The sequence below is a fragment of the Pagrus pagrus genome (genome assembly GCF_965226575.1).
Source record: "Pagrus pagrus genome assembly, chromosome: 17".
NCBI classification, from domain to species: domain Eukaryota; kingdom Metazoa; phylum Chordata; class Actinopteri; order Spariformes; family Sparidae; genus Pagrus; species Pagrus pagrus.
Genome location: NC_140201.1, coordinates 27,749,626 through 27,810,573, shown reverse-complemented (window position 1 = coordinate 27,810,573; position 60,948 = coordinate 27,749,626). Strand labels below are relative to the sequence as shown.

Sequence of the window (60,948 nt, the reverse complement as noted above, 5' to 3'; positions counted from 1 at the left end):
TACACACTGATAGAAACATAGTCAGTCTGAGGTTTCAGGGGAAAACGTTACTTTTGTGTTGTTTAATTAGTTTTAGGAGGAAGTGTCACATCTTAGTCATTTAGAACATTTCTGTTTGTGAATACAAATGTTGCATATAGAATAATGAAATGAGTCAGATATTCAAGAGCATCATGTTCTGGAATAATTTTTACTTTAATGGGGTTCCCCTGGTAACCTTGTGTTTGATAGTGCTATGAACTGTGGGTAAGAAATGCGGACTTTTGGAAAGTGTCCTTAAAGGGGGGAAATAAAAAATAAAAAAGTGTCCTCAAAGGGCTCAAAATGTCTGCCAGTGGGACGGCCCAGAGCCGTACAGAGGGAGGCAGGAGGAGGAGAGGGAGGCTGACCTGGGCCCATCACCACCAGGGGGCCTCTAGAGGGGAAGGGTACAAATATGACTGGGGGTGCAGAATCTGTGGGTCCGACAGTGCCAGTCCCCCCACAGTCAGCTGACTGTCAGCTGGTTTAGATAAAGCATCAATCAGACAAAAGTCACAGTTAGCTGTGTTACACTTTATAAAGGTACAGTGTTATGTAACAGGCGCTCGGACTGCTGAGGGTTCCCCTGTCTGCAGTCGTGCGTGCATGTGAACTGCATCAGACAGCACATCTCCGAAACAAGTCCCAGCATCAGAGTGCTGCAGTGAAATCAAGCCCCTGAACACACCCTGCTGCAGCCTGCACAACAGCCTCAGCACCGACAGCACACTCCGCTCACACCTTCGCTGAGCAGAGAGGAAGAGGCGGCGAGCTGCTGGAACACAGCTGAGGTAAGATCATCTTTACCGCATTGTGTCCCGCAGGACAAACTAAGACAGGTAGCCTAACCCGGGACAGGGCCAGTGTCATTGAACATGGCGCTGAGGACGCGAATCCTGGGTGTTAATCTAGCATCAAAACTGTTTGTGGGGACTCATGTCAGGGGAAAGCAACGACGGTACTAAATGTGTCCAAAAATAGTCAGGAGTCCTGCACGGAACGGCCTGAGTTGCGTTGGTGCGGCTCCTGGAGCGTTGCCAAAATCCACTGCAGTCTCGTCAGCGCGTCGGTCTGTGCTGCGGACCAGCGGGACGTCTCAGAGCTGTTCTGAGAGCTGCAATTTTCCTGCATGGATCTGATATAAATGCATGCTCACAAACATTGTGTCTCTGGCTGCTGTAGTCTGGAATTCAAAAGGTAGGCTGCAGATTTAGAACCTTCTCCAAGTCAGCACATGAATATTTAACAGTTTATACAATACACCCCATATTCATTTTGTTTTCTCCTACACTGCGTGTTTGTAGTCTTCAAGAAGTAGCGGAAGGGTTAGATTTTGCTGACTCAAGGCTGTCGGCAGGTTTGGCCTGGATAAAGATCCATGAGAGACATCCTGTTTGTATCCTCTGAGATCAGTGCTGCTGCGGTCTGGTGAACATTTATCTGTGATTATGCTGAAATGTTGAATCATCCACGTGACAGGCAGACTAACCTCACTTCTTATAGGAACAGGAGAGAGTGGGCATCTCATCACCTGTATACAGCACATAGGTTACGTTAGGATACGTTAATAATGAATGAGCTGTGATCAGAGTTGAACTCCTCCATTGAGGAGACAAAGACAGAAAGGAAGACGTCACACTGAGGTCTTGTTGTTAACAAGATCCAAGAAAATGGAAAGTCCCTGTAGTGCCATGCTACAGAATTTACTGAAGGAACCTGACATCTGTCATAACACACTAACAGTGTCCCCTAAAGGTATACTTGAGTAAAAGTAAAGATATAGTGCTAACAAATTATTTTGCTTAAAATGAAAATCACACACGTATTTAAGTAAAAGTCCCAAAGTATCTGATATTAAATGTACTTAAGAATCAAAAGTAAAGGTTAAAAACAGCTAATGATACATATATGCCCATGTACGTATACACTGTGTACTATGGGTCGACTTGGGTCAGCCAATAATCCAATATCAAAATCGAAAAAAAAAGATTGCATTTTCTTATTGTCAGAATCACAATTTTGATTGGTGATATAGTAAATGTGTTTAAGAATGTGGTAATGTGGCCATGATGCAGTATGTAATCTGTAAAGTAACTAGTAACTAAAGTTATCAAATAAATGTAGTGGAGTATAAAGTAGCAGAAAATGGAAATACTCCAAATAATCGTATCTTGTACCTCAAAATAAGTAGGTACTTGAGTAAGAGTAAGACATTACATTCAATCGCACGCTAACATCTACATGCAGCTGTAATGGAGTTAAAGAAGTACTATAGTGGGGGACAGCGGGGTACGCTGTCACCATCTTTTCTGTTGCTATTTGTTAATCCCAGAACTAGGGCTGTCAATCCATTAAAATATTTAATTATGATTAATCGCATGATTGTCCATAGTTAACTCGCGATTTATTGCAAATAAATAAGATTTTTTTTTTAATCTGTTCTAAATGCACCTTAAAGGGATATTTTTCAAGTTTTTAATTCTCTTATCATGATGGGAGTCGACAAATGTGCTTGCTTTATACAAATGTATCGTTATTATCATTGCAACAATCCGAAACTATGACAAATACTGTCCAGAATATTCTCCAGAATAACCTCAAAGGTACTGCATGCTCAAAAAATATGCTGAAAGCGTAACATGGCAACCTCAAGCCCAACAAGCAACAACAGATGGGCATTCTGACCTGAATGAAACATTCCTAAGTAATACTAACACAATGTAGGGTCTAACTTTACACTTGTAAAGGTTAACTAAACAATGTTAATCAACCTGCAAGCTGTAACCACCCATTTAGCTATCACCGTTGAAAGTTTGTCTCATGTAGAGTTGTCCAGGTGTCTCCATTGCAAACTATAAAGCATGGTCTGCCTTTGGCGAGGGGGAGGAGGGCCCTCTGCATCAGCTGTTTGTCTGGCCAGTGCAGGATATACAGGTTGTTACAGTGTATTATTGTCTCTAAGTGTCCCATCAGGTGGGTTGCCAGACTCTTCAAATCTTAAAATCAACACAGAGCAGCACCACTGGCTGCCAGTTCTTCAAGTCACTTAGATCCCCCTTCTTAGGAAGCTGGGTAAGGACTGTCCTGCGACAGCTGAGTTGTATCTCCCCTACACAAAGGAACTCCATCACCACCTCATACCAGTCCCAGAACTGAGCAGAAACTTTTATGAAATCAGCTAGCAGGCCATCCACACCTGGGGAACTCTTAGATGCCATCTGTGCCACTGCGTCGCTCAGCTCCTGGAATGTGACAGGGGAGTCCAGTTCACTCCTTTGGGTTGAGGAGAGTTGCTGTAAACCCTCCAGTAATTCCTCAGCACACGCTGGATCACAGTCCTCTGCTGCATACAGTCTCTTTTAAAAGTCCACAGCCCCCTCCCTCATTTCAGACAGTTCACATGCAGTGCATTTGCGTGCATATATATCCTGTCCAACCAAGCTGCTCTAACCCTATCGGGCCCTGCTTTAACCCATGGGAAGCCCCTCTTGTCTGGGTGTTTAACCCGCCATGTATCTACCAAATCATTATCTGTCTCAATACACTTGTTGAACCCATATGTGGCTCTTTACCCCTCATATTTTGATGCAGATCAATAGTACAGTTAAACCCCCCGAGCATAGAACCTTGTTGAACTACGTGACTAATTTTGGTATGCAGTAAGGATTCATAGTTAACTGGTACAAATTGAGATCAGTCTGATAAATAAGACTTGAACCAGCTGAATGCAGTTCCTTTAATACCCATTAAATGTCCTGTTCTTTGGAATAGGATGTGATAGTCAATAGCATCAAAAGCTGCACTAAGATCTAATAAGACTAGCACAGAGACAAGACCCTCATCAGATGCAATTAAGAGATCATTTGCAACTTTAACCAATGCTGTTTCGGTGCTATGATGCACTCACACAGTCACACAGCCAATTGGCAACTATTTTTTCAAGAATCTTAGAGAATAAGGGGAAGGTTAGATATGGGTCTATAGTTGACTAAAACCTCTGGATCAAGTGTCTGCTTTTTAAGAAGTGGTTTAATTACAGCTACATGAAAGGACTGTGGTACATATCCTGTTAATAGGGACAGATTGATCATGTCAAGTATAGAAGTGCTCAGTAAAGGTAGAACTTCTTCAAGCAATTTAGTTGGGATTGGGTCTAACAGACACGTTGATCGTTTAGATGAAGAAACCATTAATTAGCTGATGAAGGTCAATGGTAGAAAAAATTCAAAACGTGTAACTGGTTTTATAACTGTTTCTGAGGGTTCTGTATTAGAGGCTAAATTGGTCCCATCTGAGGTCAGAAGGTGATGAATTTAACCATTAAGGAAGCCCATACAGTCATTACTGCTGAGTGTTGTAGGAGTACAAGCATCAATAGAGGTATGACTCTCTGTCAGCCTGGCTACAGTGCTGAAAAGAAACCTGGGGTTGTTCTTATTTTCCTCTATCAATGCTGAATAAGATGCTCTGGCATTAGCTTTCTTATAAGTTTTAAAGCTTTCTAGCCAGACTAGTCAAGCTTCTTCCAGTTTGGTAGAATGCCATTTCCTCTCAAATTATAGAATATGCGAGTTTGGGGGTTGTACTATGAAGCTAATCTCTTATGCTCTACAGGGGTCGGCAATATAAATGGTGAGAACGTGAGAACTCGTCTGACACGGAGAGTCTCCTGTTTTGTGCTACATGTGTGAAATAACAACTATAGTCTGGACTTTGTCTGCAGTGTATCTGTGTAAACGGCTTCATTCATTTTTCTGTTAAACGATGAGGCTCACTTTAAACAATATTATTAATAATAATTAATGATAATGAGAAGAAGAAGTAGAAAAATAGCGTACTGAAAAGTTCTGTTGATGGTTGATTATTTGAAAGAGTAAAACTTAAGAGAAGTTTGGCAAAAAAAAGGCACAGATTGATTTCATAGATTGAAAATTACATTGAAAAGACAAAAAACATTTTAAGTGTGAATAGAACAGCTGTTCAGATCATCCTCCTGTAAAACACTGTTGGTCAAATATTTAAACTTGATGTCTGCATTAGAGAACATGGTGTGGGGTGAGGCTGTAAATCTTATTTTTTTAGCATGTGTCAAGTAAAATGCCCTGTAACATGGAGGGGGGCGCAAAAATCTACCAACTGAGGAGGAGACTGAGGAAGAACTGATTGTGCTTGAGTAATGCAGCACTGTTTGCACTTTTGATTTATGTATTTGCACTTTTTGACCTCAGTACTGCAGTATTAAAATAAATGTTATTAAATCAAATTGTTCTTTTTCGTTATTATGGGGATCGATTCCTGGGTCAGTGGTTACAATGGTGGGCCAGTGATCTTCAAAAGCCACTGGCCCAAATTTCCCTTATTGTCTACTCCTGCTCTATTGTTTTCTTTTTTAGAGGGGCAATAGAGTCAGGTGTCCTTCATAGAGAGCCTGCAACACTATCTACAAAGTGATCAATCTGGGAGGAATTAGGATTAGCACCGGAGTTGACTATTGTGTTGGGACATGACATTGAAGAAAAAGCCAATGGAATAATTTCCTTGAATTTAAATGTTAATTTTCAAAGCCATATGCCAGAACAAGGTTGAGGGTAAAATTTTTTCTGTGCAGTATTATTTCTTTATTACATATATTTCTATATGTAAATATCATATATTTCATATCTTTCTCTATGGAGTGATATTTCTGTCGTAGAAGAAGCAACTGTAATGTACCTAATTTTCTGTATTCTAATCTTTAGTATGTCTGATTCTGATTCTGATCACTGTACTGTCTTAAAGCCTTTAAACCAGGGAAAGACAAATGGATCTCAAATGGATTTACTGCAAAAGTTAAGCCATGTTTGTTTATTGTAGTGTTCAGGGAAACTTTAAACTGTGTCCGCACACAATATTTATATCAACAGGCAGCTGCACAAAAAGGTTGTGCAGTTATGGTGAAACAGTTCCAACTCTTGTTAAGACGAAAAGATTCAAGATTAATTTGAATTTTCATTTTGCAATAAAACATTGTATAATGAAATGTTTGTTTTCATACCCTCATACCACTTAATAAATAATAATAAAGTCAGATAAAATAAATTACTCATTGTGGCGTGTTGAGGATGAGTTCAGGAGTCTCACAGCCTGGTGAATGAAGCTGCTCTGTAGTCTGGTGGTCTGGCAGCAGATACTTCTGTATCTTTTGTCCGATGGCAGCAGGGTGAACAGACTGTGGCTGGGGTGGGTGTTGTCTTTTAGTATCCTTTGGGTCTGTACATATACTGATAATACTGAGGCCAAGTATGTATTATTATTATCATTAGGGCCCGAGCACAAATTTTGTGCGAGGACCTATTATATCTGTAGGCGGAATTCATTATTATTCTTCCATCCCCGAGATCGCATTTTTGGCGGCCTGAACATACCCCAAAACTCACCAAACTTGGAACATACATCACATGTGGTGAAAAATTTGATAATTCTAAATAATTGGGGATGGGTGTTTCCAGGGGACTCCATAGCGCCACCTAACGTCGTTTTGTCCCCGCGAACTTTTTCTCGGCTCGTCTTGAAATTTACAGGAGTCATGGGTCTCAAGGATTTAGGCTGGAATTATTTTTGTCAGAAATTTTGCCGCAGCAGGAAGTTTGCCATCTTGAACGGCGTGTGGCAGATTTCATTTTTCCGACGCATTTTTCGGGACTTTAGGATGTTTGCAGACTCACCAAATTTGGCCCGTAGCTCCTTACCTATGAGTCCATTAATTCGATACCACAACTGCCCTCATGCGCAGCATGATAGCTCAGTAGCACCCCCTAACGCCCCCCTTATGGCTTTTCCCATTCATTTTTTGTCATGTTTTCGCCTCATACTTTATGTAACTTGTCCTACATATGTAACGCCACGGACTTCACACTCACTACATATCATCTTCAGACCTTGATGATGACACCTTGTGCAAAGCTTTCGCCTCTGATATACCTGGTGGGCGTGGCAGTGCAATGACCCCTTATGGCTGTTCCCATTCTGTAGGAACCCATTTCTAAGCCTCGTACTTTAACTAACTCGTCCTACAGATTTAACGGCACAGACTTCACATTCACTCAGTAGCATCCTCATACCTTCAACAGTTTGCGTTGTGCTTGGTGGGCGTGGTGGTGCGGTCAATTTTGATCCTTCGCCATCACGCAGGAAGTCCTTATAACTTCAACATACAATTTCCCATCTACACCAAATTGGTCACACATGTAGAGGGGCTGGCCCTGAATAGGTCTATGCGTTAAAATAATGTGTTAAGTGAACAAATGGCGTACAAATGGTCGCACAAAAAACCCTCTTGGACACATACCCTCAGTCCAACAGGAGGTCTGCCATTTTCCTTCAAAGTCGATCCTTCGCCATGAAGCAGAAAGTCCTGATAACTTCAACATACAATTTCCCATCGGCATCAAATTGCTCACACATGTAGAGGGGCTCGCCCTGAATACGTCTCTGCATCAATACTGTGTCATATCTATAGCGCCACCCTCTGGACACAGGAAGTCACTGAAAATGTCACTGTTGTGTCTTCAGTCACATGGATCCCATTCAGGAAGGACATTTCCACAGGCAACGGCCGAGCACACATCTGAACACGGCAGTTTAGACATGCGTACACAATATTCAGGGGGCCGGGTCAGCAGCACGCCCCGACAGCAGCACACCCCGACGCGCGTGGACTGCGAGGGCCCGTTCATCTCTGCTTGCAGCTTTAATTATTATTATTATTATTATTGTTATTATATTATTATTATTAGAAGAAGATTTAGATTTAAAGTATTAGCACTACCCCTTCTTTCAAACATAAAGAGAACTATTAATTATTAAACAATTTCGAAGGCATGTAGAGGCCAACAAATTTTCTAGCATGTGGGGCAGCCTATGTAGCATCATGGTTTCTCCACTGGAAGGGCACTATAGAGGGCCCTTCATCATATTTATCACAGACCTTCGGTGTGGTCAGCATAGTGTCCTCTTAACCTGGCATGCACTCTCCCAACATAACTACGCTTGTGTGTATCCTTGAGGCCGAACAAAGATTTGCAAAGATGTTATGGCATATACTCATTCTCTTTGTCTAAATTCTCCTCTACATACTACTCTGTTATACCTGTAATTTCTCCATCAGCAGCAGGATGGCTCAAAATGACAAAGACCCAATGCCTGCAGTGGGGAACCTCTCCCCAGGCCAGCTGCAGTCTCTCCTCAAGATGGAGCCCAAGACTCTGGGGGTAAGCAAAATTCAGTTTTTCAACCAAACCACATACAATACACCCTGTCAACCAGTGATTCAAACTCAAAAATACAAACAAACACCAGCCTCATATGAAGTAACAGCTGACTTTATATGTGAGATGGCACACTTTTAATTGTAACCTCATATGTTCAAGGAGATAAATAAAGCCGACTTTTTCTGATATAAAGGGCTATTCCAGCGTATTTTTCCTCATAACAAGTTCTGATTTTCGGACTATTTGCCATTATTTTCTTAATGGATCTGTAGGACTTGATATGCTGATCACCTCTTCTTCCTGCTCTTTACCCTTCCCTAGGCCATCCAGATTATTATTGGAGCTTTAATTCTTTGTCTGAGTGCCTCAGTGCTCCAGATCCACGAGGTCCACTTTACAGGAGATGTGGCTCTCTTCCTGATCGTTGTAATACAGGTCAGTTAGAAGCCATTGAATGGAAAGCACCTCATCAAGATGTAACTGATGGACTTAGATATTTCATTTGAAAACTTTCCTTACATTTACTCCACATGGTGTGCCTAAGTAAGCTGTACTGTAACCCACCAGGTGACCTTGTCTGGTTCCGTGTTGGTCCACAGTGGGAGGAGACCTTCTCTGTTTTGGGTGAGTCTTATTCAAACCAGCTCTGTGTTACAGTCTGGGTGATCTCAGGTGCTGGATGATGAATCATATATTAGCAATTTTAGGAGCAATCTATCCTATAACACACTATAACAGTCAGGGCCCAGACACACCAAACTGACATCAAAGAAATAGCAGCAATGAAGGCCAACTGTTGCATCGCCTCACGTTGCCTGTGTCTCAGCCATTAAGCTGCACTTGAACACACCACTAAGACCACAGCTGACGGCCAACTAGCCTGATGTTCTGTGCCTGCATGAAAGCAAATACCTCTCCATGCCACCAGGCGGTGGTAGTCTGTACTCATCAGATAAACAAACCGTTGATATGATAAAGCAACATTTTGTCACAACTCTCTCGCTAATATAACCACTTCTCATCAAGATTATGTCTGATAAAAGTTGCAAATGGCACTGGTGAAGATGTGGGGGTATAAAACAAGGAGAAACTGCACTCAATTACTGAAATCATGGATACTACAGTCATACTACACTCATGCACTGATTTGCTTAGCTGAACAACCAATCAAGATGGTCTCCACAACCAATACTACACGCTTAGTCAGCCAAAAAGCCTCCGACAAGGGCCAAGTAGTGCCAACAGGGCAGGACACATGGTAACAACTAGAGGCTCACTGATATTGGCCCATGGCAGACCACAGGCCTGTTGTGTCAGGGTCCTCAGGCCTCCAATGTCAGTGGTAAACTGGCTGCAGCAGTTTGTTTTCACAGTTGTCCTAGCAGAATCCCCTGTTAATCCTTACAGTAGCTGTAAACAGTCAATGGTTGAACATATTATTTCCTCCATTTTCCCATGATAATGAGTTAATTTTGATTTGTTCTCTCCAGATCACAAGTTCTTTATGTCATCATTACGGAATAACAAGCGTTGTTTGAGATAACAAGGTCATTTTCTTGAAGATCTTGAGATAATGAGATAAATGAATCCATTGTTACAAGAAAACAACAGATTGTTTCCTGTTACTTGTCGAAGCTTAATTTCTATTAGATCAGCAGTGCCATGCCAGCATGCATACATGGCATCTTAACAAGTGAAGCAACTGATTTAAGCTGAAAATGTCAGATCATGGAGTACCCATTATTAACGCCCAAAAAACAATAAAAAGTTCATGTGGTTTGCTTTGAAACTCCCATACCCACCCCACAGAGTAGTATGTATGTAATGGTCCACTCTTATGAAGTCATTTTCTCATGATTAATTTTTATAATTATAATATTAAATATTATAATATTATAATTAAGGCTGTCAAAATAACGTGTTTGTTCCGATAAATTAATTACAGATAAAATAACACCTTGACTTTATGTCACTGAACACAGCAGCTTTGTAATCATGATGGAGCTGATAACTAAATGCTGCTGAGCATACTGACTGGAACAGTCCCACTGCAGCCAGTGTTTCCAACTGTCAGGGTTAACATTCTTTCTCAAACTGAGAATGGGCTGTGGTTAATAGTCATACCATCGCTATCGGACACTGCCGTTTCAGCATGATTAACATCATTAGCATGGATAGTAGCAGGGATTTTGATAGCTGTTGCTCAGACATGAGGTCCTCTGTGTATTAAGGAGCAGCAGAGTTTATTCATGGTCAATGTGGCCTGTACTGTACATGTACTGCCACTAGACAACCTCTCTGCTAAACATTCCGTCTGCTCCAGTGGCTAACAGCCTCTGCTCTGACCTTAGCCACGACCGTCGCTCCCCGCTCACTCATTTCAAGTCTTTTTGGGGCAGTGCATCATGTGGCGATGTTATTACACAGTTTAGCCACTTAAAAAACTGGCCTCAAAGCCTGGAATTTTGATTAGAATTAACCCATAAGCCAGCACTGGAAAATGGTGGATACATTTTTTTGAGCGTCACAACCCCTGCGAAATAACTCATTACACTGTCATAACTGGAGCCATTCGGTCCAATAACATTTGGAAAGTCTACAAGAGACGCATAATCAAATTATTTAATCCCTATTCAAGTTAGCCAGGCGCTAAACCAGAAGTTAGCCGGCTCGGTCGACAGAAGTAGTGCGCTTGCTTCAAATGCACATCCAGGCATGTCATCAGATGACAATAACCAATCGGAGAGCTTGTTACATAGTGCTAAAAGGAGAAGCTAAATGACTAAGCAAACAAATAGCTAATAGGAAAAGGAAAAGCAGCAGGTAAATGGAAATGCAGATAGAAAAGGAAACTGCCCTTCTCAATGTCTGATTAAATTTAATTTGTGAATCCAGCTACTTATTAGTCTTTTTAAACTGCATTTTCAAATAGATTTTTAAATTCAATTATTTATTTCTGAATTCATTAATGCATTTTTAAATGATGTACTTATTGACTGTCTTATGTTGTTTTTTCAAATCCCTTTTTAATTTATGCTATTTATTGATGGATTAATATTTCATTTGTAAATGATATTTAGAATTCCTCTTTTTTTATTTCCCATTAAAATAACAAATAATGAATACCTTTGTAATTTAGTCTATTTATTAATAGATTAATATTTGTAATTTGTTTAGTACCTATTTTTTATCGTACAATTAATAAATTAATTTGTAAACTAATTTATTAATGCCTTTATTGATTGTAAATTTGGCTTCCATCTTTAACATTTGAACATTTTTCATGTCATTCTGATGAAAAACATGACACATCTGCAGCTTTCACACAAAAATATAAGAAGGACAATTGATAACAAAGCTGACATTTGAGGCTAGTTGTTATGTTATAGCACAAAGATGGAATTGACGAAAAGTACTAACTGGGTGTTGTCTTTTAGTATCCTTTGGTCTGTACATATACCGATATTACTGATACCAAGTATGTATTATTGTTATTATTATTATTATCATTATTATTATTAGAAGAAGAAGACTTAGATTCAAAGTATTAACACTACCCCTTCTTTCAAACATAAAGAGAGCTATTAATTATTAAACCATTTCGAGGCATGTAGAGGCCAACTAATTTTCTAGCATGTAGGGCAGCCTATGTAGCATCAGGGTTTCTCCACTGGAAGGGCACTATAGAGGGCCCTTCATCATATAAGTACTACTAAGAAAATGGTTATTATTATGATTACTAATAATAATAATCGTCATAATAATACATTGGATTTATAAGCACCTTTCAGAGCACTCAAGGACACCTTGCAAGACAAAGCATAAACAGCAATGTATCAAACATCAATAAAATCAGACGGGTAGTATGCAATAAAATCTAATATAGTAAGTAGGTATAAAATCATGAATACAAAACTCAGTGTGAGTGTAGCCAGAATAGTCAGAATCAGAGTATGCCAGTTTGAAAAGCTATTTTGAGATGGGATTTTAAGGTTGAGAGTGAGTCAATGTTGCAAATGCCTTATGGAAGGCATGGGGCTGAGCATCTGAAATCTTTACAGCACATGGTAGTCAAGCGGGCAAGCAGATGGTGTAGTGAGTTGGATGGTAGAAGAGGATCTGAGAATGTGGGAGGGTGTGCACTATGCATTAAGCAGTTTGTTAAAAAAAAGAACAGAGTGGAGCTAGGTTATGATGGGCATTATAGGTGAGAAGCAATCTTAAAGTCAATGCAGTCTTTAACAGGACAGGGAGCCAATTGAGCAGCTGAAGAACCGAAGTGATATCATCTGTGGAGGGAGGTCTGGTAATGATATGGGCTGCAGAATTCTGGACCAGTTGAAGTTATGAAGACACTTGAGAGGGAGACCAAAGGGAATAGAGTTACAGTAGTCCAACAGGGTGCAATTAGGGAGTGAATGAGAATAGTGTGCTGTTTGGTGTAAGCGACTAGCGAAGATGATTAGTATTCCATAGATGAAAGCTAGCAAACTGAGTAACATTGTTGATGTGTGCTTCAAGAGATAATGTACTGTCCAGGATGACACCCAGACTCTTCACCTGAGTGGAAGGAAGTACTGTGGAGTTGTCAATATTCAGCGGTGGATTCAGTGCCAATCAGTTATATCACTGCTAAATGTGAGTGAGTTGCAAGAGAACCACGATTTGATTTAGAGGAAGCAGTCAGAAAGGGAGGTGGGTTGGTAGAGCTAGGTGTCAAATGCTTAGCAGTGAAAATGAGTGTCAAATTTCCTTAAGATAAAGCCAAGAGGTAGGTGGTAAATAAAAAATAAGTGGGCCCAGAACAGAGCCACTATTTACCAGAAAGGACAGTGATTTTAAATTTTTGGTGGCTAAGGATAGATTTTTCCTTTTTAGCTGTAGTGAGTGTTTCTCCTCAGATTCAGAATGGACACTCCTGAATCTCAAGTGTGAAAATCTATAGATAAACATGATAACAGCAACAGAAACCAACACTTCTTCCCTGATGTATTGAATGTATTTGTTTGTGTGTAATGACTATACAGTACATGAGCAGCTGTTGTTTTCTGCAGGTTAAATGTGTCCTGGTGCTGCATCTCATCAGTGCTGCGTTTGCCACTGCCGCCCTGGGTTTGATGTCCAAACACCTCCCCTACCGCCAGGACTCTTACCACTGTGAACACTGCCGCAGACTGGAACTACATGCCGTGGTATTGTCTTTAAAACCTACAGAGGCCAGAGCACTATATGAAATTCATTAGATTTAAGGTTTTATGTGGAGCAAAACAAACTAGCAAACAAAGTGGCTGCTACTGCTGTAAAAATGTGGTGTGTTTCAATGGATCTGTGGCAGGTCATGTTCCAGCCTGATTAGGCCTAACATCCACAGCACATCACTGAATTACAAAAAAACTGGAACTAACTGGCCTAAATAGCATCACAATATTGAAAATTCAGTCTTAGGCTAAAAGTGATCAGTCTGTTTGGATTTGCTCTCTGAGTCGTTTGCTTTTGGAAGATATCTTATCTCTCTATCTTAGAGTCTTTCCTGGTGCAAGACTGAAACAATGTTTGCAGGACAGAAATATATTCCAAACAAAAAGAAACCCTCTGAGGTTAGGCTGTTGAAGTTTGCTTAAGTAAAACGTTTTTGGTAGCACTTCACTTTACAGGTCCAGAAATGTCGTGGTAAGTAGGTGTTAATAACTGAGAAATGCATTTTGGAATTTCTTTGAAATTACCCCCAAATCACCACATAATCACCTCAAAATGTATTGAAAATGACCCCAATATTATTTAATAATAATATTCTGATATTTTCCAACAAACAGTTAATAAATAGCTGGGCATTTCTTTAATATATTAATGGACCTTTAGATAGGTTTGCTCCTGAGCATGTAGCGCACAGTGGATTCACAGTGGAGGTTTTTCTATGAAAACAGCTGCCTGCTACAGCCAAAAACAGCATTATGAGAGTGTGAGAATGAACCAAAACACTGATGCTGTGTGGGTCAGACAGCTAAACAATGAGCTGAAACACAGAATAAAGCTCTGTAAACCTTAGGGAAGCTGCAGACTAAGATAATAATACTCTGTATATATGAATATTTAACAAGTCATGCAGGACAAAATACAATAATAGAAAAATAATAAGTACTGCTAAATAAAAATAAAGACTATATACACTCTATTCACCTTCCACATACAAGTATGACCAAGAATTGCACCCATAATTGTAATAGACACATGATGTGTGATAATATACTTAAAAAAAGAATAAATGTAATTGCACAGAGACATAAGATTGTACAATAAGCAAGCATGAATTGTAAAGCATAGTTGCACAGTGCAAATATGAGGTTATGGTGACAGAGAGAGAGACGGAGACAGCAGTAGTGTTACATTTATGTATATGACATCGAGGGTCGAAGGACAGAGGGTGTCGTCTCTGTACAGATTGTAAAGCCCTCTGAGGCAAACTGTGATTTGTGAATTTGGGCTATACAAATAAAATTTGATTTGATTTGATTTGATTTGATTTGACATTTGTGCAGAAGAGTCTGCAGTACAGATGTAAGATTATAGAGCAATTCTAGAGAAAAAAAATCAACATGACTAATGAGCTGATCTCATAGTAAATGTTTGACATGCATTATAAATGTATGGAGGATATAAAAGAAACAGATTTAACGATCTGTAATCTGTCAGTCTGTATACATTTTTTTCACGCAGGCTATGTAGCATACCCAGAGACTTCACTGATGTATGACTGCACATTTCCCTTAGTAAACATCCATGAATTCATAGTTGACACATAATGTTATGTACAGGCAGACTCCATGATTCTTTGTCTTTACTGTCCACCGCAGCAACATTGTTTCAGGAAATGCACCGGGCTGATCGAGCAAAAGTGTAAAGTAAGTGACTGACTACTGTTACAACAAATACTTTGCTCAGATAGGTTATGTAGTGTTGACTTGTAGTGTGCATGTAGAAGACAGAAATGTCTTTAACTGATAGATGCCCTGAAACTTTTTCAGTTTTTTAATGAGATTACCAGAGTCACAAACAACAGAATTGTTGCTGTTTCCTCACATATCTGGTCATGGGTTTCTCTGTCTAGCTGCTGATTGACGGGATCCTCGGGACGCTGGTGATCTTCCTGGTGCTGGAGCTGTTGATCTGTATCACTGCCATGCTGTTCGGACTCAGTGTCCTAGCTGCTGGTGGAACCCAGGTGAGTTTTGATACCTTTCATCAAGTAATATTTGACCTCTATGGGACAGAAAGACCTAGCCACACAGACACAGCTATGATATACTGTCACCTTAAAAAGTACCTAAATAGCGCCAGGGTAAAGTGATGACATTAAATAGCGGTGAACTGCTGCTTCCTGTATCTGCTTGGATGCAGACGCTCTACTGCTTGCTCTTGCTTCTGCTTGCCTTTTTTCCACTGTTATTCTTTTTCTTCACTGAGAGATTACAAGCAGCGACTCCTGCATATTTAGAAACCACTGGCACTATAATTAATTGAAGATAAAGTAGGCTGCTGCCTTATTTCAAATTTCTATCCAAACTCTTCAGTACTTTCTGAACGAGGCTTAAGAAGTATCATAAGCCTAGCAGCTAAAGCTAACTAGCATCAAAATGCCTCCCTTTACCAGGGACGACTTTCAAATCAAATCAAATCAAATCAAATTTTATTTGTATAGCCCAAATTCACAAATCACAGTTTGCCTCAGAGGGCTTTACAATCTGTACAGAGACGACACCCTCTGTCCTTCGACCCTCGATTCGAGAGAAGAAGAAGATCATTCAGAAAATTGCTGTACTGGAAAACAAGGTCCACCAGATAGAAGTAAATGTGGAAGTGAATGGACTATGTGGGAACGAAATTACTCTTCCATGGAATCAGAACAGCAGACAAAAGCCTGCTAACACACAGCTAATAAGCCCCAACAATGCTACGACGAAACAGGAGTACTGTGGACTAGATAATAAAACCCAGGAATAATCTTCCTTGCTGGAACACTCTTGGCGCAAAGCCTAAAAATAAATAGTTTCCCTCGGATATGGCAGAACGAGTAACAGGCAAAACCCAGTGCCCTGAGATTTGTGATACGACTTGGTTGGTCTGCACTGTCATCTGAAAGGAGTGCATCCTCAACCTACTTACCAAGGAGGAAACAGCCATGGACAGCAGCGAAAACAAAAAGTAAGAGCAAACTTACCCAAGTAATCAAGATACATCTGGAAAACAGATTTCCTCCACTTTCACAAGACCTCGCAAGCTCTCTGTCCCACAACCTGAAAAACATCATATCCTCAATGAACTAGGAATGGTATGAGACCAAATCTAAAGGTAAAGGGCTACAGAGAGAACTAATGACTGGGCCTCAAACACTCATGGTGTCTGATGGTGCTATGAAGGAGGTAAAAAGCTTTTGCAGCAAGAACACCAAAGTTCTCTCTTTTACCAACGATTGGTCTCTGAAATCTCAGAAAGAATGCTGGACCTCACTGCTGAACATCCAATGGTGAAATCTCTCATTTAACACACAGGGGCTTGTGATGTTGTGAAGCAACAATCTGAGGTATTGAAACAAGACTTTATTGATCTGTTGAGCAAAGTCAGATCTCTCGATACTGTAGTGTTTGTCAGAGGCCCTCTACCAACTGTCCGAAGAGGTGATGAGAGATTCAGAAGGTTGTTGATGTTGAACAGATGGCTCAAAGCTACATGGGTCGCTTAATCAGTGAACTTTATTGACAATTTTATCATTTTCTGGGAACGCAGACACCTCTTTAAGGCAGATGGATTTTGCATTAACAAGTCAGGAGTAAGGTTGTTAACCTCCAACATATTTTACCCTGCAAGAGGTGATACAAACCAGAACAGCACTCGGGAGGAAAACTACTACTGCCTGAGATAAGCTTCGAACAGAGAAGACAGCTGTGCCAGGAGGAGGAGTCTTCACCACCGCCATCTTCGCCCCTGAAAGAGGAGTGCCCTCCAGTCTCAACAGGAGGGAACTTCCACTCTTCACCACCCCGAACCCCACCCAACTCTCCGCCCTCTCCAGTAAGCCTCTCCCTCTCCTCCCCCCTCCTGGATTTCACGGACAAGATGAAAAAGCTTGTCAATGCTGGAATCAAACTCACACCACATCCAAATCCCATATTCTCTCCCCTAAATCTCTATCAACCGCCCAGCCCCCATCCCACCGCCACGCTTGAAACAACCATCACCGAAATGTCATTGCACCCCTCCAACTCCTCAGAATCATCCTCTGTCTCCACAGTCTGAAAACAACAAAGCACATCCTGTCCATGTAGACAATACAACTAACTCTAACTGATATGTGCCGGGTCCAGGCTACGAAGTTGGTATCATTAATGTTTTCCCCCAGAAAAGCTGGGGTCCCTTGGAGTTCAGGTAGACTGCGTGACTCCAGATCTGCTACAGATTGTCAACATGTCACTTCTCTCAGGTGTCTTCCCCCAAGCCATGAAAACTGCAGTCATTAAACCACTCCTGAAGAAGAACAATCTAGACACATCAGTAATGAATAATTATAGGCCCATATCAAACCTGTTTTCAACAGCTCAGATAATGGAAAACAACAAAATATGTTACCATAGTAATGCAGATGTCACACAAATTTACATAACCATATCACCAGGGGACTATAATCTCATACAGTAGGTACTACTTCGTTGTGGCCGAGTTCACGTGTGCTTTTTAGTGGAGGATCAATTTTGTTTTCATGAGAAGTGGCAATGTGCCCAAACAACCACCAGGTGGCATCTGTGAGCAGGAGGACGACAACATGCAGCAGCAGGGAGCAGTGACCATGAACGGGAATGGACAGAGTTGCCTGATTTATGTTTCTGTTCGTTGTTGCTTAAATACAAGAATGTAGCTAATAATACCTCACCCACTCCACACCTCATTCCAACTCCTTCCTTCAGCCTGTCGCGACAGGGTCCCTCTAGCAAGGACAAAAAAATCATTCATCTCATCCGCCATCAACATCATCAACAACTCACTATGAAGCCTTTTAAATGTCTTTTAAGGTCTTATTCTTTGTATTTTGTATTTATCGGTGATATTCCCATTTTATGTTTATCTGTTTTCGTTTTGCTTTTATGTTTAACTGTGGTCTTTTTTTGTGCACACGTCAAAGACCCTAAAGACATCTGAGGTTGTGATTTTGCTCGCTCGCTGCAGCCACGGCTAATAAGCGGAGGCAGAAGCAATTACGCACAGCCTACAGAAGTTTCAACGTCCATACAAGCATTTAAGAAATGATTCTTATCAGTTCCATAATTCAGAGAGGATTTTTACTCAACGAAAACATTTATAAAGATCAGTTTTTAGGTTGAAGACACGACAGCAGCACGTATGTCCAGACGCTGATGTGTGTCAGCTGGGGCAGCGGGTTGGTGATCCATAAGACACATGAGAGTATTATGACTGATGTATAGCTCCCCTGGTAGAGCAGCTCCCTCAGTAAGCAGAATCTTCTGCTAGTATGGGTTCGAATCTCAGTATAGGCAGTACCTTTAGTTAATGTGTTTTCTTTTCTCATCATCATTATGATCACATATGGCTCCAAGTTTGAGCAAATAAATGAGCAAATGAGCATTAATTCTCCGCCGGGCCGCCGTCCCTGCAGAGTGGCAGCTGATTTGAGAACCTAATGTGGGTTTACTATTGCGCATTTCATTTTGCTGCTATAATAAATATTTTCTTAGGATTGACAATGGAAACAGGTAAAAACAAACGAAATCTAGCGAGTATAGGGCGTATACTGGCGTATCACGCAGACTAAACCACTGGATCTACCCCCCTCCCCCACCCCTGCGCGCTGAGGACAGCGACTCTGTTGCCTAGTTGTGGCTCTTGTGTCGCTGTCCTCAGCTCAGTGCTGAAGCGGACCAGAGGTTTTGAATTCATTGTGTAACGCGCCGTGACGTGCAGCGGCGCGTCCACCTAAATGATTCTAATCAGTTCCATAATCCAGAGAGGATTTTTACTGAACGAATTAGGGATGCTGTGTTTTTAGGACAACAATTCTGTGAACTGAAAACTGTGAACTATGTGTGTGAGAGGAGAGCTATTAAGAACTGATTTTCAGGTTATTCAAAGAATTGAAGTTGAACAGCTGTAAAGTACTGTAGGGGCAGTGCTTTTGCCTGACAATGAGAAGGCTACTGTAGCCTACTTAATGTAAGTGAAGTATCTACATACATATGCACAAGCACACATACAGTACTTGGTCAGAGATGAATGGAGGTGCTAATGTGTCTATTAAGCTCATTACTTTTAATAGACCCGAGAAGGTGGAACATAAACAACCATTACAATCATCTACTGATATTCGGTACGCTACAGTTGTGGTGTCAGAATTTAACACAAATATTTGTGCTTTCTATTCCTTATACTTTCGACAACAGGCTTGTAGGTTTTCTAACAAAGTTCCACTGGAGCTTATGGCTGACGCGTGTTGTCCAAAACAAAGAAAAACTGTGTCCTCCATGATGGTTGGTTTAACAGGTTTATTCGCCAAAGTACAAAATAAAAAGCATAAATTTTCCACGGGCACTGTAACTCACGATACCTGTCCTCTCACACTTCAAAACACAGCTTAAACACGGTCAGAAAACCGTGGGCTCCTCAGACTCTCCTGTCCCCACACAGCCTAACTTCCTAAACACCGTGCTGCAGCTACTTGAATGAATCATACAGAGTTTGTGCAAATAATAATGATAATTTCAATTAACTTATTTTTTAAAAATGCAATTAAATTATTAAACTACTATGAAATACAAAGTATATATTCCATAATGAACTGAAATTACTATGATATCTATATATGTATATATATATATATATATATACTACTATTTTATCAGTCACACGGCACCTACAAGGCTTATAGAAAGAAGAACTACGCTGCGTCATGTTATGTGCAGCTTTCGAAGCAGGTTAACATTCAAAAAAGAAATATTTGTATATAAATGTTTTTCAATCTTTAAAAAAAATGTGGAACGTGCTTCAAATGAAATGATTTTATTAAAGAAATTCAACAGGTCAGTGCAGTGCAGTATATACTGTAGGCTAGGCTATTTAAAGCATAGTGAGTCCACCAGAGGATTTGCGTGGTGTTCGCAGGAACTCATTGATTTTGTCTATGCAGTCTTTCCAGTCCTTCATCTCCATCCCTGGAAATTGTCTCTTCAGGGTTTCGATGACAAAGTTTTTGATGTTTTGTGGGAGTTCTTGCTTGCCCCTTGATCCATCCCAGTTGGTGGTTTTTGCACCAGGCTTTGTAGTTTTCGTCTGAGATGATACTCTTGAACAGCAGGCACCCATACCTTCCCACTTGGCCGTGGCTCTGTTGTCGGATCCTAGCGTGGTCATGTGGAGCAACATCGCGCAAGCTCATGTCAGGATGTTGACGGGGAATTTGGATGCTGTTGTTAAAGCTGAAGGACAGGGCCAATGGAGACATCTCCGCTTGTGAAAAAGCCGATTCAGGAGTTGAAGTGCTCCTGGGGATCGGTCTCACAGGCGTAGCAGGGACATTCCGGGTTCTCTGTTCAAGAGCAGCTTGCAGTTCTCCGAACCCAGCTCTCACCTCTTCCATAAGAGCTTGTCCCCCTCTCTGGCACTCGGAGTGGCTGGTCTCTTTGAGTCTTTGGTTCTCCTCTCTGAGGTTTTGGTTCTCCGCTTTCATGGCCCCCAAGTCAGCTTTCAGGCTTGCAATATTGGCAAGCAGGGTCTCGTTCTCAGCAAGCAGTGCTTCTTGTCGGTTCTCTGCTGCGGCAAGAGATGTGTTACAGTACCTGGGCTTCCCAAACTTCCAGCCAAGATGACAAACTGCTTTTCTCACTGAGCATAAACTTATGTTTATATTGTGCCTTCTTAAGGAAGCGCTTTCACTTTTCTTGCAGGTAACTCGTCCTCCATTTTCAGGATGGAGTCTATTATTTCCATCACCTGACTGGTAGAGAGACATTGTTTCAATACATAGTTAGTACAATTGTGGGCTACATAATAATTTATTTGTATTGCAAAACCATGTGCAGAGTTTACACGTTTAAAGAACAAAAAGAAACAATACCTTGCCAGTTTACGCGGCGTATGGTTCTTCTTCTCAACAACAGCACGCCGACAATGACGTCGGACAGTGCGCAAGGAAGGTGTAACTCTAATCATCTTCAGATGTTTGGCGATAGCTTGAGTCGTCCAACCTCTCATCCGCAGACTCCTGATGAGCTCACTGGTTTGCGAGTTGATCACAGCCATCTCTGACATCGAGGTACCACATTTAGTCCGATACCACTATTTATTCTTGCTGAGTGGGCGTGGATTAGGCTACTTGGATTACCCCCTGCCTTGGTTCACTCACGTCCTCATTCCTGCTTCTCCACCCTGTTGAATTTCTTTAATAAAATCATTTCATTTGAAGCACGTTCCACATTTTTTTTAAAGATTGAAAAACATTTATATATAAATATTTCTTTTTTGAATGTTAACCTGCTTCGAAAGCTGCACATAACATGACGCGGCGTAGTTCTTCTTTCTATAAGCCTTGTAGGTGCCGTGTGACTGATAAAATAGTAGTATATATATATATATTTATATATATATATATAGATATCATTGTAATTTCAGTTCATTATGGAATATATACTTTGTATTTCATAGTAGTTTAATAATTTAATTGCATTTTTAAAAAATAAGTTAATTGAAATTATCATTATTATTTGCACAAACTCTGTATGATTCATTCAAGTAGCTGCAGCACGGTGTTTAGGAAGTTAGGCTGTGTGGGGACAGGAGAGTCTGAGGAGCCCACGGTTTTCTGACCGTGTTGAAGCCGTGTTTTGAAGTGTGAGAGGACAGGTATCGTGAGTTACAGTGCCCGTGGAAAACTTATGCTTTTTATTTTGTACTTTGGCGAATAAACCTGTTAAACCAACCATCATGGAGGACACAGTTTTTCTTTGTTTTGGACAACACGCGTCAGCCATAAGCTCCGGTGGAACTTTGTTAGAAAACCTACAAGCCTGTTGTCGAAAGTATAAGGAATAGAAAGCACAAATATTTGTGTTAAATTCTGACACCACAACTGTAGCGTACCGAATATCAATAGATGATTGTAATGGTTGTTTATGTTCCACCTTCTCGGGTCTATTAAAAGTAATGAGCTTAATAGACACATTAGCACCTCCAGTCATCGCTGACCAAGTACTGTATGTGTGCTTGTGCATATGTATGTAGATACTTCACTTACATTAAGTAGGCTACAGTAGCCTTCTCATTGTCAGGCAAAAGCACTGCCCCTACAGTACTTTACAGCTGTTCAACTTCAATTCTTTGAATAACCTGAAAATCGGTTCTTAATAGCTCTCCTCTCACACACATAGTTCACAGTTTTCAGTTCACAGAATTGTTGTCCTAAAAACACAGCATCCCTAATTCGTTCAGTAAAAATCCTCTGAATTACACCTGCACGTCACGGCGCTTTACAAAATGAATTCAAAACCTCTGGTCCGCTTCAGCACTGAGTTGAGGACAGCGACACAAGAGCCACAACTAGGCAACAGAGTCGCTGTCCTCAGCGCGCAGGGGTGGGGGAGGGGGGTAGATCCAGTGGTTTAGTCTGCGTGATACGCCAGTATACGCCCTATACTCGCTAGATTTCGTTTGTTTTTACCTGTTTCCATTGTCAATAGGAGCCATATGTGATCATAATGATGATGAGAAAAGAAAACACATTAACTAAAGGTACTGCCTATACTGAGATTCGAACCCATACTAGCAGAAGATTCTGCTTACTGAGGGAGCTGCTCTACCAGGGGAGCTATACATCAGTCATAATACTCTCATGTGTCTTATGGATCACCAACCCGCTGCCCCAGCTGACACACATCACAACTGGACATACGTGCTGCTGTCGTGTCTTCAACCTAAAAACTGATCTTTATACATTTTTTCATTGAGTAAAAATCCTCTCTGAATTATGGAACTGATAAGAATCATTTCTTAAACGCTTGTATGGACGTAGAAACTTCTGTAGGCTGTATGTAATTGTTTCTGCCTCCGCTTATTAGCCGTGGCTGCAGCGAGCGAGCGAGCGAAATCACAACCTCAGATGTCTTTAGGGTATCAGATATTATTATAGGCTATTCTTGTATTTAAGCAACATCCAGTCAGGCCGTGATATAGGCTCACGGGGGCGGACTGGGACAATAATTCAGGTCGGCAATTTTACCAGTAAACAAATGTTCCTTAAAAAACAACTAATGTCCATATTTTAGCTCTACTGTAAAACAAAGAAAGCACAAGTGATTATCCAAGGTCACCCAGATAATTGAGGTGTCCCACCGCTGTGAAACAATCAGTCTGAATCAATCTGATACGGTTTAGTAGTCCCCCTCTCCATTCACTCTACCTGTAGCCTAAAACAGCGCCACTCTCCATTGCAGCTACATTGTGGTCAAATGTGGAATTGTCCCAAAATCGTTTGAGCTGCAATTCAGTACTATGCTTCCACCTAGTGGCTACAGTTGTCACTGACATTTCACGTGTTGCGTGAATCTCGCTCCCGCGAGTGAAATGGCCACTTTGAAGTAGTACCTACTGTACAAGCGCTGAGTAGATGCATTGCACAAATCAATGATTGGATGTGTTGGAGTTTTCTTCAGTTAAACAAAGACTGAAATAATTGTTTTTGGAGCTAAGGAAGAACAACTAACAGTCTCTGCTCAGCTTCAATCTGTAATGTAGAAAACTACAAACCAAGCCAGAAACCTTGGTGTAATGATGGACTCTGAACTGAACTTCAGCAGCCACACTAAGACAATTACAAAGTCAGCCTACCACCACCTTAAGAATATATCCAGGATAAAAGGACTTATGTCTCGGCAGGATTTGGAAAAACTTATCCATACATTTATCTTCAGCAGACTTGACTACTGTGACGGTATCTTTACAGGACTCTCTAAAAACTCCATCAGACAGCTGCAGCTGATTCAGAACGCTGCTGCTCGAGTCCTAACAAGAACCAAAAAAGTAGATCACATCACTCCAGTTCTCAGATCTTTACACTGGCTTCCTGTGAGTCAAAGAATAGATTTCAAAATCCTGTTGTTGGTTTATAAAGCACTGAATGGTTTCGGGCCAAAATACATTTCTAATCTGCTGCCACGTTATGAACCATCCAGACCTCTGAGGTCATCAGGCTCAAGTCTGCTTTCAGTCCCTAGAGTCAAAACTAGACATGGAGAAGCAGCGTTCAGTTATTATGCACCACATATCTGGAACAAACTCCCAGAAAACTGCAGGTTTGCTCTAACTCTCACCTCTTTTAAATCAAGACTGTAGACCTTTCTGTTTGCCACAGACTTTCACTGAAGCAATTTTAAGGCTTTGAACTGCACTGTGACTTATTTTCTAGTCTTGTCTCTTTTAAACCTATTCTATTTTAGCCTACTTTCCTATTTCTTAACTTGTTTTAATGTTTTGTTTCTTGATGTCTTCCTACTTGTTTTTAATGTATTTTAAATGCAATATTTAATGTATTTTAATATAATTTTTATGCCCCTGTAAAGCACTTTGAGTTGCCTTGTGTCTGAATTGTGCTATAAAAATAAACTTGCCTTGCCTTGAACAGGGTAGTTCAGCACATATTATGTGACCCAGTTGATATGAATTGATACGGTACTGTATATTCAATAACTAGCTTACTGTAGATGCATGGTAGGCTAAATCAGGTGCAGGTAGTAATAAGTCATAGGTTGTGAGGTAAAGTGTGGTGAATCGCCTCTGTTAAAGAAGTATTATATAACTGAAATAAAACTGAAAAACATTAAAGGTATAGTTGGTAATCCTGTTCAGAAACACTTTTTGTTATACTGGGTGAAATGGTCTTCCCACCCTGACAGTAGTCCATACATAATGTGTTCAGAAAAAGGAACAAAATAAATCAGACCTCTGTGGCAGCTGCAGGCCTGTAAAACTCTGACCAATCCCTCCCTCTCGGTCCGAGTGGAATGAACCAATCAGATGCCTTCATGTCTTGTCCTGCCCACGCCCCTCTCTGTCCCTCCCCCCTCCCTGTGTGCACTCATCACGTGTCACCGTTGCCATAAATATTCAGCACACTCCAGTGTTGCCATCTTAGCAACTTTGTCGCTATATTTAGCGAGTTTTCAGACCCCTCTAGCGACTCTTTTTCAAAAAAGCGACTAGCGACAAATCTAGCGACTTTTTCTGGTGTATTTGGAGACTTGTGGAGACTGTGACGTGAAAGCACGTATCATTCAAAGAGCAGCGGGTGCTGCCGTGGGCCTGTCCCAAAGCACTCACAGGCGGCCCAGTCCTCGCGCAACAGTCCCTCCCAGCTGCAGTCAGAGCAGGAGAAGTTCACCCCTCGCGTCCAGACTGCGAGTCGTGCATGTGTGAAGCCGCCGCTGGCTGATCCCACCCTGGGTTACAGTCAGGGCTGGATGTAACTGTAAAATTTTCTTTGTCCAAAAATAAATCGCTGCACTAAAATAAGTTCATTTGTAGTTCTAAACATATTAAGGGTGTTTTTTATCTCTCCCATGACGTTATTCCTCTCTCCTACAGCGTCCATTACAAATAATGCATATGGCCAGTTACGCAAATTAGGTGATGACGTCATTAAGCGACTTCTAGCAACTTTAGGACAGCCAGTAGTGACTTTCCTTACTGAGGAGTTGGCAACAGTGGCACACTCCATACTGAGTTAGCAGGAGAGAACAATGGCAGAGAAAATGCAGCCAAAAGTAGCACTTCCAGCGGTACTTGTAACGGCTCGCCCTGCTAAACGGGCTAAGAAAAAAAAGCCGGAGGCAGAAAAGGCTGCAACGAAAAAGGCTTTGGATAAAGCCAGAGGGAAAACCAGAGTCAACATCGGTTCAGCTTTTGAACGGTGGAGACAACTGAGGGAGCTGAAGGGCCTAAGAAGTGATGCAGAGGTTGCTGTCTTTCTGTTGGACAGGTAATTATTTGTTTTGCTTCGGGGGGATTTGTTATTTATATATATATATATTTATATTATACAACGTAGCTATTTTTGTAGCTCGTATAAGCCCAATGCTAACATTAGCTTCTCTGTCGGCGTAAGCCAGCCTGCCCTGCTGACTCCTACTGTCTGATGTGAGTTCAAGTTTGTGGGGGCGGGGCTTTGGACGGAGCACTGGTGGGAGGGGGAGGAGGGGGTGGAGCTTCGAGGAGGTGCCACTTTCAAATCTTGCTAGCTCTCCAACATTACCAACTATACCTTTAACTTAGCAACATCTTGATAATAGGTCATACGATAAAGGTGATGATTAAATTAGGTTCTCAGATAAAGTGGTTAAAGGGGTGAGGCAGGTGACACATGTAGGGTAGATACATCACATAGGGTGGTAACAACTGGTTCAAGTGGAACCCGTGAGGTGAGATGGGAAATAAGTAGTTGGTTCCACTTTCCTCACTTACAGCAGCATTAGTAACTTCTTACCTCAAAATAACAGCTTCAAAATCAATATTTGTCATAATGGCTTTATACACTGTTTCCCTGTGGTCTTTGCTCCACTCCCAAGATTTTCTTTCAAGGTTGATCTCCCTAGGAGTCCTTTCCATAATGTTGTCAAACACAGAGTAACAATCTCAGCCCAACACTGGCAAAAACAAGCACCTACTTTGACAGCGCAGTTGCCCTCAAGGATTATGTTGCAGCCGTTGCAGCTATGTTGTAGCTGCTGTCTGAGGTGATGAACTGGATTAAAATAGGGTTAAAAAAAACAAAAAAAACAACCCTGGTCACTTTTTGCTGCATGTATGTAGAAGAACACACACAAGTGTGTAAGTGTGTTTCTTCAAGTAGGCGAGGGGGGAGAATCACTGATCCAGCTTTTGATTTCGATAATTGATAGTGAATGCTCTTTTCAATCAATTTTCAATTTAGAATTGAAATCATGACCCATAGCTGCAGTGGATTTGTTCAGTGGCTTACAGATCTGACTGTGGTTGTACTATGTAGCTCCCAGCTCAGCTTAGGTCTTTGTGCTAACTTTATCCACTTGGTCCACCTTGTTGTGTAAATATTGTTAAACAGAAAATAAAGGAATACAAATCAAACTGAGCCATGAAAGGTTGGTCCCTTACTGTCAGTAGTTTGGTAGGAGGCTGAGATGAAACTATTACTTACTTAAGAGCTGTTACTCTCTCTGTGTGTGTGTGTGTGTGTGTGTGTGTGTGTGTGTGTGTGCCCCTGGAGCGCAGTTAACTTTGTGTTAGCACTAAACCAGTGGTTAAAGTGGCTTTGTAGCTGTGTCACTTGTAATGTTATCTCCCCTAACCCCGTCCAGGGGTATGCAGATGATGTTCAGATTGCCTCTCGTCAAGAGGCCGTGATTAACAACATGCTCTCCAGAACAGACTCCTTTTTGGAGTGGTCAGGATCAGAGGTTAAAGATTCAAAATGTGCAGTTTTCTATGAAAGGCGGAGTGGGGGGAACCGATGGTATCACTCTAAAACAGATACAATACCTGTGTTCACTATCTGCAATAAGCCACTCAGAGTTTACTCACGTCATGAAACATATACATATTTAGGTCATAAATTCAATGTGGCAGGCGAGTGGAAGGACCAGGTCGATGAAATTACATCAGAATATTACAGCAGACTTGAGTCTATAAATGTATCCCCACTGCCACTCATCATGAAGCTGGAGGCAGTTAGAGTAATTGCATTGGCCAAAGTACAACATCTTCTTTCTAATGTACATGTTCCACGAAAATCACTACGTGATTTGTCGGATAAAACTGTATATTTTGTGAGGCAATGGACTGGCATAAATACACATACAACACGTAATATCATATTTCATAGTAAGAGTGAGGGTGGTCTGGGTGTTCCCAATTTTGAATGGACATATATTGCTACGAGACTTTCCCACCTGCTGAATAAGCTGAACAATGATGATAAATGTGTCAGAGAGCTTGCCCGAGCTTCTCTGTTCTTGGACCTAAGAAGACGCAAGGCCCCCCTGGCTCGTGGGTCGGAGCCTAACTTCCTGGGCTTTAAGAGGAAACCTAGTGGAAAGCTGGACAGCCGCTCTCCTGGCTTCGGTGTGTGGTCAGACTGGCCCGATTTGAACGATCTGTGTTGCTGGGCTGATGTTACCCTGGAGTGGATGGGGTCTGACTCTGAGTCCGTGGAGGTCTCAGAGGAGGTTATATCTGACCCCAACATCTCTGTAAAAGCAACTGTGAATGTCTGTGGGACAAAACATCTACTCCCACTAAGAAATGCTCGAAGTCACCTCTTGGGGGCTCAGCAACAAAGGCAGCGGCAGCAATGGACTGAGCTGAGACTTAAAGGGAAGACTGCGTGTCTCCCAGCTGCAGACCACTCTGTCTCACACGCTGTGTTCAGAAATGCTGCCCTGGATGAGAACATTGTTACATTTGCTATAAAAGCGAGACTACAGGTTTTACCAACTAAACTGAACCTTTCCATCTGGTTTACAGGCAGTCATGCTCCTTACTGTATACACCATGGCAGTGAACAAATAGCTGAAACCATGTCTCACATCTTAAATGGTTGCCATGTTTACAGAGGGCTCTACATATGTAGGCATGACAGAATTGTGGATTTGATATCAGCAGATACCTCTTCTATCTTCAGGTCTACCATCATGCTGTATAAACAGTCTACTGTGAAGCGGAGTATGTTCAGCCTGTGTAATGATGTCTCAATGTTCTCTAATGTAACAGCTAATACTCCTGATGTTGTTGTTGTTAATGAAAATTGTAGAGAGGTGTTCATTCTGGAGGTCGGCTGTACCTTTGATTCCAGCCTAGAGGAGGCCTTTCTAACCAAGGTGCTGAAATACCAGCAGCTGAAGCAGACCATCTCTCAGCTGGGCTACAGATGTAAACTTCTAGTCTTTATATTTGGTAGTCTGGGGCATGTGCATAAGTTGGTTGTGAGGGGCCTTCAGATGGCTGGCCTCCCTAAAAGAAGAGCTAAACAGTTAGCCAGGTACTGCTCAGTCTCAGTTATTATTGGTAGCCGTTCAATCTGGAGGAGACGATGTTTTCTGTATCCTTGAATGTCTGCTTTCTATCCGACCTGTAGGTCATTTTGTATGTAACTGTATTCAGCCGCCCAGGCGCTTTGTGACTGATGTCTTCTATTGTCAACTGCACTGGCAGTGTTTATGTCCCTTGCGCAAGAACCCTTGTACTTTTTTGTTATGTGGGCATAAATAAATATTTCAAATGTGTGTGTCTCCTGCAGGCTCCCAGCGAGAGACCTGTCTATCCACAGACACGCCCCCCACCTGTTCCAGCTGTGCAGGCAGTTCAAGCTGCTCCAGCTGCAGCTGAACCATCTCAGGTACCATAAACACAGTCATTGTTAGGACCCTATTTTTAGGTAGGTGTTGCTTCTCCCCACTGAACTGAGTCATTCTGAGGTTATTTCTTTGGTTGCTTCATTTGGTATTTTGCTGACTATGTGCCAGAGTGAGAGGACCAAGAATGACTTGGTGGTATACCCATGGTGCCATGTACACAGTTAACATCTTGAGCCTGTGCACTGCCGGACTGAAATAGCAGTTTCCTCTTTGGAGAAGCCATTCTGGCACATCACTGTTAAATTAAGTTTCGAGATTAGATTAATCTTAGTATCTTTGTACAAGTTGTAAAGTTAGAGTTAGAATAGTTTGTAATTAAGGTCGTCCCCGACAACCTCTGGGGTCTCATTGAGACACTTGTTAGCAATTGCCATTTTTAATACACGGAAGAGTCTTATAAGTAAACTGTGGGACATTTAATGATGTATTTCATGAAACGACAGTAACATTCTCAGGAACGTTAATTTATGCACAAATTCTTCTTCTCTTGTAATCAAACCAGTCAGTAAAAGTGTGACCACACCTTTTCATTACAAAACTATTTTTCATATGCTGATATCTTTTTAGAAGCCATGTTAACACTGTACTGCTCTCTGTGTATCAGCAGGTGGCTGTAGTTGTGACTGAACCAGATTCGGAGCTGGTGGAGGACCTCTCCTCTCCACCCACTGAACCCCAGGTGGAGCCAATAGAAGTTGAGACCACGGAGCCCTGATCTAAAGCACACTCTGCTCCCTGTGCTGTCATGTCATGTCATGTTAGAGTGTAAACTGGAAAAGACGATACCGTCAGCCTCCTGGTGCTCATTAAAATAAGGAGCCAATTTAGCTTGAAGACACATGTTTCAACTCAGGTGACAAAGTGATACAAATGTGCTGATGGCAGCCATCCATGGTCACACAGATAATAAGAATTGGTAAAAATGTCAAAACAAGTTTAACATGTACAACAACAAGTTGCCGCCCTGTCCTTTCACTTCTGGCATGACATGGACACAGTACCAGTGTGAGCAATGCTGACCCACAGTGCAGTATGTTGTTGTTATTATATGATCAGTGTTATTGGTAATGTTGATTTATTCTTCAAATACTAAGATCACTAATATAAGTAGAGTCAGCTTGGGACAAGCAAAGATGTTGGTCACTATTAAGAAATATAGGATGTAATCACTTCACTAATAATGTATGCTCATGTTTGTTCATTAGACTAAAGGCAGTGTCAGTATGTAACTACTGGTACTATTTTGCCAGGTTTTAAACCTCTCTTGCCTGAAACCTATTTTACTGTTGGAAAAAAAGATATTGTTTTTGTTGTTGTTTGTTTGTAAAACCATTCTTTTATTTATTTGTATATTTTAACTTGTATTAAGCCATTACAGAGTTAATTGACAATAGAGTATTACAGCAGCCAATCTACTATCTATTGTTCATTCATTATTGGCTCTAATACTGTATATATTAGACCTGGGGTCCGTTTCACAAAGCAGGTTTAGTGAAAACTCTGAGTCTGTTAACCCTGAAATGAGGGAAACTCTGAGTGTTCCGTTTCACAAAGGGAGGTAACTCAAACCAGAGAAAGCGGGGTAACTCTAGCCTGTTTCACAGAGAGAGGTAACTTAAGCTCTCGGTCAGTTACCATGGTAACATACTGTATGAACCTAACCTGGTCGGGACCAGGTTTTTCCTCACCAAACCTCGAGTTTCTCTCTGTCTCCGCCCTCTTTCAGCCACACACGGTATTTGATTTCCTCATTCATTCAGTCAGCAGGCGAGTTTTAGCGTAATATAGTTCTGCCGTCTGTTTTTTGAGAAAATCATTGCAAAAATCAGTCAGTAGGCGACATTAGAAGTTATATTAGGTGGCGACTATTTTCACTACCATGGCATGTCCTTTTGATAATGATCCCGTGGATGAAGGTGCAGCATTACTGCGCAGAGAATTAAATATTCGTCGGGAGATAATTATCAGACTACGCATAGATAATCTTGCATTTCCAGACAATTATCTTTTTGAGCGGTACCGTTTCACGTCACAGTCCATCATTTACATACACAACCTAATCCGTCCTTACATTTCCAACATTACCAACCGAAGTCATGCTCTCACATCCCAGCAGATAGTGTGTGTTGCGCTGCGTTTTTTTGCAAATGGGAGTTTTTTATACAACGTCGGAGATGCAGAGCACTTTACAAAAGTAAAAAAAAGTCATGAAAGGGAAATAAGTATTTTTATGAATAGGCTTAAAATATATAGATAGGTCTAGGCATATTACATTTTATAAAAGCGCTTGTGTCTTGGGGGCTGAGCTCAGAGGATGAGCTCCCTCCAGGCTTAGGGCCAGCTCCTCTGCCTCTGTTAGAGGTGGCGGTGCTGGGCCACCACCCGTTTTACGGGCATCTGCTTTCTTTCTGTTGGCTGAGTAAGTCTGTGTTAGTTTAAACAGGCTTAATTCTTTAACAGAACATGATATAGATGAGAAGACATGTATGTGTGTGAAAACAGCATTATGTTGGGGATAAAACAACTGTACAGTCAAACAGCCACTTAATATTTACTTTACAATGTAAAACATGATCAAAATGAGGTACTCCCATGAGATTATGCCGAGGTCTTACCTGTTTGAACAATGTTTTTATGTTTCATCTTAAGCTGCTTACACTTCCTTCTAAAAACGTGCTCAAACTCACCGTATGAGCGCATTAATAAAAAAAAAACGTAGCCCTCCTCTTCCCCGTTGCCATGGTGACTCGTCGAATCGGGGCTCCATTGATGCTGTCTTTTTATACTTGTGGCGCACGCGCTTAACTCCAGGTGAAACTACTCCGAGTTGATCAAACTGACTCAAATCAGCTGTTCTGGAACCGAAAACTCAGAGTTTCCTATCTCAGAGTAGATCAACTCAGAGTTCAAGGTTAGACTCAGAGTTTGTTGAACCTGCTTTGTGAAACGGACCCCTGTTATCTGGAGATTTAAATGTACTCCAGTCATTTAGTACTTCCATAAAGTTGGCAGACAGCAGCAAGACAGAAATCTGAAAATTCAGACTTTAAAAAAAAAAAAGAAAAAAGTTTGATATCAATAAATAAAATCCACAAACCAAAAACATACACAATGCCAACTGCAGTGGCTCTCAGTAGAGTGCTTACCTCTGCCAAGGCCCAACAGTCTCGTTAAATTAATTCAAGCCTAATCCAATATCAAACTTGATAGTCCTCTATCACTCTAAAATTTAAACCACCCATAACTGCTTAACCATGATTTAAGCTCACCAGATCAAGGATCCATGTCAAATTACACTCCATCAGATAATAGCCAACTTAATTCATCTGATTTTTTTCGTCAACATCCATGCATTATTCCTGAGAAATTAGAACAAATGTCAGAAAACATCTCATAATGTTTAAGAAAGAGAGACATTTCCTGGAGCTGTCCGTTTATTTGGAGCCACACCAAAAGTGAATGGGCTGAGACCCATCCTTCATCCAATTTTGGTGAAAATCTGCTCAGCAGTTTTTCTGTAATCCTGCTGACAAACCACCCGAACATGAAAAAACATAACCCTGTTGGCAGAGGTAAAAATATAAACCAGGTTATCGGAAAAGGATCATAAGTTGCTTATATGTTGCTTCTTGATGAGTTGCATATAGATATGTATGATAATTATGCAATGTATAGAAGTTAGATGTCCATTGCTTGCCTATGTTTTTTTGACTTTGGTAAAGACTGAGAGAATAAACCATGTGGGCTGAGACTAGGAACTCAAAGTTGAAAAGAGTTGTTGAGCAGATTTTGGATGTTCCCTGGGTGCTTCTCAAAGCTACTAGAGACATTTATATATCTCATCTGTACTTGCACTGCTTTGAGATGCTGAAAGAAGTGGTTTGGAAGAAGGACTTGTGGTCGACCACCTCCATAAGCACTGCAAAATGATCCATGTCCACCACGTGTTATGTGTTGACTATGAGACAGCTAGTGTTGTGGTCACAAAATATCTGCTTATGATAACAAGATGAATAATAGTGATCTTCAAATAACAGGCCTACAAACCTTCATCACCAACATTATTATATACATAGTTGAACCCATTAGTGAAGCCATTTAATGAGACAGCATCTATAGCAGAGTCAAACCTGAACTTCGAAATTAAGTTATTATGAGCCTGCGCTGTCCTCATCAGAAATGACTGAGGTATCCTTTACTAATCAAATGCTCTTTCCTCTTGGGAATCTTTGGATTTAACATAATTGCACAGAAATGCTTTGAACCTTAAAGGGCCCACCAGCAGGCTTTCAGCTACTATCCCATCATGGAGGTCCGTGAGACCTTTAAGAAACTAATCCTTGTAGTTTCTCATAGTTCATTTAATGGGAGGAGTCTAGACTCATGATATCCATATCTCTAAAGGAGGTTTGTGTCAGTTGAGTTTCCTGTTCAGACGTGTGTCCGACACTGTTTTAATGTACTGGCTTGTTAGAATTGCTAGGGTTTTTTTATGAGAACCACAGGATGGCATGATTAACTGTAAATGAATGTATGAACATTTTAATCACAGTGAAAATAAAGTTACTGAAGATAGAACAATAGATATTCATTATCATTCTCACTATTAATCACCCTCAGTACTGTAGGGTTGAATTTTTAATTGAAGCATGCATTTCCTGTTTCTTTGTAATTTGCTGAAGTGATTCTGTTCAAAATGGCAGAGATTCACAACATGTATTTCTTCTTTCTCTTCATAAAACAATGAAGGACCTGAGTACTGTCACTTCTATAAGATGTATACTGATGAAACACTGAAACAAATCTTGATTGCGCGTGCAAAAATAAGGCTACGTTTGTCTTTGTCTTTGTTTTGTCTTTGGTTTGCTTCGCTTTCCTTTATGTTACATCAGTATCAGTTAGTGGTAAATCATGCATGCACTTTAGAAATGTATTAAATAGAACAAGGCATACATACGGATTTGTAAATGTGCCGAAAAAATGCGTCTTTATAAGATGAGAAAAGATAATCCTTTATTACTCCCACAACAGGAAGATTTGCATTATTACAGCAGCGAAGGGGATAGCAAGAATAGAGAGAATCAATTCAAAACAGTCATAATAAATATTTTGAAAATATATATAAAAAAAGAATTTAAAAAAAGCAGCTAGAACAATATAGACATGGTTTCAATTGTGTTTCAAGTCATTTTTGGTCAAGACATCTCTCAGCGAAATAAGCGTCTTTTGCACAGTAAAGTAAGTGAAAAAAACCTTTTCAAGCAAGTTTCCTTCCAAGGAATGTTTAAAGTTGGTTAAATTCTATGGCACAAATGGTTTCAATTAAGTTCCACTTCATGTTTTGTGTGGAAAACAGTCATGTCAATTTCCGGCTGATCTCCTCGAAATAAGTGTCTTTTTGCACAGTATTCTACATCAGCTATAGTTCAGTGAAAAACGGTTTTTGGTGTTTGAACTTAAATATTATAGCAACCATGGTTTTGATTGTGTTTCAAGTCATTTTTTGTCAATACTCACTTATGGCAATTTTGGGCGTTTCCAAGGGAGAAAAGCATCTTTGTGCGCTGGGAAGTAGATTAAGCTGTATTTCACTGAAAAAGGTTTTTCAAGGAAGTTTCCTACCCAGGAATGTTTGAAGTAAGATAAATATTATGGCAAACATGGTCTCAGTTGTTCTTTAAATCATTTTAGGTCAAAACTCGCTTATGACAAAATTAAGCTTTTTTTCTCAGTGAAATAAGCATCTTTGTGAACTGGGAAATAGATTGAGCTATATTTCACTGAAAAACGTTTTTTCAAGTAAGTTTCCTACCCAAGAATGGTTGAAGATGGATTAATATTATGGTAAACATGGTTTCAGTTCTTTAATTTTCATTCAAAACTCGCTTCTGGCAATTGTGAGCGTTTCTAAGCGAGAGAAGCGTCTTTTTGCACTGTGAAGTAGCCTAGATTTGTAACGGGTATGGAGTGAACCCAATTGCAGCACAAATGAACCAGGTATTAGTTTTCAACCAGTCTTTATTCAGCAGTTTTAAAGCAGGCACACAGCAGACCAGAGGATGTGAGCTGGAGAGGTGAAGCTGACCAGGTGGGTCTTTTGGTGGAGCAGGAACAGGCCAAGTGCCAACCAGCCGCAGGCAGACGAGTAACAGGAAACAGGCAGGCAATACTCGTGGTCGGGGACAGAGGGCTGGTAGATTTACCGGGGCTGAGACGTGAGGCGATGGTCGGGGGCAGATCGGGTCAATACCAGGTAGGTAATCCGGGAACAAGAGCTGGAGAGTCAGGCATGGGAGCGAAGACAATCTGGCAAAGAGTGAGTGGAGTGAGGCTGCCTACATATATACTGCCAAAAAAAAATTAAAATAAATGTTCCTCGTTTCGTTGAATGTTTTACATTGTAGGAGAAAGTGCATCTCTGTCTCAACCTCACCTGTCGAGCAGTGACCACATGTTCCGTTTTCTTTTGGTTGCCATGATTGTTTGTGTCTTCCTGTTTGGATTGTCAGTTTGTGGTTTCTGAGCCTGTACTTGGTGAGGATCTGTCTCTACTTTCTATCTCTGACAGTAGAGAGATATTCTGCTGATTCATAATCTCTTTTTAGGGCTAGATCACATTCTAATCCACTTTGGCTTTTAGTTTCTTCTTTCCAGTGTTCCAGATAGGTTTCTTTACATTGTGTTATAATTTGCTTTACTCTGATTGGTGTTTGGAGAGCAGTGTTGTTGTGAGGCTGGTCAGACTGTGTCTGAGAGGGGGCAGTTAGCCTCAGTACCAACTGACATAGACTGACTCTTTTCTGGGCTCAGCTCTTGAGTTTGGAGGGCTTTGGAGTGGAGGGTGTCTCGGGGGCTGGATTTCAGGTGGTTAAAAAAGTTGAGCGTTCTCTTTTTAATGTTAATTATCAGTGGGTATCTGCCTAACTCTGCTCTACATGCATTTGTTGGTGTGTTTCTGTGTACGTATATGTGTATATACTGTATATACTGTATATATATTGATATGTACATTTCTCCTTCTCTCTCTCTTCATATATATATATATATATATATTAGGGCTGCCCCGAAATAGTCGACCAAGCACTGGTCGACCAAAAAGTCATTAGCAGACCAAAATTTCATTGGTTGATTGGTCGCAGAAAAAAAGCCAAAATCATTTGGAGCCGTGTCTTGTCAAAATTAAGTCAAAATCTATGTGACTGGCGGCTGGTCTGTGTATAAAAGGTTGGAGGGCTTTTAATTTGAAGGGCCAGACACAGGAAGTCGTGACACTCACTCACTTTCAGTGTTTGTTTTTTTTACACGGCAGGTCCCTTCGACATCGCGGTTAGACAGTTAACAATTAATAGCCAACCATGTCGGGAAAGATGTCTAAAATATGGGATCATTTTGAAAAGAAGAAGGATGACCCCCCCGAGTGCGGCGTAACATGAAGGAGAAAGCTCCATGTTACGCCGCACTCGGGGATCGACGCAGGACTGGCAGGACTGCTACTGCTAGGCTACTGCTAACGTGAGTTGTTGAAAAACCTTTTTAGCAAACTTTGTGTACACAAATGATGTTCTCAATGCTCATGTTCATGTGTAGAGACCCTGGTGATGCTACGAGCAAAGTTTCATGTTGTGTCGAGTCTTCTTAGTGTTTTAAAAATAGCGATTTTGATGCTACAGAAAAGTTGCCCCGCGCACCTCCATTGTAAATGAGTTTGACCTGGAAACAAAACTACGGTGAATCTTAAAAGTGGCTTTTTCCTTGTAATTATGCTTTTTACACAAAGGGTTGACTCGTGTTCATTCACAAAATAAGCCGAGGTTGCATTTTGGCAACAGTTACACCTTAAACATGCAAGTAGCTTAGCTACCTGCCCATGGCGGCCCGAACGTTTGAAAGCAGAGATAAATACATTTTATTATTGTTATATGGGCTAATGTTAGACTATTCGTGTGTACTGGGGAAGCTAAATTATCCAGCTCACTGTGCTTTACTTATTGTGTAAATCTCTCTACAGGCGCATCCACTTTACTGCGGAGATATATTTATTTATATATATATTATTATCATTATAATATAATATATATATTATATTATTAATAAAATTATTATTATTATAATTTATATATATATATGTGTGTGTGTATATATATATATATATATACATATATATATATATGTATATATATGTATATATATTGAGAAGAAGATTCCATGAGAAGAAGCTGCATCAAAAATGAGCTCCTGAATATATCTCAAACTTGGACCCAAAAAGTGGGACATTTTGCAAAAGAACCTTCAAATATTCTTCAGAAAGGACTCTAAAGAAGAGGTAACAACATTAATCAGCAAAACAGAAGAAAAAAATATCATCTTTGGATATATTCTTTAAATCAAAACAACTAGCCAACTGTCAACTAGCTAGCTGTCAACTGTGTAGCTTGCTGTCAACTGCTAACTAGGCTACTACCTGCCACTGTAACCAACATTTCCAAGGAGAAACTGTACTAAAGACGATAACAGAAGAGCTATTCTATGAAGACAAGAAGAAGAAAAAAGAACAAACAAAAAAAACCTGTGTTTAAAGGTTAGAAAAACTAACGAAGTAAACAGTTAGCCTAGCCCTCTGTGGAGTAAACAAGTGGTCGCCGTGGAAACCAGTCAGAAGAGTGCAGCAGCTAGGGAGAAACACAAGGAGAAGACACTACGTGAAAATGGTCCTCCTCTTCACTGACTACGCCCAACACAAAGAAGGAAGGAAGAAGAACAACCTCATATTCTTCACTGATTCCATCTACATCTGGAAAGATACTCTGTGCAACAATTATGCATACATATCTAGTGAGGGCATCGGCTCAGGAGGCAGTAAAGATGAACACCTTGACAAGGATGACCCTCTGCTCACCATCACATACTACACCAAAGGAAAGGTCATGGTCCAGGGGAATGAAGCCAACCTGGAGTCCTTTGAAGAGGCATTCTCCTTGTTAAAAGCTGAGGTGGACACCAAGAGGATCAATGTCCACTCTGACAGTGAAGATGATGAGAGCCCAACAGAGAACCCCACCACCTTGTCCATCTCTGCCCCTCCCACACCTGCCAGCTCCCCCAACCAGCTAAAGGAGAGTATGGCCCTGCTGGAGCTGGACTTTGCTGTATTCAAAGAGCTGACCCAGGCCAGGCTGTCTGACCGCCTGGACAACACTGTGCAGCAACTTCATGAGGAGCTCCAGCAGCTCAAGAGAGACAACCAAGCCTTGGCATCGACCTCAGAGGAAGTGTAGAGGCACTAAAACAGTGTGCTCCGTGCTCAGTTAGCCAAAGTGAAGGAGGATGCTGAGAATAGAGAAAGGAGCTTCACCAGGAAAGTCCAACACCTGACAGACCAACTCTCAGCAGTCCCCACAATGACAACTACAGAGACACAGACTCTCCCTGTCAGTGTCCCAAACCCCTGGCTTGTCTCTGTCCCACAGTCTCTGCTCTGCACCCACCCAACAACACCCTGGCAACTCCTGACACACCCACAGCCAGCTCTGCCCATCCCAGCTTCCCTCCACTCAGCCAGAAGAACAAGCTACACAAGTGGTTCTGCTGGCTGACTCAAATGGGAAATTCCTGGACACAAACAAGCTTTTTCCTGGTAAAAAGGTGCTGTCGAAATGCTGCAGCACCACAGGCCAGGCAATGACTCACTGTCCTCCAAGATAATGAAGTCATGGTGCCCTCTATAAAATTAAAAAACATACTCAAGGGGGGGGGGATCTTGGTGTGGTGTAAAGGAGATCTTTGCTGTCAGATCTCACCAGTAAAACAGGGTAAATCACACATTTGGTTGAGATTAGATCAAACTCTAGGCATAACTGATAGGGATCTATATCTCTGTGCAATTTATATACCCCCAGTAGATTCTCCTTATTTTGAAGAAGACATTTTTGACACTCAAATTGCCTACTTCCGGGCCCAGGGAAACGTGCTTCTAACTGGAGGTCTGAATGGACGAACAGGAATTGAACCTGATGTCATGGACCCACAGGGCAACAACCATGTATTTGGTCAGGCCCCCCTGTTTACCACACCAACCATCACCCGTCGGAACAACCTTGACTCTGAAATAAATCAAAGTGGCAGGGAGATAGTGCATCTCTGTCGGGCATTAGGCCTTCACATAGTTAATGGTAGGTTCAGAAGGGACTCTTTAGGGAGATTCACATACTCCTCAGCTCTTGGGTCTAGTGTAGCAGACTATGCAATCACTGACATGGACCCCTCCACCATCAGTGCATTCACTGTCAGACAGTTTACCCACTTAAGTTGTACGTCAGTACAAATTCCAGGCATTTAAACTTTACTTGAATATTTCCATTTTATTCAACCTTACACTTCACTACATCTCAGAGGCAAGTATTGTACTTTTACTCCACTACATTTGTCTGACAGCTTTGATTACTGACCACTTTCTTTTAAATCTTTTCTTTTTTTTTTTTTTTTACAATTTTTCATATCCTTTCTGTCCAGTGAAAACCTAGTATCTCCAAATTTGTTGATTTTTTAATATGAATGTTTAAACTGAAGGATTAAGTGTAAATAAAGCTGAAACTTCTACAGCAGTTAAATAGACAGAGAACATTTTACTGCAGAATGATAACTTTTACTTTTGAAACTTGAAAAACTTTAAAAGTACATATTGTTGATAATATGCCAATAATTTGCTAATAGTACTTTTACTTAAGTAAAGGATCTGAATTCTTCTTCCAACATTGCTTAAAAGCAGATTTTTGTAAACTTCCAAAATGTTCATGTTGATGAAAGAAATACAAAACCATTTAAGAAATCAAGTCAGTTCTGTTTCATTATTTTCATTTATGGAGAACAAAAGAAAGAGGTCTTGATACTTGATATGGTTTCATGTCTCATGCCCCAAACTCTATGAATACATATAGAAACAGAAAACAAAAATGAAATTTACTGCAAGATCAAAAATGGATATTCCTTTTGAAATTTACAACTGTGTATTTATTTCCAGTTTCCGACAACATGTAGAGCATCCATCACAATACCAAAAAGTGGTGTGTCACCACCAAAACAGTCTAAAACCATAGACTGCCGTGAATGCAGTCACAATTCAGTAAAACTTGAAAAAAACAAATAAAAGAGAAGAAAAAAGCAAGTACAAAAACAAATATGCACATCATTGCTCTGGGGAAATTTATCAACAGGTAATCGCTTTAAAATTAACAGGACTGTTTTGAATAAACTTGGCAGCTAATACAAGGCTGTGTATTTCCATAGCAGTTTGTCAAGCCAGTGCTCAAAATATCGACATATCGAAACATCCTATTTTCATCTCCCCATAATTGGTTCTCTGCCTTAGGTATTGAAATTATTGGAATTCTTTAGTCCTTGATGGTCAACATTTTGACAACCTAAATACATGTTCCCTCTAAATTTAACTGCTCTATCCCTTTTTTAGGTTACAATAGCTTTACCTTGTGTGTACATGTTGAATGGATCTAAACAATACTTTTCATGGGTCCATCAATCATTTTTATTGTATGGCTTGGTACTTGAAAGATGAACTGACCTAAACTATGCTGAACTTAAAGGATGCTGCCCAGAATACTGTCCATTTCAGTGTGTAGATCTGGGTAGGAAGTCCATGGCAGATCCAGAGCTGGCCCACATGTATGCGCGACTGGTTGTCTTGCCAGTCCATCTACTGGTGTGACCAGAACCTCAACCTTGTTAACACAGATAACATCTGACCCTGTTACAGACCTTAGCATCCTTCAGAGTCTTGCATCATCCTCTGATGTACTGTTGCAGAAAACGAAAGGTGGTTCTCTGCTTGAATTGTAAGACATGCATCCAGCAACTTCAAACGCTTTCTTGTTGTTGTTTTTTCCTCTTACATTCGTAGGGAATCTTGTGGGCTGTCTAGCAATTAATGACATTCTTTCTGCTGCATATCTTGGTTTTTGGATCAGCTTTATTTTGATACCTACAACTCCATATGAAGCTGTAGAGCTGCTTGCTGCATCACCTACAGATACTGTGTGCCATGTTTGTGGGGCAAACATCACCTCAGTGTCTAATTTCCATCTACATCAGTTTAAAATTCCCATTCTTAGTACCGTGTACAGTTCCCCAACTGTGATTTCTTCATCCAATACAGCTTCCTCCTGAGTCTGATGTGTCCTGACTTAATGTCTCAAATCTTCCAAATTTGTTTTTTCCATTTGGGAAGAAAAGGTCTTTAGCATACCAAAGCATTCTTTGGGTACATCAAGGGACCTTGGTCCCCCTCCTCTGCGTTTTCTTACTTGTTTGTCTTCATGACTCCACCCTAACTCAACTGGTATTTTTTTTTCCAGCGCATTTGTTTTGTTTTGAATACATGTTTGAAGCAGAAGTGTCCTCATTATTAGATTTATTTTCATCATTCTCATCGATGCCCATCTTTTTCTGTTTTTCAAAAAATGAGTGTTTTTTTTAAAATTCTTTTCCACTTTAATTTGCACCTTTATTCTCCAAACAGAACAGTCTTGCTGCAATCTGATCTCCATATGTTGAGAAGCAGCCATAAAGTCAAGTTGATCAATCTGTCAAGACAGACATAATTATTACAACTCAAGGACAAAACTCAAAACATCCTCCCACCACACCCATGTGCAAGCTCACACTCACTCACTCACTCACTCAAACACACACACACAGAAACACAGAAACAGACACACACACACACACACACACACACAAAGGTCACACACACACACACACACACACACACACACACACACACACACACACACACACACACACACACACACACACTCTCTCTCTCTCTCTCTCTCCCTCTCTCTCTCTCCCTCTCTCTCACACAGATACACACATGCATACATTTTATCCGCATGAACATATATAGGTGTTTAAAAATGTTTCAAGTGTCCCACTGAATCAAATTAACAAAAGACAGGGCACTGATCATCCTGTCAGATAGACACCTGGAGAGACTCAAGTACATTAAGGAACTGAGCCTACTGCTGCTGAACACTGACACATTTGGCACTTTGAACAATAGGATATGTGATCTGGTTAAAGCTCTTGACTATGAAATAGATCTGGCTACTAGAGGTTGCTCTAAAATTTGGAGGTTTGGCAGATTATCACAGATTATCAGTTCAATAATATTTTAAACGTACTGTACTCCATTGAGAGAGAGAGAGGGGAAGGGTATCATATGAACATGAAAGAATATGGACGGTAAAGTGTAGACACAATAACTTTCACTGATCATGAAGCCTAATGAAGTGAAGTGTATGAATTCTGTTGCAGACTGGAGTTTGTCAGTGACAAAAAAACAGCTGTCTCTTTGAACAGGTCCATAGCAGGTTGAATACGTATTGATATCTATATACGCTCGTCTACTGAATGAAATGTCTGTATCCTCAATTCCCTGCATTTTACATTCACTAAGGTAAACTAATGGGACTTGGGTCACATCTACCCGGCGTCCAGGAGAAGTCGTTCCCTCTGTATCTCCTTGCAGTTCACATTAATTTGGTTTGTTGACTGTGTTGTTGCTGTGGCTACTTTGACAGTATGTTTCTGTGTGTAAAAAAATCTCAAATAGTTGTAACTTGTTGTGAATAACTATTAGATATAAAAAAAAAATTCTAGCCAATCAAATTAATACACACAAAAAAAGAATTTCTAAAGTTAGTATGAAACTGGGACTGATTTCCAGTGTCCCTGGAAGCTGATCCCTTTAGGCTAATAAATTCTACATATATCTATTTGTTGTGTGTCTTTCTCATCTTGTAAGCGCATAAACATGGAAAGATAGCCTACGGGACTGTGTATTGCTGTGACCTGAGCAACCGAGTGCAGTTTTGCACTGACGAGTTACCTGGGCTGGCTGGCCAGCTAAGTTACCTAATTTATGCAAGCCATACATTACATTGGATGACCTTAAAAGCAATTACAGTTTTTTTCGATTGCTAAGATGCATTTGTCGAAACTGAAGCGACATGTTCAAAACTCTTAACACAGTCTGCATTTCCATCATGCAGCTCAGCTCAACAGTTAATCTCATGCCCAAAAGTGTGTCTCATCAAAAAAACACTTCATACTTGTCTCAAAAGACACTCATTCAAGAAAACACTAGCACATTGTCTCACTTTGGAAACGCACACAATCACTCTTAACAAACGGAACGACAAAATACTAACAACAAAGAACATTACATCAAATACATCTTACAGTTTTTTTCGATTGCTAAGACGCATTGGTCGAAACTGAAGCGGCATGTTCAAAACTCTTGACACAGTCTGCAAAACAGAAATGCATGTGGGCTAAACTGTGTCTCACTTTTCATTGCTTTCAGACGAAGTGCATTCAGTGACCACAGTCACCAAAATGGATGAAGTCTTTTCTCATTCACTAGTTCACACCTGCAAAACACTATGCTTTAACAGCAAATTTTTCAAATGCTAACACACTTTGTTCAAAACAATTAAAAACACACTCAAAACAGAATGGTAGGGGAAAAAACACGGGGACTTTCTGCTGCAGCCACATTGAAACCTATTGAAAATTATATCAAAATATTGACAATAAAAATAAATAAAACAAAGATGTAATTCCAAACAGCTGATGGTAGTTTTCAGCTGAAAACTGATTCAGGCGATCTGCGTTTGGCCTCATTAGAAAGCAGATACAAAAGGAGGCTTCTGATTCTTTTTCCTGTGCAAGTATGGATCAAAGAGCAGCGGGTGAAGCTGGCAGAGAGAGAAGAGCAGCCAGGAGAGGAAGGAGTTTAGTTTTATCTCTTACTATAATTTGTATTCTACCCCTGGAATCTGAGATTCTGCATTATTCTGTTGACGTAATCTTTATTTTTTGTATGGTCCTGAAGTACTTATGCAAAAGCACAAATATTCTTGAATAAATCTCTGCATTCCTGATTCAGTGTTGGTGCAATATATTACAGCATATACAATAATTTAGAACCATTAAAGTGCAAAAGATCCTATATAAAATACTGATTTACCTGACAAAAATCATTTAAACTTGAAATATAAGATATATTTGATGTAATGTTCTTTGTTGTTAGTATTTTGTCGTTCCGTTTGTTAAGAGTGATTGTGTGTGTTTCCAAAGTGAGACAATGTGCTAGTGTTTTGTTGAATGAGCTTCTCTTGAGACAAGTATGAAGGGCATGAGATTAACTGTTGAGCTGAGCTGCAAGATGGAAATGCAGACTGTGTCAAGAGTTTTGAACATGTCGCTTCAGTTTCGACCAATGCGTCTTAGCAATCGAAAAAAACTGTAATACAGGTTTTACAAGAAGTGGGCTATGCAAAAATACACTTCTTGTTCCATGCGTAAGAGGCACTCTTCTGGTACACCGTGATTTCATAGAAATCAACAGTAGGACACCTGTTTTTTGGGCCATGGCGATGAGCTCATTGCAAAAGGCCAAGTGTCAGGTCACTACCTGAGTGCAAGTCACATGGAGTCCATTCCACATATACCGTGAAACATAAAATGAAGATGGACAGATTGAGTCACCATGTCTCAAGTCAAGTTACAAGTCTGTAACTTTTTAGGCATTTTCAAGTCATTACCTGGTGAGTCAAATTGCAATTCATCAACAAATTGGAGTGGAAACTGGAGTCCAAGTAACTAACTCACATCCACATCTCTGGTTTGTATGGACCGTTTCTTGGATACTACATGAATAAGAAATTACTCATCCTCAAATCTTCAGAAAACGTTGTAGGTTTTCTTATCAACACTTTCAACTTCTCATAGCCTGTTTTCTTTTTTTCTTTTTTTTGCAAAAACAAAAAAGTTTAAAGTTCTGACTTTGTTGACGTTTAAATGACGATGAAGGTTGTTGATGTTTACTGATTAACCCTAACCCTATATCAAGGTTGTATTCAGCTCTATTGTTCATTTACATGCATGTTATGTATCTAAAATAATTAATCTGCAAAAATGTGATGAATGTATGTGTTCTTAAAGGGTCATTCTCTCATATTTATGAAGTTCTGTTTATGAATGTGATGTCGGCTTTCTGCCACCAGATGTCGCCTTTGAGCAAGTCAAGTGGGCTGTGACACAAAAGCCTTAAAACAAGAACAACTTGGTTTTGAGTTGCATTTCAGGGTAAGAAGCCATAGTTCTTTCATCAAAACAGAGAAGCTTGGATGACAGCAAATTTTACTCTGTGTGTTAAAAGCAGAAATAAAGTTACTGGAGTCTTGCTATGTACCGCCATCTTCCTGTGTCTCTGACTGAAAGGCACAAACTTAATTTATTACCTTTGTCAGCAGGATTACACAAAAACTTCAATCAAACTTGGATGGAGGATGGGTCTCAGCTCAGAACAGACCTCATTAATATTTGGGGCCGATCCAGAAAAAAGGGACATTCCCAGGATTTTTTTCTGACTTTTCTTTAACATTCTTCTGGTGTAACATTCTTCTGGTGTTTTTCAACATTTTTGTTAATTTTGGGAAAAATGCATGAATCTTGCTGAAAGACACCAGCCATATTTAGATGGCTGGTGTTGTAGTCAGTACAATTTGATGTGGATCCAAAAAAAAATCCAGATCTAGCAGATTTAAATGTTTTATTTGATATCGGATTAGGCTGGATTGAAATAAAGGGGACTGTTGGGCCTTGGCAGAGCTGCAGAGCCACAGAGCCCTGACATATTTCATGCCCTAGCCCAGAAGTGCCACTTGCATCTTAAACAATTACCTTTACGTTTATAAACTCACACAGAATCCACATTTCTTTATGTCAAGTTTCTTGATTCTAGAAAATAAACAGTAGTAAAGAAACAATGGCATAAAATTAAACATAAATACAATGTAAATGAGGTATTGCATGAAAATATAATATCAAAGAAATCTGTGCAGTTACAAATATAATACAAATTATAGAAGACTATTGCACAAAAAAACTCTATTACAGAAACCTCAAAGTAATATGCATAATGTAGACATCTGCTGGTAGACCACATGATTTACTCTAATGATGGAAAGTCCACTGAGATGTTGAAGATCCCGTAGAAGATCTCAGGTAGGTTTTAATGAGCTTGAGCCAAGTTGTGCTGACATGGAGGGGACAGCAGAAGTTGATGCTGTATTGCTGGGCTTGTCTGAGGTGAGGGGGACAGGAGCATTTGCTGCTGGATCGCTGGAAGGTGCTTGGGTTGAGGTGTCTGCAGCTGGCCGAGGATCTGCAGGCATGGGAACAAAATATTTCAAAAGTGCATCTGAAGAGAGGAGTATATGTGCCCACTCGTTGTTACATTATAATAATAAATAAAGCTGAAGATGGTGAAACCCAGCCAATAATGGCACCTAAGCCATATTCTAGCCAGTGATGGAAGGAGTATTCAGATCCTTTACTTAAGTAAAAGTACCTAAGTATCAGTAGCAAAACACAGTTAAAGTATTAAAGTTAAAGTACTGGTTTGGCCCCTCTGACTGATACATTATTATATATGACATAATAAGATTATTAACACTGAAGCATCAATGTGTAAGCAGCATGTTACCATTGTCGCTGCTGGAGATGGAGCTAGTTTAAACTACTTTCTATACAGTTTTATGTACAGGGACATCAGATAAATCTGAGGGGTTGTGAGATGATTAATGGAAGAGGAAAAAGAAAAAACAAAGTTCTGATCTGTTTTTAGTTTTTGGACCTTGCTTTTTGGTGAGATATTGGATCATTTAAACATTTATTGAAATGAATCCATGTGAGAAGTTTTGTGCGGAAAACCTTGGCTCACGGTGTAACCTCCGGCCTTGCCATTGTTTTCAGGTAATGTACTCTTTTTTCTAGTATTAGCTATGTTCTAGCCAACAAAGCCACGGCATTTACCTAATGTAGGAGGACATATCAAACACACCTCAGTATGATGCTGTCCGGTAAAACTCAACACTGTGACCTCGTAATTGACATATAATTAAATTTACACATCCAGGACTGAATATCTGCAAAGCCTGTGCACTCTAAGATTCATACAGATAGTTATATGGCAGGGCTGTCATTGGCTCCATTTTGGTTGTCTGTTGTTAGAATTACATTTAAATTTAGGACATTTTATTTCCGTTTTTGATTCCAGAAAGCTTTTTTTTCTGCTGCAAAGGATGCCAGGATCGTGTATGTGGACTTCAGCTCTGCTTTGAATCTCCTCCAGCTCCTCTGCAGGACAAGCTCTCCCAGCTGAGTGTGCCTGACTTGAGTGCCCGCAGGTGGATCATTGATCACCCATCTGACAGGAGGCAGCACATGAAGCTTGGGAAACATGTATCTGACTCCTGAGCCATCAGCAAGTGATCCCCCTAAAAGTTGCACCCTTTCTCCTCTGCTCTTCTCCCTGTACACCAACAGCTGCACCTGTAGTCACCAGTCTGTCAAGGTCCTGTCGAAACTGGACCTTAAATGGGAGCTGAATATCAGCTGAATTACCAAAAAAGCCCTGCAGAGGATGTACTTTGTGCGACAAGTACTATCCTGCCAAAGACAGTGATGGTACACTTCTGCAATGGAATGAAAAGACGGTAATACTTGCGCACTAACTCCATGCCTCAAAATACCTTCTTTTCATTCTGCAAGATACCTGACAGCCTTTGTATAGTAAGTGGTTGAAAATATTATTTGTTTTGTTCTGCTTCCAGTGCACTCCAACCAAAACATTTTGACAGAAAATATCCCAGGTTGTGCCAAGAATAAAGGAGATGCAACACACAAAAAAGTAGACTAAAGTCAATTACAGGGAATTCTTCAGAGAAAAATTTGGCTTTGTCTTGTTTGAATCTTAATTGTTATCTGCTCTTTCGGCCCAACTGCCATTTTCAAGAACAAGGCATTTAACAAATCAAGGAAACCTTTTTTCTTTTGCAGGGCTGTTGTATTGGACATCTTTCGTTTTAGCTTGGTGCCTAATAAACTGTACCTTATTATTTATTGTTTTGAATATTTTGACCTGTCAATGACTGGTGTTGCTGTCTGTACTTCTACTGCGTGATGTGCCTTTTGTATGAGCTTCAATTGGCAGCGCTGCATTTCAACAATAATGACAGCTGAGAAGTTGCTCCAATGGTAAGGTGTGTTAAATACTTTTTTTTTTGTCCTTTCCCCAGCATATGCGTGGAGTCTCTGCAAGATGGATACTGCAGGTTACCAAAGACTCTGTGGGAAGTAAATGGTCTGCATTTATATAGCGCTTTTCCAGTCCTCTCGGACAGCTCAAAGTGCTTTACAACACATGCCACATTCACACACTGATGCTGGAGGCTGCCATGCAAGGCGCCAGCTGCTCATCAGGAGCAATTTGGGGTTCAGCATCTCACTCAAGGATACTTCAACATGTAACTAGGGGGAGCCGGGATTCGAACCAGTGACCTTCCGATTACTAGACGACCCGCTCTACCTCCTGAGCTACAGCCGCCCTAGTGCCATCTTGTCCTCCACAGCACTGCCCCTGTTTCCAGATCCTGCCTGAAGATCACTAAGGATGAGACAGTGGCCTGTATCGTGCTGGCATTCACAGTGGAACACAGGACATTAGTGTGAAATCTGGGGTTTACTACAGAAAGGGGGTTTAGTGAAAACTCTGAGTTTGTTAGTCCAGACATGAGGGAGACTCTGGGATCACAGCTACAGAAGGAGAGGTAACTTAACATCTGAGTCAGTTACACACTGTGAACATAACCCATTTGCTGGGAGCTTTTCTTCAACAAACTCATAGTTCCCTCTTTCCTTATTTGTTCTGCCCAGATCATTTATTCAGGCCATATGTAAGCACATAAATTATTGGTTGTTTAGTGTCTGTCAGAATTGAAATCCTGCTTTGGATATTGGTTTGCTACTCTGTACTATGTGAAGTTGCCAGCTCTATGCGCCAACATTCATTCCTTTGAACAGCAGTTTTTGCCTTCATATTCAAATGTTACACAGTATCAAGTGACCCTCGGTTCAGAATACAACCTGCATCTCCTTTTTGCAAGTGGAAAGTTCTGTTTTTATTTATTTATTTATTTATTTATTTTATAACGCTGTGACTCTGTGTGCACCAGAAAGCTGTCAGTTTGCTGGAGTATTTCTCTAAAAATGTTTATTGCACATATTGTAAAACATAATTTATATTGTGAAAAATGGTATGAAGCTTTAGACAGGTGTTGTGGAATTTCAGCTCACTTGGCCATTCAGGAGAGATTAAGAAGACTCAGAAACACCGATGACTTAAGTTGAAGTAGTTTATACAAACTTGATCAAGGAGGAACAACATAACAACACATCATAGTGTGCATAGTGTAATGCCAAGTCATTCCTCCTGAACCTTCTCCAGTTTCAGCTTGTATCTACAGCTCAGAAAGCATCCCTCCCATACATGGTTATCTGTTTAAAGGATAACTACCGTTTTTTACAACCTGGACCTTATTTCTTGCAAAATATATGGTCATTTACTCACCCAGATAACTTTGGTGTCATTTGAAGTTGAGCGTGGAGCGGGAGCGCCGGTATATCCATATAATGAGAGTGACGGGGCACCGAAGCGCAGCCTTTATGAGCATTATCTGCCACAAAATTAGTTCATTTCACCAATATTTTGTTATGACACGCTAGTGCTATTCCCCTCTGAGTCCGGGCTCGTCTATTGTCAACATCCGGGGTCTGTAGGTTGACCTACTACCTCTGACCTGGAAGATGTCATCTCTGAGCTGCGCACGCACCCACGACAGCCGGCTTGTTTACCTGTAGCTGCTACCGCTAGTAGCTGCTACCGCTAGTAGCTGCTACCGCTAGTAGCTGCTACCGCTAGTAGCTGCTACCGCTAGTAGCTGCTACCGCTAGTAGCTGCTACCGCTAGTAGCTGCTACCGCTAGTAGCTGCTACCGCTAGTAGCTGCTACCGCTAGTAGCTGCTACCGCTAGTAGCTGCTACCGCTAGTAGCTGCTACCGCTAGTAGCTGCTACCGCTAGTAGCTGCTACCGCTAGTAGCTGCTACCGCTAGTAGCTGCTACCGCTAGTAGCTGCTACCGCTAGTAGCTGCTACCGCTAGTAGCTGCTACCGCTAGTAGCTGCTACCGCTAGTAGCTGCTACCGCTAGTAGCTGCTACCGCTAGTAGCTGCTACCGCTAGTAGCTGCTACCGCTAGTAGCTGCTACTGCTAGTTTGACCCCGGAAGTCTGACACTGTTTATAAATCTGCCCTGGAGTTGATGCAGGTGCAGTCAGTACTAATGCTATAAGTGAGCCTAACAGCTCCCAGATCATTCTTTCTCTGGCAAGATGGTGAGAAGGTCATATTCACTGACTGAAGCACTTCAGTATATGATGGGCACGGAGAGTGAAGATGGGGAGAAATGCTCTGCGCTTGAGGAGGAGACATCTTCTGCCCAGGACACGTCCTCTCCTGAAGATGAGGGGACACCTTCCTCAGAAGATGACAGCAACACCACGGATGGCCATTGGCTCTCTTCTACAACCTCCTGGACATCTCGGCATACAATGCCTTCGTCCTGTGGAAATCGGTCCATCCTGAGTGGGAGTCTTCCAAAACCTCAGCGAAGGGTGTTCTTGGAGGAGCTGGGGCACATGCTGGTGACTCCAGCAATTGCAAGACGGCCATGTCCCCCACGCTCATTAGCTGCTGCTGCCATTATTACCGGGATACAAGAGGGTGAATCAGAGCGTGACCCAGAGCCCGCCAACAAAAGTAGGAGAAGGTGTGAACTGTGCACCCAAAGAAGAAGAAGAAGAACGGCAACCGCTTGCTCCAACTGTGGAAAGTGTGTCTGCAAGGACATGCATTGTGTTATTTTTGGCCACTCACATGCAACATTGGAGTTTTGTCTTTTTTGTCACTGCTAAAAAGTAATAATGCAAAAAAATAATAATCTTTGTCACTGTTACTGACCTGCAATGATAGAAAAATATTGGGTTGCATCAATCATGTGGTGAAAATGACAACTTTCCCCCTGGAAAGTTAGTGGTAATATATAAATATATAGTCTAACAGGTATTTAAAGGGTTAAAATTCTGGAATTGAAATTTTGGATTTCATGATCAGGACTGATGCCAAATTAAAAAAAATAACCAGTGAAAGAAGCAAATATTTTCAGTATATAGTGTTTTGTAGAAGCAAACAGGAGGTGGCCATTTTTGGCCACGAACAAGCTGAGAGGGAGTTTTTTTGTTTTTCTGTCACTGCACAAAAAACTAATGAAGCATAAAAATCATTGATACTGCTTATTGTTGACACACATTAAGCTGCAATGATTGTTAAAGAATAAATCAGGTAGCATGTATTATTTGGTAAAAACAATGTGATTTTATGCTTTTCTCCCTTATAAATTATTAGCATTATGTGATCTAACAGGCATTTAAAGGATTAAAATTCAGAATTTGAATGAGATTTGGGTTTTTATGACTAGGACTGATGCAAATTAAAAAATGTAAGTCAGTAAAAGTGGATTTTTTTATGTATATATATTAATTTTATAGCATTTTGGAAATGTAAACAAGAGGTGGACACTTTTGGCCACGAACAAGCTGAGAGGGAGTTTTTTTGTTTTTCTGTCACTGCACAAAAAACTAATGAAGCATAAAAATCATTGATACTGCTTATTGTTGATACACATTAAGCTGCAATGATGGTTAAAGAATAAATCAGGTAGCATGTATTATTTGGTAAAAACAATGTGATTTTATGCTTTTATCCTTTTATAAATCATTAGCATTATGTGATCTAACAGGCATTTAAAGGGTTAAAATTCAGAATTTGAATGAGATTTTGGTTTTCATGATTAGGACTGATGCAATTTTAAAAAAATAAAGTCATTAAAAGTGGAATTTTCTTTATATATATATATTAATTTATAGCATTTTGGAAATGTAAACAAGAGGTGGACATTTTTGGCCACGAACAAGCTAAGAGGGAGTTTTATCTACTTTGCCTTCCCTGCACAAAAATAACAATGCATAATAGTCAGTGCTGTTGTTAATCAGTTACATAGGTGACCTCTCAGACTGTGTTATTGATAATACAAGAAAAACCGATAGCACTGAGAAGATAGGCAGTGGTCATTTTTGTGGTAGTTTTCCAACAAGCGCATTGTGCAAACTAATTGGCATTTGAGGGGTTAAAAAATTAAAAAGTAATGGATATTTTGTACTGGTGACAAGAACTGATATTGATTAAAAACTTTATGCAGTAAAAGCAGCAAAAAACATACAAAATCTAAAAAATTACAGACTCAATCTGTTGGTGGCCATTTTTGGCCACGAACAAGCTGAGAGGGTAGTTTTTTTGAACAACGCCAGAGGGTTAAATAGCTGTGCTCTCTTTTCACAGATGAAAGGGCAGTACTTACAGTACACTTCCACAACATGTCTTCTGGAGACCTGCAACACAATACAAAATAAAAAAAACCCATAAGAGACGGGAAAGTAATGTTAGTTTATCCTCTACAATCTATCTGTATTTTGAGACTCTTAATTCTGGATAGTGATAAAACTGTATAATGCCATTTGTTTGACGTTCACTTCTTAAAAAGTAATGTTACTTTGTGGAAGTAAAGAGGGTCACATACACATTGCAATATCACAGCCTGGTCACATGAATACAGTTAGCATTTGACAGGTGATTTACTAACAATTAATGGCAGTTATCTTGAGTGAAAAAATACACAAAAAATATCCAATTAGCGAGGCAAGAGCAAAAATTTCCAATGCTGAAAAACAGGACCTTCAAATATCTGTTTAACCTCCAGTGTTGTGGTCAGTTTTGAGCGGGAGTGGGGGGGGCGGGGGGTCTTCACTGCTCACTCTAACAAGTGAAAATATCAGTGTAAATTCTTAAAACGTCGTTTTCACTGCTCACAAACAGCTACTAAAGCTATGTGTGTCTTAGAAGAGAAAAATGTCCGTTAAAATGCTTTACACTGCTAGCCAAATGTGTCTTAACATTACCACGTCAGTTTAGCTAATGAAAACGTTTTTTTTCACTGCTGTAACAGTCATGGAGCCAGTGCTAACTTTAAATCAAAAGCCACCACAGAGTAAAACGCGGTCGCTCACTCACCAGATTTAGTCGTCCTGTCAGTGATGGGCACTTTATCCGATGCGCAATCAGTGCATCGATGCAAGGGTATAAACTGGGCTGAAACCACGATGCATCTCCTTGTAAAAGCTTTGCATCGGTAAAATCCGATTTCTTATATTATTATTATTATTATTATTATATATATTTTTCAAATGATTATTTTCTGTCAATTCACTTCCATAATTATCTCAATCAGCCGTTTCTCACGAGCGGACTACTTGTTGCGGAACGACAAACACACTCTGATTCACCTATTCACCACTAGGTGTACGCGTCACTAGTCACTGAATATCAACATCCGGGCTGAAAAAGAAGAAGCAGAAGAAGAATAACAACAATAACATCCAGGCAACAGAGTCGACAAGAAACAAACGTGTTGAAATGATACCGGTAAACATGGCAGAAGACGAACAACAAATTCATAGTTTACCCAGCAATACATACAAGTCCAATGTTTGGCGTCACTTCGGATTTTTCAAAAAGGACGGAAACCTTGATAAGTCCCAAGCAATTTGTAAGATATACCGTCTTGCTATGAAGTACAAAGGCAGCACGACCAACCTGATAACTCACCTGAAACGACGACACTGTGGCTGAAGAAGCCCCCTCGGTATTAGCCAACTCGCCCGGCTCAGATCATGCCTCGGATTCACCTCATGCTACTAGTAGCTCCAGCGGCGCTAACAACACTGGTCAACAGCCAAGCATCAGTACTTTTTTCCAAACTCCGCTGGGTGCAAACTCTGCCCGCGGCAAGGTAATAACTAAAGCCATTGCTGCCTGTTTATCTGTTTAGTCTAAATTGTTAATGACATGTCCTGACTCCTGACAGCTTTGTAGGCTGAGCCCCACTACTGTTAGGCCTATGTGCCTTTTTGTGAATAGGCCAACTTATTTATGTTGACAAACAATGCTTAAGTAGCTTAATTTAAGAGATCTGTCTTCATTTGTTATAAGCCTCTTAATGATGAGAAGTATGGTACTGCTCATGTTCTTGAAGGAACAACAAAGTTGAGTTGAATTTGCACAGATTTGCATTGTTTTTGAATCGTGATTGCATCGTGATTGAATCGCGGTAGGAAGATAAATCATATTGTACTGAATCGTTAGATGCTTCATGTGAATCGTTAGTGTATCGCACCGTAGCCTACATATCGAGATGCATATCGTATCGTCCTGGGGATGGAGATTTCCATCCCTACGAGGCACACGTCCTCTGGCAGGGCAGCCGCCGACGGCTTGTTTAGTGATAAAATTAGCTACAGGATCCTTGGTAGTGGAACTGCTGTTTCCACTGCTTACAAACTACTCCTCGCTGTAAAAAAAACTAAGAAGTTGTAAAATGTCTGTGGGACACAACAGCAGCGAACAGTTGAAAATACACGCAGGAGAAGTGACGTGCTGCAACATGCCTTCAGGTTACCTATGCTGCATTCAAGTGGTGTCAGAATAATTGGGTAAATGATTTTCCGACTGACAAAAATCACACGAACACTGATAGACTACAGTAAATTTGTAGAGTAAAATAGATTAGTGAGTTATTTATTTGCATAAATCCTGATATCAATGATATTAAGTCAATATTTTTGTGATTTTAGGTATTGTAGAGTCTACTAGTAGAATACAACAACAAGTCTGGGATAAAATCACTGATATAAAGCTTAAATCTGCATAGTTGATAACAACATGAATTATCACCGGAAACGGCTAACCATGTCTTTTTAGATGTTTTGAGTATTAAAACATAAAACATCTTCTTTGTAGTATCCACAAAGTTGAAAAATGACCTCTGGAACGCCGAACCTTCCTACACTACTTGAATGCAGTGGGAAAACCAAAAATTCCATCCCACTTAACTTAAAGTTACTCATTCATGACATTACTTTCAAATGTAAGTTTATTCTACTTTGAATTAGTAGACTGGGCTTACATTTGATAGTTATACAATCAAACTTAAATTATCTATGTACGTTGAAATTGATTGTTTGAGTAGAAATGAAATCCGGGCTAACAGTGTAGCATTCACGTGTGAAGCTCAAGCTTAATTGACTGATTGATTAAAGCTCTGGTCTACGATCTGAGAAAGGTTTGAAAAAAGCATTAAAATCCAGAAATACATCCGAAACCCCTCCGCTTCGTGTTGGGGTTTCATTCATCCATTCATTCATCTTACTTGCTGCTTCATTTAGCTGCCACGAGCAAATAAATAGGCTGATTTGGTGTAAACATGATAGCAATGTTAGCTTGTTGTTAGCTTACAATGCTAGCATAGAGGCTAACGTCTCCGTCGAACAAGTAAACAAGCGTTGACAATACTGCAGAGACAGACACCGTCTAATAACACAGAAACAAACTAACGGCAGCTTTCACAGTCATAAGCAGCATCGGCATGAAAGTTATCTGTGTCACAACATCCACAATAAAGACAAAGGATTACCTGTTCAACAGAAACTCCGCTGTATCAGCATCACTTTTCACAGACCTTTCGCCACGTTCAAACGATGACCCGATGTTTATTCGGTTTGAGCCCTCTTTGTTTCACATCTCCGCTTTGTGTCTTTTCAGTGACAGACTTTCTTTCTTTGACTCTTTGTGGTGGGGCAAGCAGAGGCAGCTGAACTGCTCAGGGCAAAACAAACCTCTTGTCCGCTTGTAGTTTCAAATGCGGAAGTGGGTCGGGACCAGACGTGAGCAGGAGCAGGAGAGTGAGCGAGGATTGGATCGGAAAATTGATCCAATATGGTCAACTTATGGTCAACTTCTTTTCAGTTTTGCAGGCACTAGAGAGAATGGATTTATTTGGTTCCTTTTGCTCTCCACATTGTGTAGGTGGTACTATTGGGCCATAACCACCATCTAAATGATGTTAATAATAATGACAAATCTTTCAAATCGTAGACCATAGCTTTAAGCGAGCACGAATTTAACAAGAGCTAGGATTAGGCTAACAGTTAGCGCTACCTTTACATGTAATAAACGTCGCCTCGCCAAAGGTTATACATCAAATAAATAGCATAGCTAGCATTTTCCAACAACATTAATACTTACCTACACACGTGGAAGCTTCTTATTTAGCTCATAATATTTCGTGGGGTTTTCCATGGATGTATCGCTGTCTTCACCTCTCCACCCCATGTCCACCAGGTGAATATTGAGAGCAGCAGCTGTTCCTCGCATATCTACGTCTGATTGGCTGAATAACATCACGTGATTTGTAGCGCTGCGTGCCATTGGTTCAACTGACATAGTAGGCTGCGGCGTTTGCCTGCACATTTAACAAACTTTAAACTATGATTATGAAAAAATGAGTGCCAACAAAGAAAATCTGATTGAGAAAAAAATAAACTTTAAAACGTAAAAGATCCAGGTTCTCCCTCCATGGGGATCATTATTTTCAAAAACTATAGCTGATACGGGGCCTCCGTCTGTCTGTTGAAAGGAGATGTAATATTCCATGATGTTCCATGTATGCTTTTATTCTGAAACTCCAGTACTGGTGTAGAATGCAACAAATATATATCTATGGTTACTGTTGCCTAAGGAACTTTAATAAAAAGTAGTGGAGCTACAGACAGCTACAGAGTTGCAGTGAAGGTATCCGGTTTGTCGCACAAGGTAGATTATAAACACATCATGAGTAGTCTATCACAACACCTGTATTTACCCTTTCTAGGGTAAATATGACTCTCACTTTCTTGAATAATTAATGAGAGGCTGACAGGAATACCCCTGGTTATTTAACCTTAATAAAGTTTAAACACAAATATTTAAATTACTCTAGTACCTTAAACTCCAAGCAATAACACACAAACAGTATTCTCAGTTTTGTGGATTTGTATTAACAAATATCAAAATACACAAAAATGCATGAACATTTATGAAAAACAAAAAAGGATAAAACCAAAAAAGATCCAGGTTATTTTAGTCTTTAGTTTGTTCAACCTCAGTGCACTCTTTAGCCCCATCCTCACTGTCCTTTGAGTGCGGGGATCCTGTGCCAATTCTCCGCATCCTCCTCAGATGCGGCGAGGGGTGAAATTTCGCTGGAGAAGTGTCTATCTTCCTGTCTGTCCTTCTTGTCCTACCGACTGCCCGAAAAACAGCGTCTGTCCCCGGCAAAAAACTCCAAAGTGTTTGTCTCCTTCCACTATTGTGTTGTTGTAGTTACTGTCTTGAGAAAAGTCAGACAGTGTCCTGTTTACTGATGGCGATTATGTAATTATGTAATTTAGAGCGAAAAAAGTAACTTTGTCACTTTCCAGGATGCATGATGGGTCAGGATCTCAATCACAACACATTATAACAGCATCCATGTGATTATAAACAGTCAGCGATACATGTTTAGATGAACAGGAGGACACCGGGGGAAACACGCTGAAAAAAACGCACAGAAGTCATCATCATGATGTGTACCGTCACGCCTCTTTTGGATCTGCAGCGCAGGCTTTCTGTGTGAATTACACACTGGTGCGTCTTTACGCCGGAGCTGCTTGGCTCTGTGTGAACAAACAACGGTGGAAAATTGGCTAACCGCTTTTGTTTTAGATTATTTTGGCATGCTTGCATTTAGGATCGTTGGCGCACTTTAATAGGTGGAGCTCATGAAGAAACCAAGATGCTGTACCTCCGTATGGGTAATGGAAACAGCTCCTACCGTGAGGAAAATCCCTCTCGTGTTTCTCAGTCTGAAGCAGCACCACAGCAATGAGCAGCAAGATCCACAGCCTCACCAAAACAGCAGGAAAAGTGCATCCTCAGCAGCTGGCACACAACCGCGACGTAGGCTGAAGCTCCTCGGGTCAGTGGTCTCCTTGACGTTCATACAGGGGAGCGATGTCTCTGCCATGATGGGCAACATGGCAGCCGAGCCAGTCATCTTTCATAAATTATTTGTTTACTTAAGAGGTTACTGTGTGGACCTCCCTTCTTTGTTGTGCTACTGACTGAGCCGGGCATAACAATTTACCCAACAATCTACTTTTTTAAAGATATAGAAATTATATTTCTGAATCCTGTGTATTCTGTAATACTGGCACTGAAAGTAAAACATCTATTTTATGTTTTACTTTCAGCATAGTGCAGACAGTGACTTCTCACTACATCGACAACGAGTGGTGCCTCATGTCTCATGTGCTACAGACCACCGAGGTTCTCACAAGCCACACCACTATTAATATAGCTGATATGTTGACGGAGGCCGTACAGAAGTGGGGGCTGACCAGCAAAGACCCAGCAGTCGTGACGGACCTCACAATCGCCTCACAATCAGGTCTAAAAATCCCAGCCGTGTCACGTCTGCTTGCTCGAGTGAGGCATATAGCACCGGAGTACGATGGTAAACCACATACTAAAAGAAAAACAGAAGCTGCTTCAACTGCCAGCGCACAAGCTAACAGTAGACGTTGTGACTAGGTGGAACAGTGCACTGGACATGCTGGAGCGCTTTTTAGAACAACAGCCAGCTATCTCTGCCACTCTCCTTTCACAAGACGTGCACAGGAATGAAAAAGATCTGTGCACCTTAACAGAGGAGGATGTAACGATTGCCGAAGATTTGGTGCGGGTCTTGAAACCAATGAAAGAAGCTACACTGGCAATGTCGGAGGACAAGCAACCAACTCTGTCCGTCATCGCCCCACTTTCGCCCTGCTGCAGGAGGACTTGACCCCCAGCCTCGAAGACTCCACCGTGGTGAGGGACTTGAAGACTGCTGCAAAGAATAACTTGAGCAAAAGGTATGCTAAGGTCTCTCTCTTTCTGTGTGTGTGTGTGTGTGTGTGTGTGTGTGTGTGTGTGCAATAGTCAGTGGTAGGCCAAATCAAAACATTACAAAAGCAAAGTTTTGTATTTTATATGTGCATTTTCTTCTCTCACTAGTTGTAGCAGTTAATAATTTATAATCCATGCACTTTTTTGCATGAGATTGTATATTTGTGTGCATGCCATGTTTATCCTTATTCTGTGATAACAAAAATAATTTGGACCTACTGCAACAAATGTATTGTACACAACAAAGCCTGTGAAGTGTACTTTAAAATTATACACTTAATTTTGTGATGGCCTTAGGCCAATATCTCTGTTGTCCCATTTCCCTCTTTGCCTGTGCTCCTATTTGGCCAGATTCTTCCTGATGGTCTGGCCCTGCCCAACTCGTTGAGGAATTGGTGTCACATGTTTAGAGCCGTTATAAGGTGGGTGATTCCAAGACTGTAGCTGTGTCTTAATTCAGGGTCTGCATTCTTCAAAGTGCGCATTTGAAGGCCAATTACGTCACAACACAGCGCGAAGGCTGTCCCAAGGCAGCCTTCTTTTCTCTCTTTTTGGAGGACGCACCACTACTATCCTTCTTGGCCTCCCATATCCCAAGATTCTTTGTGCGCCGCTGCTCAGTCCTGAAACAGAAGAGGGAAAGAAAGCGAAAATGGCGACATCAAGTGGCGCAGACATGACATTCAAATGTAAGTAATGGGTTTATACTCAGTTTTTACTCATTTGAACATCCAACGCCAGATATGTTAAACTTCAAGGGACTATAAAACTTCCAAATTTTAACTTTCAGTTAAAATACATGACGCTGGTAATGCTATGGTAAATATAGTTGTTATTCACTAATGGGTTAATGTTTATTTTGTAATGTTGATAATTCAATTTAGATTTGACACATTTTGTCATTAATTTTTGTACACACACAAATAAATGTACACGTTTAATAGATTTGAACCAAAACAGACTTTAATGCATCTCTTCATTCACAATTGTGGCGTAAGGGTAAGGGGCGGGAACATCTGGTGAGGCAACCAGGAAATACTCCGAAGGCTAGACCGTCCCATTTAACAACGGTGGACGCGGCATTCGAAGGTTGCAGCCCCTGAATTGAGACACAGCCTGTGTGCACTCTCCCTCCTGGAAGGCTGGTGCCTTTTTTGGGCTCACCATATTGGGTTTTTTTGGGTTGTGATTATGTTTAGTTAGCCTTGGTTCATGTTACATAGTTTAGGTTAGCACCCACAGTTTCATTTTACCCAACACCCACCTTTCACTACTGACTTTACACCTCATAGTTTTCTTCTGTTGGGTTATCTTTCATAAATTATTTGTTTACTTAAGAGGTTACTGTG

At 40.7% G+C, this 60,948-nt stretch overlaps 1 protein-coding gene across 4 annotated transcripts; it reads left to right on the top strand.

Annotated features, from left to right (window-relative positions):
- Nucleotides 1-453: 453 nt before the first annotated feature.
- On the top strand, nucleotides 454-34,460 carry LOC311272282 (uncharacterized protein). Of its 4 annotated transcripts, none has more exons than XM_084378617.1 (9): nucleotides 454-812; nucleotides 8,168-8,270; nucleotides 8,592-8,705; nucleotides 8,838-8,894; nucleotides 13,325-13,462; nucleotides 15,122-15,169; nucleotides 15,376-15,489; nucleotides 29,587-29,685; nucleotides 30,312-34,460. In XM_084378617.1, exons 2-9 carry the CDS (start codon nucleotides 8,175-8,177, stop codon nucleotides 30,417-30,419), a joined length of 774 nt encoding a protein of 257 aa, XP_084234743.1. In that variant the 5' UTR covers nucleotides 454-812; nucleotides 8,168-8,174; the 3' UTR covers nucleotides 30,420-34,460. The 4 variants fall into 4 exon arrangements, with proteins under 4 accessions (XP_084234743.1, XP_084234742.1, XP_084234741.1 ...); XM_084378616.1 differs by having other exon boundaries at nucleotides 455-812; nucleotides 8,171-8,270; nucleotides 30,309-34,460; XM_084378615.1 differs by having other exon boundaries at nucleotides 456-812; nucleotides 30,309-34,460.
- Nucleotides 34,461-60,948: the final 26,488 nt, after the last annotated feature.

What these genes read in the sequence shown, in the direction of transcription:
- LOC311272282 (XM_084378616.1), top strand. Translation starts at nt 8,175, where the DNA reads ATGGCTCAAAATGACAAAGACCCAATGCCTGCAGTGGGGAACCTCTCC. An exon ending in GGAGACCTTCTCTGTTTTGG is followed by an intron (nt 8,895 to 13,324) that starts GTGAGTCTTATT and finishes TGTTTTCTGCAG; the next exon opens with GTTAAATGTGTCCTGGTGCT. An exon ending in CTGCAGCTGAACCATCTCAG is followed by an intron (nt 29,686 to 30,308) that starts GTACCATAAACA and finishes TCTGTGTATCAG; the next exon opens with CAGGTGGCTGTAGTTGTGAC.